Source organism: Triturus cristatus, chromosome 1_1, assembly GCF_964204655.1.
Source record: "Triturus cristatus chromosome 1_1, aTriCri1.1, whole genome shotgun sequence".
In the NCBI taxonomy this organism is placed as follows: Eukaryota; Metazoa; Chordata; class Amphibia; order Caudata; family Salamandridae; genus Triturus; species Triturus cristatus.
The window spans coordinates 732,059,520-732,125,974 of record NC_140579.1 but is presented as its reverse complement, the minus strand read 5'-3'; the positions used below and the strand labels follow the sequence as shown (position 1 = coordinate 732,125,974).

General features: G+C 48.5%; 1 pseudogene; it reads right to left on the bottom strand.

The window, feature by feature from the left end:
- Positions 1-5,992: 5,992 nt before the first annotated feature.
- Positions 5,993-65,012, bottom strand: LOC146870977 (E3 SUMO-protein ligase KIAA1586-like; annotated as a pseudogene).
- Between the last annotated feature and the right edge of the window lie 1,443 nt (positions 65,013-66,455).

The following is a 66,455-nucleotide window of genomic DNA, read 5'->3' as shown; positions in this document are numbered from 1 at the left end:
CAGTGTTTTAGGGTGTAGGGTAGTGCAGTGGTGTTTGTGTAGTGTAGGGGTCATGTTGGGGGTAGATGTAGGGTTTAGGGTAGTGCAGTGGTGTTTGGGTAGTATAGGGGTTTGTACTAGGGGTAATGTTTTAGGGTTTAGGGTAGTGCAGGGGTGTTTGTGTAGTGAAGGGGCATGCAGGGGTAGTGTTTTAGGATTTAGGTTAGTGCAGTGGTGTTTGTGTAGTGTAGGGGGTCTTGTTGGGGGTAGTGTTTTAGGGTTTAGGGTAGTGCAGTGGAGTTTGGGTAGTATAGGGGTTCGTGCTGGGATAGTGTTTAGGGTTTAGGAATTTAGGGTAGTGCAGTGGTGTTCGGAAAGTGTAGGGGGTCATGCTGGGGGTAGTGTATAGGGTTTAAGGTAGTGCAGTGGTGTTTGTGTAGTGTAATGGGTCATGCTGGGGGAAGTGTCTTAGTGTTTAGGGCAGTGCAGTGGTGTTCGGGAAGTGTAAGGGGTCGTGCTGGGGGTAGTGTTTTAGGGTTGTGCAATGATTAATGTCTACTGTAGTGGGTAGTGTTTTAGGGTTTAGTGTAGTGCAGTGGTGTTTGGGTAGTGTAGGGGGTCATGCTGGGGGAGTGTTGTTGGGTTTAGGGTAGTGCAGTTTTGTTTGGGTAGTGAAGGGGGTCATGCTGAGGGTAGTGTTTTAGGGTTTAGGGTAGTACAGTGGTGTTTGTGTAGTGTAGGGGGTCTTGCTTGGAGTAGTGTTTTACGGTTTAGAATAGTGCAGTGGTGTTTGTGTAGTGTAGTGGTTCATACAGGGGGTAGTGTTTTAGGGTTTAGGGTAGTGCAGTGGTGTTTGTGTAGTGTAATGGGTCATGCTGGGGGAAGTGTCTTAGTGTTTAGGGCAGTGCAGTGGTGTTCGGGAAGTGTAAGGGGTCGTGCTGGGGGTAGTGTTTTAGGGTTGTGCAATGATTAATGTCTACTGTAGTGGGTGGTGTTTTAGGGTTTAGTGTAGTGCAGTGGTGTTTGGGTAGTGTAGGGGGTCATGCTGGGGGAGTGTTTTTGGGTTTAGGGTAGTGCAGTTTTGTTTGGGTAGTGAAGGGGGTCATGCTGAGGGTAGTGTTTTAGGGTTTAGGGTAGTACAGTGGTGTTTGTGTAGTGTAGGGGGTCGTGCTTGGAGTAGTGTTTTACGGTTTAGAGTAGTGCAGTGGTGTTTGTGTAGTGTAGTGGTTCATACAGGGGGTAGTGTTTTAGGGTTTAGGGTAGTGCAGTGGTGTTTGTGTAGTATAGGGGTTCGTGCTGGGGTAGCATTTTAGGGTTTAGGGTAGTGCAGTGGTGTTTGTGTAGTGTAAGGGTTCATGCTGGTTGATAGATTTAGGGTTTAGGGTAATGCAGTGGTGTTTGGGTAGTGTAGGGGGTCGTGATGCAGGTAGTGTTTTAGGGTTTAAGGTAGTGCAGGGGTGTTTGTGTACTGTGGGGTATCATGCTGCGGGTAGAGTTTTTTGGTTTAGGGCAGTGCAGTGGTGTTTGTGTAGTGTAAGGGTTCGTGCTGGGGTAGTGTTTTAGGGTTTAGGGTAGTGCACTGGTGTTTTGGTTGTGTAGGGGGTCATGCTGGGGATAGTGTGTTTGGGTTTAGGGTAATGCAGTGGTGTTTCGGTACTGTAGGGGGTCATGCTGGGGGTAGTGTTTTTGGGTTTAGGGTAGTGCAGTGGTGTTTGTGTAGTGTAGGGGGTCGTGCTGGGGTAGTGTTTTAGGGTTTAGGATAGTGCAGTGGTGTTTGTGTAGTGTAGGGGGTCATGCTGGGGTAGATTTAGGGATTAGGGTAATGCAGTGGTGTTTGGGTAGTGTAGGGGATCGTGCTGCAGGTAGTGTGTTAGGGTTTAGGGCAGTGCAGAGGTGTTTGTGTGGTGTAGGGGAACGTGCTGGGGTAGTGTTTTAGGGTTTAGGGCAGTGCAGTGGTGTTTGGGTAGTGTATGGGGTCGTGTTGGGGGTAGTGTTTAAAGGTTTAGGGCAGTGCAGTGGTGTTTGTGAAGTGTAGGGGTTCAAGCTGGGGGTAGTGTTTTAGGGTTTAGGGTAGTGCAGTGGTGTTTGTGTAGTATAGGGTTTCGTGCTGGGGTAGTATTTTAAGGTTTAGGGTAGTGCAGTGGTGTTTTGGTAGTGTAGGGGTTCATGCTGGGGATAGTGTGTTTGGGTTTAGGGTAATGCAGTGGTGTTTCGGTACTGTAGGGGGTCATGCTGGGGGTAGTGTTTTTGGGTTTAGGGTAGTGCAGTGGTGTTTGTGTAGTGTAGGGGGTCGTGCTGGGGTAGTGTTTTAGGGTTTAGGATAGTGCAGTGGTGTTTTTGTAGTGTAGGGGGTCATGCTGGGGGTAGATTTAGGGATTAGGGTAATGCAGTGGTGTTTGGGTAGTGTAGGGGATCGTGCTGCAGGTAGTGTGTTAGGGTTTAGGGCAGTGCAGAGGTGTTTGTGTGGTGTAGGGGAACGTGCTGGGGTAGTGTTTTAGGGTTTAGGGCAGTGCAGTGGTGTTTGGGTAGTGTATGGGGTCATGTTGGGGGTAGTGTTTAAAGGTTTAGGGCAGTGCAATGGTGTTTGTGAAGTGTAGGGGTTCAAGCTGAGGGTAGTGTTTTAGGGTTTAGGGTAGTGCAGTGGTGTTTGTGTAGTATAGGGTTTCGTGCTGGGGTAGTATTTTAAGGTTTAGGGTAGTGCAGTGGTGGGGTGGTAGTGTAGGGGTTCATGCTGGGGGTAGTGTTTTAGGGTTTAGGGTTGTGCAGTGTTGTTTGTGTAGTCTAGGGGGTCTTGTTGGGTGTAGTGTTTTAGGGTTCAGGATAGTGCAGTGGTGTTTGTGTAGTGTAGGGGGTTGTACTGGGGGTAGATTTAGGGTTTAGGATAGTGCAGTAGTGTTTCTGTAGTGTATGAGTATGTGCTAGAGGTAATGTTTTAGCGTTTAGGGTAGTGCAGGGGTGTTTGTGTACTATAGGGGGTCGTGATGGTGTAGTGTTTTAGGGTTTAGGGAAGTGCAGTGGTGTTTGGGTAGTATAAGGAATAGTGCTGGGGGTAGTGTTTTAGGGTTTAGGGTAGTGCAGTGGTGTTTGTGTAGTGTAGGGGGTGTGCTGGGGGTTGTGTTTTAAGGTTTATGGTAGTGCAGTGGTGTTTGGGCAGTGTAGGGGCTTATTCTGGGGGTAGTGTTTTAGTGTTTAGGGTAGTGCAGTGTAGTTTGTGTAGTGTAGGGGCTCATGTTTTAGGGTTTAGGGTAGTGCAGTGGCATTTGGGTAGTGTAAGGGGTCGTGCTGGGGATAGTGTTTTAGGGTTTAGGGTAGTGAAGTGGGGTTTGTGTAGTGTAGGGGGTCGTGCTGGTGGTAGATTTAGGGTTTATGGTAGTGCAGTAGTGTTTGTGTAGTGTAGGGGGTTGTGTTTTAGGGTTTTGGGTAGTGCAGTGGTGTTTGGGCAGTGTTGGGGCTTATGCTGGGGGTAGTGTTTTAGAGTATAGGGTAGTGCAGTGGTGCTTGTGTAGTGTAGGGCGTCGAGCTGAGGGTAGTGTTTTAGGGTTTAGGGAAGTGCAATTGTGTTTGGGTAGTGTAGGGGGTCATGCTGTGGGTAGTGTTTTAGGGTTTATGGTAGTGCAGTGGTGTTTGTGGAGTGTAGGGGGTTGTGCTGGGGTAAGTGTTTTTGGGTTTTGGGTAGTGCAGTGGTGTTTGGGTAGTGTAGGGGGTCATGAAAGGGGTAGTGTTTTAGGGTTTAGGGTAGTGCAGTGGTATTTGTGTAGTGTAGGGAGTCATACTGGGGTTAGATTTAGGGTTTACGATAGTGAAGTGGTGTTTGTGTAGTGTATGGGTTTGTGCTAGGGGTAATGTTTTATGGTTTGGGGTAGTGCAGGGATGTTTGTGTAGTGTAGGGGATCATGCTTGGGTAGTGTTTTAGGGTTTAGGGTAGTGCAGTGTTGTTTGGGTAGTGTAGGGGTAGTGCTAGGGGTAGTGTTTTAGGGTTTAGGGTAGTGCAGTGGTATTTGTGCAGTGTAGGGGGTTGTGCTGGGGTAAGTGTTTTAGGGTTTAGGGTAGATCAGTGGTGTTTGAGTAGTGTAGGAGGTCATGCTAGGGGTAGTGTTTTAGGGTGGCGCAGTGGTGTGTGTGTACTGTAGGGTGTCTTGCTGGCGGTAAGGGGTGGACAGTGGCAGTGTCTCCCGACCCCGCTTGGAACTAGGTAATGCTTGGCTAGAGCGGAGCACTCTGCACAATTTACAGTCTCATTTTAATATTGTGGATGTGACTCGACATTTTAAACTCACTTACGGCGCTATTTAAATTCTCACCTGTTTACTTTTAACGCATGGTGTTCTGTTTGAATTGACTGCCTAAACGTGGAAATAAGCACAGGAATTGCATTTTCTACTTCCCAGTACTGTTAGGGGCTTTAGGGGTCAGTGTCAGTGTTTTCGCTCAGTGTTACAGCCTACCTGCCCTGGTCCGACTCGGTATCCAATACCGTTGAGCGGAGGGTGGGGTAGACAAGAGCGAGACACGCCCAGCAGCCCCGGGACAGTCGAGCGGTTAGCGCCCTAGCAGCACTCTTCACGGGGCTATTTAGGCGGCAAGGAGGCCTGGTTTTCCGCGGTAAGGGGTGGACAGTGGCAGTGTCTCCCGACCCCGCTTGGAACTAGGTAATGCTTGGCTAGAGCGGAGCACTCTGCACAATTTACAGTCTCATTTTAATATTGTGGATGTGACTCGACATTTTAAACTCACTTACGGCGCTATTTAAATTCTCACCTGTTTACTTTTAACGCATGGTGTTCTGTTTGAATTGACTGCCTAAACGTGGAAATAAGCACAGGAATTGCATTTTCTACTTCCCAGTACTGTTAGGGGCTTTAGGGGTCAGTGTCAATGTTTTCGCTCAGTGTTACAGCCTACCCGCCCTGGTCCGACTCGGTATCCAATACCGTTGAGCGGAGGGCGGGGTAGACAAGAGCGAGACACGCCCAGCATCCCCGGGACAGTCGAGCGGTTAGCGCTCTAGCAGCACTCTTCACGGGGCTATTTAGCCACCCGTCGGCCCTAGCGCGCAGCGGTTGCGCGCAGGGGGGCACCATTGACGGCGCCGAAGACAAGCCGAAGACCTGCCCGTCTGCGCCCGTCCGTGACAGGACGGGGCCAGCGGCCATGGGGACTGCTGTACCCGATTCGCCAATACCGCCTCAGAGGGGGTTTACCTATAATTCACAGGTATTGCGGGGATTGAACCCAGGAGTATCAAAGGGTTGCAGGGGTGGTGATTACTCCGAGAGAGAGGGGCCGTTCTCATGTCTCCAATGCCAGTTTCAATGCACCACACGAACGTGGGACACGAACAGGTGTCAGTTTTTGAAATCATCTGATCCTGCTACAACAAAAACCGCTGTCGGAAGCACTCATACTCATGTCGAGTTAAAAAGCTTCCTGTGTAATATTAGATCACTACCCAAACACACCGCTGAAGTGTGGGACTTGATCTCCTCTCAACAACCTGATATATGCTATCTTACGGAAACGTGGCTAAAACCATATTCTACTCCTGCCATAACTTTAGGAGTTCCAAACAATTACAAAATTGTAAGACTTGACCGCCCCACGAAAATAGGCGGTGGGATTGCTATTGTGTATAAACAGGAAATTAGCATTCGGGTCCTAGAAGAATTAAATACTCCTGAACTTGAATTATTAATTTTCCAAATAAAATTGTCTCCCAAAGAAAATATAAAGGGTGCCCTGCTATATGGTCCTCCGGGACCTTGTAACAATTTTTCAAGCTCACTGATGGAGCTACTTGCCCCATATGTCGATAACGATAATGACTTCATTTTGGTTGGGGATTTTAATGTACATAGTGATAAGTCGGACTGTAACGAGGCACAGTCCTTATTGCTTGACTTGGCCTCCCTAGGACTGTTGAAACGTGATTGTGGGCCTACACATCAGGCAGGTCATACCCTGGACTTGATTCTATCTAATTTTTCATTGATCTCCTGTCCACCTGCTAAACAGGTTAATTGGACTGATCACTTCCTTGTTGAATTTTGCACTCAGCATCCGAAGTATACTCCCTCGCGTCCAACTCCATTACCTAGGATACGTAGACAATGGCATAAAGTTAACGACAGCACTTTTAAGAAAAATTTTACTTTTCCTTCCTTCCCTCCTAAAATATGTATTGAAACTGCCCTCTCAAAATTTGATGGAGCCCCTCTGAAACAATTTAAACCCAGACCGGCCAAGAAACAGGAAATTTGGTTCTCGGACAACTTAAGGACATTAAAACTCAATGCAAGGAAACTAGAAAAGAGGTGGAGAATCTCTCATTTGGTAGAAGACAAAACTAAATATTGGGACTCACTATCCACCTACCATAAAGCCATTCGCACTGTCCGTAAAACCTACATCACTTCACAAATCACAGCTGCAGGAAATTCTTCTAGGGTTTTATATCAAATCCTACAAACCTTTACTAAACCTGTAGCATGTGAATCTTCGGAATTAGGCTCTAAACAGCTATGTGATGAAATCTCATGTTTCTTTACGAATAAAATAGAGTTAATCTATGACAAAATAATATGTGCCAACAGAGGAATTTCCATTGATAGGGAGCTACCTGAAATGGATGATGAACCCAAGCAGGAAAAACACACATTAAACTCCTTTCCACCTATCTCTTTACAAGAAACATTGTTATTTACATCGCAGATTAAAAGTGGCAGTCCTGATGATAACATCCCAGCTAGGATTATACCTGTCCTGAGTGAACAGCTTTGTCCTATATTTGAAAGACTGGTGAATCTCTCACTTAGTTCGGGCACTGTTCCAAGAGATTGGAAACGAGCCCCGGTTAGACCCATTAGGAAAAACACCTCCATTCCATGGACTGATCTAACCAACCTTAGGCCTATATCCCTATTACCATTTCTAGGGAAACTGGCTGAGAAACATGTCAATCACCACCTGTCTAATTACATCGAACTTGCTGGTGCTCTGGACTACTCTCAGTCAGGGTTTAGGCCTAAACACAGTACGGAGTCCACTCTTCTGTCTGTTACAGATGATTTACTGATGTACCAGGACAGAGGCTTTTCAGTAATCTTGGTGCTTTTAGATTTATCAGCAGCGTTCGATACCGTGTCACATGCCATTCTCATTGAACGGTTATCGAGCGCTGGCATCAAGGATAAAGCAATAGAATGGCTGAAAAGCTTTCTCTTGGATCGCTCTCAGAGAATCATCATGGAATCCCACCGCTCAGAGGAGATTGAGATCTCTAAGGGGGTGTAGTGTAGGGGATCATGCTGCAGGTAGTGTGTTAGGGTTTATCGTAGTGCAGGGGTGTTTGTGTAGTGAAGGGGGTCATGCTGGGGGTAGTGTTTCAGGGTTTAGGGCATTGCAGTGGTGTTTGTGTATTGTAGTGGTCGTGCCGGGAGTAGTGTTTTAGGGTTTATGGTAGTGCTGTGGTCTTTGGGTATTGTAGGGGGTTGTGCTGGAGGTAGTTTTTTAGCGTTTAAGGTATTGCAGCGGTGTTTGGGTAGTGTAGGGGGTTGTGCTGGGGGTAGATTAAGGGTTGTATGGTAGTGCAGTGGTGTTTGTGTAATGTAGGGGGTCACCCTGGGGGTAGTAATTAGGGTTTCGGGTAGTGCAGGGGTGTTTGTGTAGTGTAGGGGGTCGTGTTTTTGGGTTTAGGGTAGTGCAGTGGTGTTTGGGTAATGTAGGGGGTCGTGCTGGGGGTAGTGTTTTAGGGTTTAGGGTAGTACAGTGGTGTTTGTGTAGTGTAGGGGGTCATGCTTGGGGTATTGTTTTAAGGTTTAGGGTAGTCCAGTGGTGTTTGTGTAGTAAAGGGGTTCATGCGGGGGGTAGTGTTTTAGGGTTTAGGGTAGTGCAGTGGTGTTTGTGTAGTATAGGGGGTCATTCTGGGGGTAGATTTAGGGTTTATGGTAATGCAGTGGTGTTTGGGTAGTGTAGGGGATCATGCTGCAGGTAGTGTGTTAGGGTTTATCGTAGTGCAGGGGTGTTTGTGTAGTGAAGGGGGTCATGCTGGGGGTAGTGTTTCAGGGTTTAGGGCATTGCAGTGGTGTTTGTGTATTGTAGTGGTCGTGCCGGGGGTACTGTTTGAGGGTTTAGGGCAGTGCAGTGGTTTTTGGGTATTGTAGGGGGTTGTGCTGGGGGTAGTGTTTTAGGGTTTAGGGTAGTGCAGTTGTGTTTGGGTAGTGTAGGGGGTCGTGCTGGGTGTAGTGTTTTAGGGTTTAGGGTAGTGCAGTTGTGTTTGGGTAGTGAAGGGGGTCATGCTGGGGGTGGTGTTTTAGGGTTTAGGGTAGTACAGTGGTGTTTGTGTGGTGTAGGGGGTCCTGCTTGGGGTATTGTTTTAAGGTTTAGGGTAGTGCAGTGGTGTTTGTGTAGTAAAGGGGTTCATGCGGGGGGTAGTTTTTTAGCTTTTAGGGTTTGCAGTGGTGTTTGGGTAGTGTAGGGGGTTGTGCTGGGGGTAGATTTAGGGTTTAGGGTAGTGCAGTGGTGTTTGTGTAGTGTAGGGAGTCGTGTTTTTGGGTTTAGGGTAGTGCAGTGGTGTTTGGGTAGTGTAGGGCGTCATGCTGGGGGTAGTGTTTTAGGGTTTAAGGTAGTGCAGTTGTGTTTGGGTAGTGAAGCGGTTCGTGCTGGGGGTAGTGTTTTAGGGTAGTACCATGGTGTTTGTGTAGTGTAGGGGGTCGTGATTGGGGTATTGTTTTAGGGTTTAGGGTAGTGCAGTGGTGTTTGTATAGTAAAGGGGTTCATGCTGGGGGTAGTGTTTTAGGGTTTAGGGTAGTGCAATGGTGTTTGTGTAGGATAGGGTTTCATGCTGGGGTAGTGTTTTAGGGTTCAGAATAGTGCAGTGGTGTTTTGGTAATGTAGAGGGTCGTGCTGGGGGTAGTGTTTTGGGGTTTAGGGTAGTGCGTTGGTGTGTGTGTAGTGTAGGCGGTCGTGCTGGGGGTAGTGTTTTAGGGTTTAGGGTAGTGCGGTGGTGTTTGTGTAGTATAGGGTTTCGTGCTGGGGTAGTGTTTTATGGTTTAGGGTAGTGCAGTGGTGTTTTTATGTAGTTTAGGGGGTCAAGCTTGGGGTAGTGTTTTAGGGTTTAGGGTAGTGCAGTGGTGTTTGAGTTGTGTAGGGGGTCGTGCTGGGGTTAGTGTTTTAGGGTTTAGGGTAGTGGAGTGGTATTTGGGGGAGCATAGGGGGTTTTACTGGGGGTAGTGTTTTAGGGTATAGGGTTGTGCAGTGGTGTTTGTGTGGTATAGGGGGTCGTGCTGGAGTAAGTGTTTTAGGGTTTAGGGTAGTGCAGTGGTGTTTGTGCAGTGTAGGGGTTTATGCTGGGGGTACTGTTTTAGGGTTTATAGTAGTGCAGTGGTGTTTTGGTAGTGTAGGGGGTCGTGCTGGGGGTTGTGTTTTAGGGTTTATGGTAGTGCTGTGGTTTTTGGGTATTGTAGGGGGTTGTGCTGGAGGTAGTTTTTTAGCGTTTAAGGTATTGCAGTGGTGTTTGGGTAGTGTAGGGGGTTGTGCTGGGGGTAGATTAAGGGTTTTATGGTAGTGCAGTGGTGTTTGTGTAATGTAGGGGGTCACCCTGGGGGTAGTGTTTAGGGTTTCGGGTAGTGCAGGGGTGTTTGTGTAGTGTAGGGGGTCGTGTTTTTGGGTTTAGGGTAGTGCAGGGGTGTTTGTATAGTGTAGGGGGTCGTGCTGGGGGTGGTGTTTTAGGGTTTAGGGTAGTGCGGTGGTGTTTGTGTAGTATAGGGGGTCATGCTGGGGGTAGATTTAGGGTTTATGGTAATGCAGTGGTGTTTGGGTAGTGTAGGGGATCATGCTGCAGGTAGTGTGTTAGGGTTTATCGTAGTGCAGGGGTGTTTGTGTAGTGAAGGGGGTCATGCTGGGGGTAGTGTTTCAGGGTTTAGGGCATTGCAGTGGTGTTTGTGTATTGTAGTGGTCGTGCCGGGGGTACTGTTTGAGGGTTTAGGGCAGTGCAGTGGTTTTTGGGTATTGTAGGGGGTTGTGCTGGGGGTAGTGTTTTAGGGTTTAGGGTAGTGCAGTTGTGTTTGGGTAGTGTAGGGGGTCGTGCTGGGTGTAGTGTTTTAGGGTTTAGGGTAGTGCAGTTGTGTTTGGGTAGTGAAGGGGGTCGTGCTGGGGGTAGTGTTTTAGGGTTTAGGGTAGTACAGTGGTGTTTGTGTAGTGTAGGGGGTCCTGCTTGGGGTATTGTTTTAAGGTTTAGGGTAGTGCAGTGGTGTTTGTGTAGTAAAGGGGTTCATGCGGGGGTAGTTTTTTAGCTTTTAGGGTTTGCAGTGGTGTTTGGGTAGTGTAGGGGGTTGTGCTGGGGGTAGATTTAGGGTTTTATGGTAGTGCAGTGGTGTTTGTGTAATGTAGGGGGTCACCCTGGGGGTAGTGTTTAGGGTTTCGGGTAGTGCAGTGGTGTTTGTGTAGTGTAGGGGGTCGTGTTTTTGGGTTTAGGGTAGTGCAGTGGTGTTTGGGTAGTGTAGGGCGTCATGCTGGGGGTAGTGTTTTAGGGTTTAAGGTAGTGCAGTTGTGTTTGGGTAGTGAAGCGGTTCGTGCTGGGGGTAGTGTTTTAGGGTAGTACCATGGTGTTTGTGTAGTGTAGGGGGTCGTGATTGGGGTATTGTTTTAGGGTTTAGGGTAGTGCAGTGGTGTTTGTATAGTAAAGGGGTTCATGCTGGGGGTAGTGTTTTAGGGTTTAGGGTAGTGCAATGGTGTTTGTGTAGGATAGGGTTTCATGCTGGGGTAGTGTTTTAGGGTTCAGAATAGTGCAGTGGTGTTTTGGTAATGTAGAGGGTCGTGCTGGGGGTATTGTTTTGTGGTTTAGGGTAGTGCGTTGGTGTTTGTGTAGTGTAGGCGGTCGTGCTGGGGGTAGTGTTTTAGGGTTTAGGGTAGTGCGGTGGTGTTTGTGTAGTATAGGGTTTCGTGCTGGGGTAGTGTTTTATGGTTTAGGGTAGTGCAGTGGTGTTTTTATGTAGTGTAGGGGGTCAAGCTTGGGGTAGTGTTTTAGGGTTTAGGGTAGTGCAGTGGTGTTTGAGTGGTGTAGGGGGTCGTGTTGGGGTTAGTGTTTTAGGGTTTAGGGTAGTGGAGTGGTATTTGGAGGAGTATAGTGGGTTTTACTGGGAGTAGTGTTTTAGGGTATAGGGTTGTGCAGTGGTGTTTGTGTGGTATAGGGGGTCGTGCTGGAGTAAGTGTTTTAGGGTTTATAGTAGTGCAGTGGTGTTTTGGTAGTGTAGGGGGTCGTGCTGCTGGGGGTTGTGTTTTAGGGTTTAGGGTAGTGCAGTGGTGTTATGGTACTGTAGGGGGTCTTGCTGGTGGTAGTGTTTTAGGGTGTAGTGTAGTGCAGTGGTGTTTGTGTAGTATAGGGGATTGTGCTGGGGTAGGTGTAGGGTTTAAGGTAGTGGAGTGGTGTTTGGGTAGTGAAGGTGTGTTGTGCTAGGGGTAATATTTTAGGGTTTAGGGTAGTGCAGTGGTGTTTGGGTAGTGTAGGGGGCTGTGCTGGTGGCAGTGTTTTAGGGTTAAGGGTAGTGCAGTGGTGTTTGGGTAGTGTAGGGGGTAGTGATGGAGGCAGTGTTTTAGGGTTTAGGGAATTGCAGTGATGTTTGGGTAGTGTAAGAGGTTGTGCTGGGGGTAGTGTTTAAGTGTTTAGGGTAGTGCAGTGGTGTTTGTGAAGTATAGGGGGTCGTGCTGGGGTAGGGTTTTAGGGTTTAGGGTAGTGCTGTGGTTTATGTGTAGTGTAGGGTTTCATGCTGGGGGTAGTATTTTAGGGTTTAGGGTAGTGCAGTGGTGTTTGTGTAGTAAAGGGGTTCGTGTTGGGGTAGTGTTTTTGGGTTTAGGGTAGTGTGGTGGTGTTTTAGTAGTATAGAGGGTCGTGCTGGGGTAGTGTTTTAGGGTTTAGGGTAGTGCAGTGGTGTTTGTGTAGTGTAGGGGTTCATGCTGGGGGTAGTGTTGTAGGATTTAGGGTAGTGCTGTGGTGTTTTGGTAGTGTAGGGTGTCGTGCTGGGGGTAGTGTTTTAGGGTTTAGGGTAGTGTGGTGGTGTTTGTGTAGTATAGGGTTTCATGCTGGGGTAGTGTTTTATGGTTTAGGGTAGTGCGTTGGTGTTTTTATGTAGTGTAGGGGGTCAAGCTTGGTGTTGTGTTTTAGGGTTTAGGGCAGTGCAGTGATGTTTGTGTAGTGTAGGGGTTTATACTGGGGTAGTGTTTTAGGGTTTAAGGTAGTGCAGTGGTGTTTTGGTAGTGTAGGGGGTCGTGCTGGGGTAGTGTTTTAGGGTTTAGTGTAGTGCAGTGATGTTTGTGTAGTGTAGTGGTTCATGCTGGGGATTGTGTATTAGGGTTTAGGGTAGTGCAGTGGTGTTTTGGTAGTGTAGGGGATCGTGCTGGGGGTAGTGTTTTAGGGTTTAGGGTAGTGCAGTGGTATTTGGGTAGTGTAGGGGGTTGTGCTGGGGGTAGTGTTTTAGGATTTAGGGTAGTGCAGTGGTGTTTGGGTAGTGTAGGGGTCGGGCTGGGGTTAGTGTTTAGCATTTAGGGTAGTGCAGTGGTGTTTGGGTAGTGTAGGGGTCGTGCTGGGGTTAGTGTTTTAGGATTTAGGGTAGTGGAGTGGTATTTGGGGGAGTGTAGGGGGTTGTGCTGGGGATAGTGTTTTAGGGTATAGGGTTGTGCAGTGGTGTTTGTGTGGTATAGGGGGTCGTGCTGGGGTAAGTGTTTTAGGGTTTAGGGTAGTGCAGTGGTGTTTGTGTAGTGAAGGGGGTCATTCTGGGGCTAGTGTTTTAGGGTTTAGGATAGTGCCGTGGTGTTTGTGTAGTGTAGGGGGTCATGTTTTAGGGTTTAGTGTAGTGCAGTGGTGTTTGCGTAGTGTAGGGGGTCATGATGGGTGTAGTGTTTTAGGTTTTAGGGCAGTGCACTGGTGTTTGTGTAGTGTAGGTGGTCTTGCTGGGGGTAGTGTTTCAGGGTTTGGGCATTGCGGTGGTGTTTGTGTATTGTAGTGGTCGTGCCGGGGGTAGTGTTTTAGGGTTTATGGTAGTGCTGTGGTTTTTGGGTATTGTAGGAGGTTGTGCTGGGGGTAGTTTTTTTAGTGTTTAGGGTATTGCAGTGGTGTTTGGGTAGTGCAGGGGGTTATGCTGGGGTAGATTTAGGGTTTAGGGTAGTGCAGTGGTGTTTGGGTAGTGTAGGGGGTCACGCTGGGGGTAGTGTTTAGGGTTTAGGGTAGTGCGGGGGTGTTTGTGTAGTGTAGGGGGTCGTGTTTTTGGGTTTAAGGTAGTGCAGTGGTGTTTGGGTAGTGTAGGGGGCATGCTGGGTGTCGTGTTTTAGGGTTTAGGGTAGTGCAGTTGTATTTTGGTAGTGAAGGGGGTCGTGCTGGGGGTAGTGTTTTAGGGTTTAGGGTAGTACAGTGGTGTTTGTGTAGTGTAGGGGTCGTACTTGGGGTATTGTTTTAGGGTTTAGGGTAGTGCAGTGGTGTTTGTGTAGTAAAGGGGTTCATGCGGGGGTTAATGTTTTAGGGTTTAGGGTAGTGCAATGTTGTTTGTGCAGTGTAGGGGTCGCGCCGTGGGTAGTGTTTGAGGGTTTAGTGCAGTGCAGTGGTTTTTGGGTATTGTAGGGGGTTGTGCTGGGGGTAGTGTTTTAGCGTTTAGGGTATTGCAGTGGTGTTTGGGTAGTGTAGGGGGTTGTGCTGGGGGTAGATTTAGGGTTTAGGATAGTGCAGTGGTGTTTGTGTAGTGTAGGGGGTCGTGTTTTTGGGTTTAGGGTAGTGCAGTGGTGTTTGGGTAGTGTAGGGCGTCATGCTGGGGGTAGTGTTTTAGGGTTTAGGGTAGTGCAGTTATGTTTGGGTAGTGAAGGGGGTCGTGCTGGGGGTAGTGTTTTAGGGTAGTACCGTGGTGTTTGTGTAGTGTAGGGGTCGTGATTGGGGTATTGTTTTAGGGTTTAGGGTAGTGCAGTGGTGTTTGTATAGTAAAGGGGTTCATGCTGGGGGTAGTGTTTCAGGGTTTAGGGTAGTGCAATGGTGTTTGTGTAGTATAGGGTTTCGTGCTGGGGTAGTGTTTTAGGGTTCAGAATAGTGCAGTGGTGTTTTGGTAGTGTAGAGGGTCGTGCTGGGGGTAGGTTTTTGGGGTTTAGGGTAGTGCATTGGTGTTTGTGTAGTGTAGGCGGTCTTGCTGGGTGTAGTGTTTTAGGATTTAGGGTAGTGCAGTGGTGTTTGTGTAGTGTAGGGGGTCAAGCTGGGGGTAGATTTTTTGGGTTTAGGGTAGTGCGTTGGTGTTTGTGTAGTATAGGGTTTCGTGCTGGGGTAGTGTTGTAGGGTTTAGGGTAGTGCCGTGGTGTTTTGGTAGTGTAGTGTGTCGTGCTGGGGGTAGTGTTTTAGGGTTTAGGGTAGTGCGGTGGTGTTTGTGTAGTATAAGGTTTCGTGCTGGGGTAGTGTTTTATGGTTTAGGGTAGTGCAGTGGTGTTTTTATGTAGTGTAGGGGGTCAAGCTTGGTGTTGTGTTTTAGGGTTTAGGGTAGTGCAGTGATGTTTGTGTAGTGTAGGGGTTTATACTGGGGTAGTGTTTTAGGGTTTAAGGTAGTGCAGTGGTGTTTTGGTAGTGTAGGGGGTCGTGCTGGGGTTGTGTTTTAGGGTTTAGGGTAATGCAGCGGTGTTTTGGTAGTGTAGGGGGTCTTGCTGGGGGTAGTAATTTAGGGTAGTGCTGGGGGTAGTGTTTTAGGGTTTAGGGTAGAGCAGTGGTGTTTTGGTAGTGTAGGGTGTCTTGCTGGGGGTAGTGATTTAGGGTAGTGCTGGTGGCAGTGTTTTAGGGTTAAGGGTAGTGCAGTGGTGTTTGTGTAGTGTAGGGGGTAGTGATGGAGGCAGTGTTTTAGGGTTTAGGGAATTGCAGTGATGTTTGGGTAGTGCAAGAGGTTGTGCTGGGGGTAGTGTTTAAGGGTTTAGGGTAGTGCAGTGGTGTTTGTGAAGTATAGGGGGTCGTGCTGGGGTAGTGTTTTAGGGTTTGGGTAGTGCAGTGCTGTTTGTGTAGTGTAGGGGCAGTGGTTGAGGGTTTAGGGTAGTGCTGTGGTGTTTGTGTAGTGTAGGGTTTCATGCTGGGGGTAGTATTTTAGGGTTTAGGGTAGTGCAGTGGTGTTTGTGTAGTAAAGGGGTTCGTGTTGGGGTAGTGTTTTTGGGTTTAGGGTAGTGTGCTGTTGTTTTAGTAGTATAGAGTGTTGTGCTGGGGTAGTGTTTTAGGGTTTAGGGTAGTGCAGTGGTGTTTGTGTAGTGTAGGGGTTCATGCTGGGGGTAGTGTTGTAGGGTTTAGGGTAGTGCTGTGGTGTTTTGGTAGTGTAGGGTGTCGTGCTGGGGGTAGTGTTTTAGGGTTTAGGGTAGTGAGGTGGTGTTTGTGTAGTATATGTAGGGTTTCGTGCTGGGGTAGTGTTTTATGGTTTAGGGTAGTGCGTTGGTGTTTTTATGTAGTGTAGGGGGTCAAGCTTGGTGTTGTGTTTTAGGGTTTAGGGTAGTGCAGTGATGTTTGTGTAGTGTAGGGGTTTATACTGGGGTAGTGTTTTAGGGTTTAAGGTAGTGCAGTGATGTTTTGGTAGTGTAGGGGGTCTTGCTGGGGGTAGTGTTTTAGGGTTTAGGGTAGTGCAGTGGTATTTGGGTAGTGTAGGGGGTTGTGCTGGGGGTAGTGTTTTAGGATTTAGGGTAGAGCAGTGGTGTTTGGGTAGTGTAGGGGTCATGCTGGGGTTAGTGTTTAGCATTTAGGGTAGTGCAGTGGTGTTTGGGTAGTGTAGGGGTCGTGCTGGGAATAGTGTTTTAGGGTTTAGGGTAGTGGAGTGGTATTTGGGGGAGTATAGGGGGTTGTGCTGGGGGTAGTGTTTTAGGGTATAGGGTTGTGCAGTGGTGTTTGTGTGGTATAGGGGGTCGTGCTGGGGTAAGTGTTTTAGGGTTTAGGGTAGTGCAGTGGTGTTTGTGTAGTGTAGGGGGTCATTCTGGGGCTATTGTTATAGGGTTTAGGATAGTGCAGTGGTGTTTGTGTAGTGTAGGAGGTCATTTTTTAGGGTTTAGTGTAGTGTAGTGGTGTTTGGGTAGTGTAGGGGGTCATGATGGGGGTAGTGTTTTAGGTTTTAGGGCAGTGCACTGGTGTTTGTGTAGTGTAGGTGGTCTTGCTGGGGGTAGTGTTTCAGGGTTTGGGCATTGCGGTGGTGTTTGTGTATTGTAGTGGTCGTGCCGGGGGTAGTGTTTTAGAGTTTATGGTAGTGCTGTGGTTTTTGGGTATTGTAGGAGGTTGTGCTGGGGGTAGTTGTTTAGTGTTTAGGGTATTGCAGTGGTGTTTGGGTAGTGTAGGGGGTTATGGTGGGGTAGATTTAGGGTTTAGGGTAGTGCAGTGGTGTTTGTGTAGTGTAGGGGGTCACGCTGGGGGTAGTGTTTGGGATTTAGGGTAGTGCAGGGGTGTTTATGTAGTGTAGGGGGTCGTGTTTTTGGGATTAGGGTAGTGCAGTGGTGTTTGGGTAGTGTAGAGGGTCATGCTGGGTGTCGTGTTTAGGGTTTAGGGTAGTGCAGTTGTGTTTTGGTAGTGAAGGGGGTCGTGCTGGGGGTAGTGTTTTAGGGTTTAGGGTAGTACAGTGGTGTTTGTGTAGTGTAGGGGTCGTGCTTGGGGTATTGTTTTAGGGTTTAGGGTAGTGCAGTGGTGTTTGTGTAGTAAAGGGGTTCATGCGGGGGGTAATGTTTTAGGGTTTAGGGTAGTGCAATGTTGTTTGTGTAATGTAGGGGTCGCGCCGGGGGTAGTGTTTGAGGTTTTAGTGCAGTGCAGTGGTTTTTGGGTATTGTAGGGGGTTGTGCTGGGGGTAGTGTTTTAGCGTTTAGGGTATTGCAGTGGTGTTTGGGTAGTGTAGGGGTTGTGCTGGGGTAGATTTAGGGTTTAGGATAGTGCAGTGGTGTTTGTGTAGTGTAGGGGGTCGTGTTTTGGGGTTTAAGGTAGTACAGTGGTGTTTGGGTAGTGTAGGGCGTCATGCTGGGGGTAGTGTTTTAGGGTTTAGGGTAGTGCAGTTGTGTTTGGGTAGTGAAGGGGGTCGTGCTGGGGGTAGTGTTTTAGGGTTTAGGGTAGTACCATGGTGTTTGTGTAGTGTAGGGGGTCGTGATTGGGGTATTGTTTTAGGTTTTAGGGTAGTGCAGTGGTGTTTGTATAGTAAAGGGGTTCATGCTGGGGGTAGTGTTTCAGGGTTTAGGGTAGTGCAATGGTGTTTGTGTAGTATAGGGTTTCGTGCTGGGGTAGTGTTTTAGGGTTCAGAATAGTGCAGTGGTGTTTTGGTAGTGTAGAGGGTCGTGCTGGGGGTAGGTTTTTGGGGTTTAGAGTAGTGCATTGGTGTTTGTGTAGTGTAGGCGGTCTTGCTGGGTGTAGTGTTTTAGGATTTAGGGTAGTGCAGTGGTGTTTGTGTAGTGTAGGGGGTCAAGCTGGGGGCAGATTTTTTGGGTTTAGGGTAGTGCGTTGGTGTTTGTGTAGTATAGGGTTTCGTGCTGGGGTAGTGTTGTAGGGTTTAGGGTAGTGCCGTGGATTTTTTATGTAGTGTAGGGGGTCAAGCTTGGTGTTGTGTTTTAGGGTTTAGGGTAATGCAGTGATGTTTGTGTAATGTAGGGGTTTATACTGGGGTAGTGTTTTAGGGTTTAAGGCAGTGCAGTGGTGTTTTGGTAGTGTAGGGGGTCGTGCTGGGGTTGTGTTTTAGGGTTTAGGGTAATGCAGCGGTGTTTTGGTAGTGTAGGGGGTCTTGCTGGGGGTAGTGTTGTAGGATTCAGGGTTGTGCAGTGGTGTTTGGGTAGTGTAGGGGTCGTGCTAGGGTTAGCGTTTTATGGTTTAGGGTAGTGCAGGGGTGTTTGTATAGTGTAGGGGGTCATGCTGGGGTTAGTGTTTTAGGGTTTAGGGTAGTGCAGTGGTGTTTGGGTAGTGTAGGGGGTAGTGCTGGGGTAGTGTTTCAGGGTTTAGGGAAGTGCAGTGATGTTTGTGTAGTGTAGGGGTTGTGCTGGGGGTAGTGTTTAAGGGATTAGGGTAGTGCAGTGGTGTTTGTGTAGTGTAGGGGGACGTGTTTGGGTAGTGGTTTAGGGTAGTGCAGTGGTGTTTGTGTAGTGTAGGGGGTAGTGGTTTAGGGTTTAGGGTAGTGCTGTGGGTTTTGTGTAGTGTGGAGGCTCGTGCTGGGGGTAGTGTTTTAGGGTAGTGCAGTGGTGTTTGTGTAGTGTATGGGGTCGTGTTTTGGGTTTAGGGTAGTTCAGTGGTGTTTGGGTAGTGTAGGGGGTAAGCTGTGGAAGTGTTATAGAGTTTACAGCAAGGCAGTGGTGTCTGTGTAGTGTACGGGGTCACGCTGGGGGTGGTGTTTTAGGGTTTAGGGAAGTGCAGTGGTGTTTGGGTAGTGTAGAGGGTCACACGGGGGGTTGTGTTTTAGTGTCTAGGGTAGTGTAGTGGTGTTTGTGTGGTGTAGGGGGTCGTGCTGGGATAAGTGTTTAAGGGTTTAGGGTAGTGCAGTGGTGTTTGGGATGTGTAGGGGGTCATGCTAGGGGTAGTGTTTATGGTAGTTCAGTGGTGTTTGTGCAGTGTAGGGGGTCTTGCTGGTGGTAGTGTTTTAGGGTGTTGGGTAGTGCAGTGGTGTTTGGGTAGTGTAGGGGTTTGTGCAATGGTAATGTTTTATGGTTTAGGGTAGTACAGGGGTGTTTGTGTAGTGTAGGGGTCATACTGGGTGTAGTGTTATAGGGTTTAGGGTAGTGCAGTGGTGTTTAGGTAGTGTAGGGGTAGTACTGGGGGTAGTGTTTTAGGGTTTAGGGTAGTGCAAAGGTACTTGGGTAGTGTAGGGGGTTGTGCTGGTGGTAGTGTTTTAGGGTTTAGCGTAGTGCAGTGGTTTTTGGGTAGTGTAGGGGGTAGTGATGGGTGTAGTGTTTTAGGGTTTAGGGAAGTGCAGTGATGTTTGGGTAGTGTAATGGGTTGTGCTGGGGGTAGTGTTTAAGGGTTTAGGGTAGTGCAGTGGTGTTTGTGAAGTATAGGGGGATGTTCTGGGGTAGTGTTTTAGGGTTTAGGGTAGTGCAGTGCTGTTTGTGTAGTGCAGGGGGCAGTGGTTTAGGGTTTAGGGTAGTGCTGTGGTGTTTGTGTAGTGTAGGGGTCGTGCTGGGGCTAGTGTTTTAGGGTTTAGTGCAGTGGTGTTTGTGTAGTGTAGGGGTTGTGCTGGGGTTAGTGTTTTAGGGTTTAGGGTAGTGCAGTGTTGTTTGTGTGGTGTAGGGGGTCGTGCTGGGGTAAGTGTTTTAGGGTTTAGGGTAGTGGAGTCGTGTTTGGGTAGTATAGGGGGTTGTGTTGTTGGTAGTGTTTTAGGTTTAGAGTATTGCAGTGTTGCTTGTATAGTGAAGGGGTCGTGCTGGGGTATTGTTTTAGGTTTTAGGGTAGAGCAGTGGTGTTTGTGTAGTATATGGGGTAGTGGTTTAGGGTTTAGAGTAGTGCTGTGTTGTTTGTGTAGTGTAGGGGGTCGGGCTGGGGGTAGTGTTTTAGGGTTGTGCAGTGATGTTTGTGTAGTGTAGGGGGTAGTGTTTTAGGATTTAGGGTAGTGCAGTGGGGTTTGTGTAGTGTAGGGGGTCAAGCTGGGGGTAGAGTTTTAGGGTTTAGGGTAGGGCTGTGGTGTTTGTGTAGTATAGGGTTTTGTGCTGGGGTAGTGTTTCAGGGTTTATGGTAGTGCCGTGGTGTTTTGGTAGTGTAGGGGGTCGTGCTGGGGGTAGTGTTTTACAGTTTAAGGTTGTGCGGTGGTGTTTGTGTAGTATAGGGTTTCGTGCTGGGGTAGTGTTTTAGGCTTTAGGGTAGTGCAGTGGTGTTTTTATGTATTGTAGGGGTCAAGCTTGGGGCAGTGTTTTAGGGTTTAGGGTAGTGCAGTGATGTTTGTGTAGTGTAGGGGTTTATGCTGGGGGTAGTATTTTCGGGTTTATGGTAGTGCAGTTGTGTTTTGGTGGTGTAGGGGGTCATGCTGGGGGTTGTGTTTTAGGGTTTAGGGTAGTGCAGTTGAGTTTTGGTACTGTAGGGTGTCTTGCTGGGCGTAGTGTTTTATGGTTTAGGGTAGTGCAGTGGTGTTTGGGTAGTGTAGGGGTAGTGCTGGGGGTAGTGTTTTAGGGTTTGGGGTAGTGCAGTGGTGTTTAGGTAGTGTAGGGTGTCTTGCTGGGGGGTAGTGTTTTAGGATTTAGGGTAGTGCAGTGGTGTTTGGGTAGTGTAGGGGGTCTTGCTGGGGGTAGTGTTATAGGATTTAGTGTTGTACAGTGGTGTTTGGGTAGTGTAGGGGTCGTGCTAGGGTTAGTGTTTTATGGTTTATGGTCGTGCAGGGGTGTTTGTGTAGTGTAGGGGGGCATGCTGGGGGTAGTGTTTTAGTGTTTAGGGTATTTGCAGTGGTGTTTGGGTAGTGTAGGGGGTAGTGCTGGGGGTAGTGTTTTAGGGTTTAGGGAAGTGCAGTGATATTTGTGCAGTGTAGGGGGTTGTGCTGGGGGTAGATGTAGGGTTTAGGGTAGCGCAGTGGTGTTTGGGTAGTGTAGGGGTGTGTGCTATGGGTAATGTTTTAGGGTTTAGGGTAGTACAGGGGTGTTTGTGTAGTGTAGGGGGTAGTGGTTTAGGGTGGTGCTGTGGGGATTGTGTAGTGTAGGGGGTCGTACTGGGGGTAGTGTTTTATGGTTTAGGGTACTGCAGTGGTGTTTGGGTAGTGTAGGGGTAGTGCTGGGTGTACTATTTTAGGGTTTAGGGAAGTGCAGTCATGTTTGGGTAGTGTAGCGGGTCCTGATGGGGGTAGTGTTTTAGGGTTTAGGGTAGTACAGTTGTGTTTGGGTAGTGTAGGGGGTCTTGTTGGGGCTAGTGTTTTAGGGTTTAGTGTAGTGAAGTGGTGTTTGTGTAGTGTAGGGGGTCGTACTAGGGGTAGATTTAGGGTTTAGGATAGTGCAGTGGTGTTTGTGTAGTGTAGGGGGTCGGGCTGGGGGTAGTGTTTTAGGGTTGTGCAGTGATGTTTGTGTAGTGTAGGGGGTTGTGTTTTAGGATTTAGGGTAGTGCAGTGGGGTTTGTGTAGTATAGGGGGTCAAGCTGGGGGTAGAGTTTTAGGGTTTAGGGTAGGGCTGTGGTGTTTGTGTAGTATAGGGTTTTGTGCTGGGGTAGTGTTTCAGGGTTTATGGTAGTGCCGTGGTGTTTTGGTAGTGTAGGGGGTCGTGCTGGGGGTAGTGTTTTACAGTTTAAGGTTGTGCGGTGGTGTTTGTGTAGTATAGGGTTTCGTGCTGGGGTTGTGTTTTAGGCTTTAGGGTAGTGCAGTGGTGTTTTTATGTATTGTAGGGGTCAAGCTTGGGGCAGTGTTTTAGGGTTTAGGTTAGTGCAGTGATGTTTGTGTAGTGTAGGGGTTTATGCTGGGGGTAGTATTTTCGGGTTTATGGTAGTGCAGTTGTGTTTTGGTGGTGTAGGGGGTCATGCTGGGGGTTGTGTTTTAGGGTTTAGGGTAGTGCAGTTGAGTTTTGGTACTGTAGGGTGTCTTGCTGGGCGTAGTGTTTTATGGTTTAGGGTAGTGCAGTGGTGTTTGGGTAGTGTAGGGGTAGTGCTGGGGGTAGTGTTTTAGGGTTTAGGGTAGTGCAGTGGTGTTTAGGTAGTGTAGGGTGTCTTGCTGGGGGGTAGTGTTTTAGGATTTAGGGTAGTGCAGTGGTGTTTGGGTAGTGTAGGGGGTCTTGCTGGGGGTAGTGTTATAGGATTTAGTGTTGTACAGTGGTGTTTGGGTAGTGTAGGGGTCGTGCTAGGGTTAGTGTTTTATGGTTTATGGTCGTGCAGGGGTGTTTGTGTAGTGTAGGGGGGCATGCTGGGGGTAGTGTTTTAGTGTTTAGGGTATTTGCAGTGGTGTTTGGGTAGTGTAGGGGGTAGTGCTGGGGGTAGTGTTTTAGGGTTTAGGGAAGTGCAGTGATATTTGTGTAGTGTAGGGGGTTGTGCTGGGGGTAGATGTAGGGTTTAGGGTAGCGCAGTGGTGTTTGGGTAGTGTACGGGTGTGTGCTATGGGTAATGTTTTAGGGTTTAGGGTAGTACAGGGGTGTTTGTGTAGTGTAGGGGGTAGTGGTTTAGGGTTTAGGGTGGTGCTGTGGGGTTTGTGTAGTGTAGGGGGTCGTACTGGGGGTAGTGTTTTACGGTTTAGGGTACTGCAGTGGTGTTTGGGTAGTGTAGGGGTAGTGCTGGGTGTACTATTTTAGGGTTTAGGGAAGTGCAGTCATGTTTGGGTAGTATAGCGGGTCCTGATGGGGGTAGTGTTTTAGGGTTTAGGGTAGTGCAGTTGTGTTTGGGTAGTGTAGGGGGTCTTGTTGGGGCTAGTGTTTTAGGGTTTAGTGTAGTGAAGTGGTGTTTGTGTAGTGTAGGGGGTCGTACCAGGGGTAGATTTAGGGTTTAGGATAGTGCAGTGGTGTTTGTGTAGTGTAGGGGGTCGTACTGGGGGTAGATTTAGGGTTTTGGGTAGTGTAGGATGTGAAGCTGGGGGTAGTGTTTTAGGGTTTAGGGTAGTGCAGTGGTGTTTGGGTAGTATAGGGGGTTGTGCTGGGGGTAGTGTTTTAGGGTTTAGAGTAGTGCAGTGGTGCTTGTGTAGTGAAGGGGGTCGTGCTGGGGTATTGTTTTAGTGTTTAGGGTAGTGCAGTGGTGTTTGTGTAGTGTATGGGGTAGTGGTTTAGGGTTTAGGGTAGTGCTGTGTTGTTTGTGTAGTGTAGGCGGTAGTGCTAGGAGTAGTGTTTTAGGGTTGTGCAGTGATGTTTGTGTAGTGTAGGGGGTCGTGTTTTAGGGTTTAGTTTAGTGCAGTCGTGTTTGGGTAGTGCAGGGGGTCATGCTGGGGGTAGTGTTTTTGGGTTTAGGGTAATGCAGTGATGTTTGTGTAATGTAGGGGTTTATACTGGGGTAGTGTTTTAGGGTTTAAGGCAGTGCAGTGGTGTTTTGGTAGTGTAGGGGGTCGTGCTGGGGTTGTGTTTTAGGGTTTAGGGTAATGCAGCGGTGTTTTGGTAGTGTAGGGGGTCTTGCTGGGGGTAGTGTTGTAGGATTCAGGGTTGTGCAGTGGTGTTTGGGTAGTGTAGGGGTCGTGCTAGGGTTAGTGTTTTATGGTTTAGGGTAGTGCAGGGGTGTTTGTATAGTGTAGGGGGTCATGCTGGGGTTAGTGTTTTAGGGTTTAGGGTAGTGCAGTGGTGTTTGGGTAGTGTAGGGGATAGTGCTGGGGTAGTGTTTCAGGGTTTAGGGAAGTGCAGTGATGTTTGTGTAGTGTAGGGGTTGTGCTGGGGGTAGTGTTTAAGGGATTAGGGTAGTGCAGTCGTGTTTGTGTAGTGTAGGGGGACGTGTATGGGTAGTGTTTTAGGGTTTAGGGTACTGCAGTGGTGTTTGTGTAGTGTAGGGGGTAGTGGTTTAGGGTTTAGGGTAGTGCTGTGGGTTTTGTGTAGTGTGGAGGCTCGTGCTGGGGGTAGTGTTTTAGGGTAGTGCAGTGGTGTTTGTGTAGTGTATGGGGTCGTGTTTTGGGTTTAGGGTAGTTCAGTGGTGTTTGGGTAGTGTAGGGGGTAAGCTGTGGAAGTGTTATAGAGTTTACAGCAAGGCAGTGGTGTCTGTGTAGTGTACGGGGTCACGCTGGGGGTGGTGTTTTAGGGTTTAGGGAAGTGCAGTGGTGTTTGGGTAGTGTAGAGGGTCACACGGGGGGTTGTGTTTTAGTGTCTAGGGTAGTGTAGTGGTGTTTGTGTGGTGTAGTGGGTTGTGCTGGGATAAGTGTTTAAGGGTTTAGGGTAGTGCAGTGGTGTTTGGGATGTGTAGGGGGTCATGCTAGGGGTAGTGTTTATGGTAGTTCAGTGGTGTTTGTGCAGTGTAGGGGGTCTTGCTGGTGGTAGTGTTTTAGGGTGTTGGGTAGTGCAGTGGTGTTTGGGTAGTGTAGGGGTTTGTGCAATGGTAATGTTTTATGGTTTAGGGTAGTACAGGGGTGTTTGTGTAGTGTAGGGGTCATACTGGGTGTAGTGTTATAGGGTTTAGGGTAGTGCAGTGGTGTTTAGGTAGTGTAGGGGTAGTACTGGGGGTAGTGTTTTAGGGTTTAGGGTAGTGCAAAGGTACTTGGGTAGTGTAGGGGGTTGTGCTGGTGGTAGTGTTTTAGGGTTTAGCGTAGTGCAGTGGTTTTTGGGTAGTGTAGGGGGTAGTGATGGGTGTAGTGTTTTAGGGTTTAGGGAAGTGCAGTGATGTTTGGGTAGTGTAATGGGTTGTGCTGGGGGTAGTGTTTAAGGGTTTAGGGTAGTGCAGTGGTGTTTGTGAAGTATAGGGGGATGTTCTGGGGTAGTGTTTTAGGGTTTAGGGTAGTGCAGTGCTGTTTGTGTAGTGCAGGGGGCAGTGGTTTAGGGTTTAGGGTAGTGCTGTGGTGTTTGTGTAGTGTAGGGGTCGTGCTGGGGGTAGTGTTTTAGGGTTTAGTGCAGTGGTGTTTGTGTAGTGTAGGGGTTGTGCTGGGGTTAGTGTTTTAGGGTTTAGGGTAGTGCAGTGGTGTTTGTGTGGTGTAGGGGGTCGTGCTGGGGTAAGTGTTTTAGGGTTTAGGGTAGTGGAGTGGTGTTTGGGTAGTATAGGGGGTTGTGTTGTTGGTAGTGTTTTAGGTTTAGAGTATTGCAGTGTTGCTTGTATAGTGAAGGGGTCGTGCTGGGGTATTGTTTTAGGTTTTAGGGTAGTGCAGTGGTGTTTGTGTAGTATATGGGGTAGTGGTTTAGGGTTTAGAGTAGTGCTGTGTTGTTTGTGTAGTGTAGGGGGTCGGGCTGGGGGTAGTGTTTTAGGGTTGTGCAGTGATGTTTGTGTAGTGTAGGGGGTTGTGTTTTAGGATTTAGGGTAGTGCAGTGGGGTTTGTGTAGTGTAGGGGGTCAAGCTGGGGGTAGAGTTTTAGGGTTTAGGGTAGGGCTGTGGTGTTTGTGTAGTATAGGATTTTGTGCTGGGGTAGTGTTTCAGGGTTTATGGTAGTGCCGTGGTGTTTTGGTAGTGTAGGGGGTCGTGCTGGGGGTAGTGTTTTACAGTTTAAGGTTGTGCGGTGGTGTTTGTGTAGTATAGGGTTTCGTGCTGGGGTAGTGTTTTAGGCTTTAGGGTAGTGCAGTGGTGTTTTTATGTATTGTAGGGGTCAAGCTTGGGGCAGTGTTTTAGGGTTTAGGGTAGTGCAGTGATGTTTGTGTAGTGTAGGGGTTTATGCTGGGGGTAGTATTTTCGGGTTTATGGTAGTGCAGTTGTGTTTTGGTGGTGTAGGGGGTCATGCTGGGGGTTGTGTTTTAGGGTTTAGGGTAGTGCAGTTGAGTTTTGGTACTGTAGGGTGTCTTGCTGGGCGTAGTGTTTTATGGTTTAGGGTAGTGCAGTGGTGTTTGGGTAGTGTAGGGGTAGTGCTGGGGGTAGTGTTTTAGGGTTTAGGGTAGTGCAGTGGTGTTTAGGTAGTGTAGGGTGTCTTGCTGGGGGGTAGTGTTTTAGGATTTAGGGTAGTGCAGTGGTGTTTGGGTAGTGTAGGGGGTCTTGCTGGGGGTAGTGTTATAGGATTTAGTGTTGTACAGTGGTGTTTGGGTAGTGTAGGGGTCGTGCTAGGGTTAGTGTTTTATGGTTTATGGTCGTGCAGGGGTGTTTGTGTAGTGTAGGGGGGCATGCTGGGGGTAGTGTTTTAGTGTTTAGGGTATTTGCAGTGGTGTTTGGGTAGTGTAGGGGGTAGTGCTGGGGGTAGTGTTTTAGGGTTTAGGGAAGTGCAGTGATATTTGTGTAGTGTAGGGGGTTGTGCTGGGGGTAGATGTAGGGTTTAGGGTAGCGCAGTGGTGTTTGCGTAGTGTAGGGGTGTGTGCTATGGGTAATGTTTTAGGGTTTAGGGTAGTACAGGGGTGTTTGTGTAGTGTAGGGGGTAGTGGTTTAGGGTTTAGGGTGGTGCTGTGGGGTTTGTGTAGTGTAGGGGGTCGTACTGGGGGTAGTGTTTTACGGTTTAGGGTACTGCAGTGGTGTTTGGGTAGTGTAGGGGTAGTGCTGGGTGTACTATTTTAGGGTTTAGGGAAGTGCAGTCATGTTTGGGTAGTATAGCGGGTCCTCATGGGGGTAGTGTTTTAGGGTTTAGGGTAGTGCAGTTGTGTTTGGGTAGTGTAGGGGGTCTTGTTGGGGCTAGTGTTTTAGGGTTTAGTGTAGTGAAGTGGTGTTTGTGTAGTGTAGGGGGTCGTACTAGGGGTAGATTTAGGGTTTAGGATAGTGCAGTGGTGTTTGTGTAGTGTAGGGGGTCGTACTGGGGGTAGATTTAGGGTTTTGGGTAGTGTAGGGTGTGAAGCTGGGGGTAGTGTTTTAGGGTTTAGGGTAGTGCAGTGGTGTTTGGGTAGTATAGGGGGTTGTGCTGGGGGTAGTGTTTTAGGGTTTAGAGTAGTGCAGTGGTGCTTGTATAGTGAAGGGGGTCGTGCTGGGGTATTGTTTTAGTGTTTAGGGTAGTGCAGTGGTGTTTGTGTAGTGTATGGGGTAGTGGTTTAGGGTTTAGGGTAGTGCTGTGCTGTTTGTGTAGTGTAGGCGGTAGTGCTGGGAGTAGTGTTTTAGGGTTGTGCAGTGATGTTTGTGTAGTGTAGGGGGTCGTGTTTTAGGGTTTAGTTTAGTGCAGTCGTGTTTGGGTAGTGCAGGGGGTCATGCTGGGGGTAGTGTTTTTGGGTTTAGGGTAATGCAGTGATGTTTGTGTAATGTAGGGGTTTATACTGGGGTAGTGTTTTAGGGTTTAAGGCAGTGCAGTGGTGTTTTGGTAGTGTAGGGGGTCGTGCTGGGGTTGTGTTTTAGGGTTTAGGGTAATGCAGCGGTGTTTTGGTAGTGTAGGGGGTCTTGCTGGGGGTAGTGTTGTAGGATTCAGGGTTGTGCAGTGGTGTTTGGGTAGTGTAGGGGTCGTGCTAGGGTTAGTGTTTTATGGTTTAGGGTAGTGCAGGGGTGTTTGTATAGTGTAGGGGGTCATGCTGGGGTTAGTGTTTTAGGGTTTAGGGTAGTGCAGTTGTGTTTGGGTAGTGTAGGGGGTAGTGCTGGGGTAGTGTTTCAGGGTTTAGGGAAGTGCAGTGATGTTTGTGTAGTGTAGGGGTTGTGCTGGGGGTAGTGTTTAAGGGATTAGGGTAGTGCAGTCGTGTTTGTGTAGTGTAGAGGGGCCTTGTTTGGGTAGTGTTTTAGGGTTTAGGGTAGTGCAGTGGTGTTTGTGTAGTGTAGGGGGTAGTGGTTTAGGGTTTAGGGTAGTGCTGTGGGTTTTGTGTAGTGTGGAGGCTCGTGCTGGGGGTAGTGTTTTAGGGTAGTGCAGTGGTGTTTGTGTAGTGTATGGGGTCGTGTTTTGGGTTTAGGGTAGTTCAGTGGTGTTTGGGTAGTGTAGGGGGTAAGCTGTGGAAGTGTTATAGAGTTTACAGCAAGGCAGTGGTGTCTGTGTAGTCTACGGGGTCACGCTGGGGGTGGTGTTTTAGGGTTTAGGGAAGTGCAGTGGTGTTTGGGTAGTGTAGAGGGTCACACGGGGGGTTGTGTTTTAGTGTCTAGGGTAGTGTAGTGGTGTTTGTGTGGTGTAGGGGGTCGTGCTGGGATAAGTGTTTAAGGGTTTAGGGTAGTGCAGTGGTGTTTGGGATGTGTAGGGGGTCATGCTAGGGGTAGTGTTTATGGTAGTTCAGTGGTGTTTGTGCAGTGTAGGGGGTCTTGCTGGTGGTAGTGTTTTAGGGTGTTGGGTAGTGCAGTGGTGTTTGGGTAGTGTAGGGGTTTGTGCAATGGTAATGTTTTATGGTTTAGGGTAGTACAGGGGTGTTTGTGTAGTGTAGGGGTCATACTGGGTGTAGTGTTATAGGGTTTAGGGTAGTGCAGTGGTGTTTAGGTAGTGTAGGGGTAGTACTGGGGGTAGTGTTTTAGGGTTTAGGGTAGTGCAAAGGTACTTGGGTAGTGTAGGGGGTTGTGCTGGTGGTAGTGTTTTAGGGTTTAGCGTAGTGCAGTGGTTTTTGGGTAGTGTAGGGGGTAGTGATGGGTGTAGTGTTTTAGGGTTTAGGGAAGTGCAGTGATGTTTGGGTAGTGTAATGGGTTGTGCTGGGGTAGTGTTTTAGGGTTTAGGGTAGTGCAGTGCTGTTTGTGTAGTGCAGGGGGCAGTGGTTTAGGGTTTAGGGTAGTGCTGTGGTGTTTGTGTAGTGTAGGGGTCGTGCTGGGGGTAGTGTTTTAGGGTTTAGTGCAGTGGTGTTTGTGTAGTGTAGGGGTTGTGCTGGGGTTAGTGTTTTAGGGTTTAGGGTAGTGCAGTGGTGTTTGTGTGGTGTAGGGGGTCGTGCTGGGGTAAGTGTTTTAGGGTTTAGGGTAGTGGAGTGGTGTTTGGGTAGTATAGGGGGTTGTGTTGTTGGTAGTGTTTTAGGTTTAGAGTATTGCAGTGTTGCTTGTATAGTGAAGGGGTCGTGCTGGGGTATTGTTTTAGGTTTTAGGGTAGTGCAGTGGTGTTTGTGTAGTATATGGGGTAGTGGTTTAGGGTTTAGAGTAGTGCTGTGTTGTTTGTGTAGTGTAGGGGGTCGGGCTGGGGGTAGTGTTTTAGGGTTGTGCAGTGATGTTTGTGTAGTGTAGGGGGTTGTGTTTTAGGATTTAGGGTAGTGCAGTGGGGTTTGTGTAGTGTAGGGGGTCAAGCTGGGGGTAGAGTTTTAGGGTTTAGGGTAGGGCTGTGGTGTTTGTGTAGTATAGGATTTTGTGCTGGGGTAGTGTTTCAGGGTTTATGGTAGTGCCGTGGTGTTTTGGTAGTGTAGGGGGTCGTGCTGGGGGTAGTGTTTTACAGTTTAAGGTTGTGCGGTGGTGTTTGTGTAGTATAGGGTTTCGTGCTGGGGTAGTGTTTTAGGCTTTAGGGTAGTGCAGTGGTGTTTTTATGTATTGTAGGGGTCAAGCTTGGGGCAGTGTTTTAGGGTTTAGGGTAGTGCAGTGATGTTTGTGTAGTGTAGGGGTTTATGCTGGGGGTAGTATTTTCGGGTTTATGGTAGTGCAGTTGTGTTTTGGTGGTGTAGGGGGTCATGCTGGGGGTTGTGTTTTAGGGTTTAGGGTAGTGCAGTTGAGTTTTGGTACTGTAGGGTGTCTTGCTGGGCGTAGTGTTTTATGGTTTAGGGTAGTGCAGTGGTGTTTGGGTAGTGTAGGGGTAGTGCTGGGGGTAGTGTTTTAGGGTTTAGGGTAGTGCAGTGGTGTTTAGGTAGTGTAGGGTGTCTTGCTGGGGGGTAGTGTTTTAGGATTTAGGGTAGTGCAGTGGTGTTTGGGTAGTGTAGGGGGTCTTGCTGGGGGTAGTGTTATAGGATTTAGTGTTGTACAGTGGTGTTTGGGTAGTGTAGGGGTCGTGCTAGGGTTAGTGTTTTATGGTTTATGGTCGTGCAGGGGTGTTTGTGTAGTGTAGGGGGGCATGCTGGGGGTAGTGTTTTAGTGTTTAGGGTATTTGCAGTGGTGTTTGGGTAGTGTAGGGGTAGTGCTGGGGGTAGTGTTTTAGGGTTTAGGGAAGTGCAGTGATATTTGTGTAGTGTAGGGGGTTGTGCTGGGGGTAGATGTAGGGTTTAGGGTAGCGCAGTGGTGTTTGCGTAGTGTAGGGGTGTGTGCTATGGGTAATGTTTTAGGGTTTAGGGTAGTACAGGGGTGTTTGTGTAGTGTAGGGGGTAGTGGTTTAGGGTTTAGGGTGGTGCTGTGGGGTTTGTGTAGTGTAGGGGGTCGTACTGGGGGTAGTGTTTTACGGTTTAGGGTACTGCAGTGGTGTTTGGGTAGTGTAGGGGTAGTGCTGGGTGTACTATTTTAGGGTTTAGGGAAGTGCAGTCATGTTTGGGTAGTATAGCGGGTCCTCATGGGGGTAGTGTTTTAGGGTTTAGGGTAGTGCAGTTGTGTTTGGGTAGTGTAGGGGGTCTTGTTGGGGCTAGTGTTTTAGGGTTTAGTGTAGTGAAGTGGTGTTTGTGTAGTGTAGGGGGTCGTACTAGGGGTAGATTTAGGGTTTAGGATAGTGCAGTGGTGTTTGTGTAGTGTAGGGGGTCGTACTGGGGGTAGATTTAGGGTTTTGGGTAGTGTAGGGTGTGAAGCTGGGGGTAGTGTTTTAGGGTTTAGGGTAGTGCAGTGGTGTTTGGGTAGTATAGGGGGTTGTGCTGGGGGTAGTGTTTTAGGGTTTAGAGTAGTGCAGTGGTGCTTGTGTAGTGAAGGGGGTCGTGCTGGGGTATTGTTTTAGTGTTTAGGGTAGTGCAGTGGTGTTTGTGTAGTGTATGGGGTAGTGGTTTAGGGTTTAGGGTAGTGCTGTGTTGTTTGTGTAGTGTAGGCGGTAGTGCTGGGAGTAGTGTTTTAGGGTTGTGCAGTGATGTTTGTGTAGTGTAGGGGGTCGTGTTTTAGGGTTTAGTTTAGTGCAGTCGTGTTTGGGTAGTGCAGGGGGTCATGCTGGGGGTAGTGTTTTTGGGTTTAGGGTAATGCAGTGATGTTTGTGTAATGTAGGGGTTTATACTGGGGTAGTGTTTTAGGGTTTAAGGCAGTGCAGTGGTGTTTTGGTAGTGTAGGGGGTCGTGCTGGGGTTGTGTTTTAGGGTTTAGGGTAATGCAGCGGTGTTTTGGTAGTGTAGGGGGTCTTGCTGGGGGTAGTGTTGTAGGATTCAGGGTTGTGCAGTGGTGTTTGGGTAGTGTAGGGGTCGTGCTAGGGTTAGTGTTTTATGGTTTAGGGTAGTGCAGGGGTGTTTGTATAGTGTAGGGGGTCATGCTGGGGTTAGTGTTTTAGGGTTTAGGGTAGTGCAGTTGTGTTTGGGTAGTGTAGGGGGTAGTGCTGGGGTAGTGTTTCAGGGTTTAGGGAAGTGCAGTGATGTTTGTGTAGTGTAGGGGTTGTGCTGGGGGTAGTGTTTAAGGGATTAGGGTAGTGCAGTCGTGTTTGTGTAGTGTAGAGGGGCCTTGTTTGGGTAGTGTTTTAGGGTTTAGGGTAGTGCAGTGGTGTTTGTGTAGTGTAGGGGGTAGTGGTTTAGGGTTTAGGGTAGTGCTGTGGGTTTTGTGTAGTGTGGAGGCTCGTGCTGGGGGTAGTGTTTTAGGGTAGTGCAGTGGTGTTTGTGTAGTGTATGGGGTCGTGTTTTGGGTTTAGGGTAGTTCAGTGGTGTTTGGGTAGTGTAGGGGGTAAGCTGTGGAAGTGTTATAGAGTTTACAGCAAGGCAGTGGTGTCTGTGTAGTCTACGGGGTCACGCTGGGGGTGGTGTTTTAGGGTTTAGGGAAGTGCAGTGGTGTTTGGGTAGTGTAGAGGGTCACACGGGGGGTTGTGTTTTAGTGTCTAGGGTAGTGTAGTGGTGTTTGTGTGGTGTAGGGGGTCGTGCTGGGATAAGTGTTTAAGGGTTTAGGGTAGTGCAGTGGTGTTTGGGATGTGTAGGGGGTCATGCTAGGGGTAGTGTTTATGGTAGTTCAGTGGTGTTTGTGCAGTGTAGGGGGTCTTGCTGGTGGTAGTGTTTTAGGGTGTTGGGTAGTGCAGTGGTGTTTGGGTAGTGTAGGGGTTTGTGCAATGGTAATGTTTTATGGTTTAGGGTAGTACAGGGGTGTTTGTGTAGTGTAGGGGTCATACTGGGTGTAGTGTTATAGGGTTTAGGGTAGTGCAGTGGTGTTTAGGTAGTGTAGGGGTAGTACTGGGGGTAGTGTTTTAGGGTTTAGGGTAGTGCAAAGGTACTTGGGTAGTGTAGGGGGTTGTGCTGGTGGTAGTGTTTTAGGGTTTAGCGTAGTGCAGTGGTTTTTGGGTAGTGTAGGGGGTAGTGATGGGTGTAGTGTTTTAGGGTTTAGGGAAGTGCAGTGATGTTTGGGTAGTGTAATGGGTTGTGCTGGGGGTAGTGTTTAAGGGTTTAGGGTAGTGCAGTGGTGTTTGTGAAGTATAGGGGGATGTTCTGGGGTAGTGTTTTAGGGTTTAGGGTAGTGCAGTGCTGTTTGTGTAGTGCAGGGGGCAGTGGTTTAGGGTTTAGGGTAGTGCTGTGGTGTTTGTGTAGTGTAGGGGTCGTGCTGGGGCTAGTGTTTTAGGGTTTAGTGCAGTGGTGTTTGTGTAGTGTAGGGGTTGTGCTGGGGTTAGTGTTTTAGGGTTTAGGGTAGTGCAGTGGTGTTTGTGTGGTGTAGGGGGTCGTGCTGGGGTAAGTGTTTTAGGGTTTAGGGTAGTGGAGTCGTGTTTGGGTGGTATAGGGGGTTGTGTTGTTGGTAGTGTTTTAGGTTTAGAGTATTGCAGTGTTGCTTGTATAGTGAAGGGGTCGTGCTGGGGTATTGTTTTAGGTTTTAGGGTGGTGCTGTGGGGTTTGTGTAGTGTAGGGGGTCGTACTGGGGGTAGTGTTTTACGGTTTAGGGTACTGCAGTGGTGTTTGGGTAGTGTAGGGGTAGTGCTGGGTGTACTATTTTAGGGTTTAGGGAAGTGCAGTCATGTTTGGGTAGTATAGCGGGTCCTCATGGGGGTAGTGTTTTAGGGTTTAGGGTAGTGCAGTTGTGTTTGGGTAGTGTAGGGGGTCTTGTTGGGGCTAGTGTTTTAGGGTTTAGTGTAGTGAAGTGGTGTTTGTGTAGTGTAGGGGGTCGTACTAGGGGTAGATTTAGGGTTTAGGATAGTGCAGTGGTGTTTGTGTAGTGTAGGGGGTCGTACTGGGGGTAGATTTAGGGTTTTGGGTAGTGTAGGGTGTGAAGCTGGGGGTAGTGTTTTAGGGTTTAGGGTAGTGCAGTGGTGTTTGGGTAGTATAGGGGGTTGTGCTGGGGGTAGTGTTTTAGGGTTTAGAGTAGTGCAGTGGTGCTTGTGTAGTGAAGGGGGTCGTGCTGGGGTATTGTTTTAGTGTTTAGGGTAGTGCAGTGGTGTTTGTGTAGTGTATGGGGTAGTGGTTTAGGGTTTAGGGTAGTGCTGTGTTGTTTGTGTAGTGTAGGCGGTAGTGCTGGGAGTAGTGTTTTAGGGTTGTGCAGTGATGTTTGTGTAGTGTAGGGGGTCGTGTTTTAGGGTTTAGTTTAGTGCAGTCGTGTTTGGGTAGTGCAGGGGGTCATGCTGGGGGTAGTGTTTTTGGGTTTAGGGTAATGCAGTGATGTTTGTGTAATGTAGGGGTTTATACTGGGGTAGTGTTTTAGGGTTTAAGGCAGTGCAGTGGTGTTTTGGTAGTGTAGGGGGTCGTGCTGGGGTTGTGTTTTAGGGTTTAGGGTAATGCAGCGGTGTTTTGGTAGTGTAGGGGGTCTTGCTGGGGGTAGTGTTGTAGGATTCAGGGTTGTGCAGTGGTGTTTGGGTAGTGTAGGGGTCGTGCTAGGGTTAGTGTTTTATGGTTTAGGGTAGTGCAGGGGTGTTTGTATAGTGTAGGGGGTCATGCTGGGGTTAGTGTTTTAGGGTTTAGGGTAGTGCAGTTGTGTTTGGGTAGTGTAGGGGGTAGTGCTGGGGTAGTGTTTCAGGGTTTAGGGAAGTGCAGTGATGTTTGTGTAGTGTAGGGGTTGTGCTGGGGGTAGTGTTTAAGGGATTAGGGTAGTGCAGTCGTGTTTGTGTAGTGTAGAGGGGCCTTGTTTGGGTAGTGTTTTAGGGTTTAGGGTAGTGCAGTGGTGTTTGTGTAGTGTAGGGGGTAGTGGTTTAGGGTTTAGGGTAGTGCTGTGGGTTTTGTGTAGTGTGGAGGCTCGTGCTGGGGGTAGTGTTTTAGGGTAGTGCAGTGGTGTTTGTGTAGTGTATGGGGTCGTGTTTTGGGTTTAGGGTAGTTCAGTGGTGTTTGGGTAGTGTAGGGGGTAAGCTGTGGAAGTGTTATAGAGTTTACAGCAAGGCAGTGGTGTCTGTGTAGTCTACGGGGTCACGCTGGGGGTGGTGTTTTAGGGTTTAGGGAAGTGCAGTGGTGTTTGGGTAGTGTAGAGGGTCACACGGGGGGTTGTGTTTTAGTGTCTAGGGTAGTGTAGTGGTGTTTGTGTGGTGTAGGGGGTCGTGCTGGGATAAGTGTTTAAGGGTTTAGGGTAGTGCAGTGGTGTTTGGGATGTGTAGGGGGTCATGCTAGGGGTAGTGTTTATGGTAGTTCAGTGGTGTTTGTGCAGTGTAGGGGGTCTTGCTGGTGGTAGTGTTTTAGGGTGTTGGGTAGTGCAGTGGTGTTTGGGTAGTGTAGGGGTTTGTGCAATGGTAATGTTTTATGGTTTAGGGTAGTACAGGGGTGTTTGTGTAGTGTAGGGGTCATACTGGGTGTAGTGTTATAGGGTTTAGGGTAGTGCAGTGGTGTTTAGGTAGTGTAGGGGTAGTACTGGGGGTAGTGTTTTAGGGTTTAGGGTAGTGCAAAGGTACTTGGGTAGTGTAGGGGGTTGTGCTGGTGGTAGTGTTTTAGGGTTTAGCGTAGTGCAGTGGTTTTTGGGTAGTGTAGGGGGTAGTGATGGGTGTAGTGTTTTAGGGTTTAGGGAAGTGCAGTGATGTTTGGGTAGTGTAATGGGTTGTGCTGGGGGTAGTGTTTAAGGGTTTAGGGTAGTGCAGTGGTGTTTGTGAAGTATAGGGGGATGTTCTGGGGTAGTGTTTTAGGGTTTAGGGTAGTGCAGTGCTGTTTGTGTAGTGCAGGGGGCAGTGGTTTAGGGTTTAGGGTAGTGCTGTGGTGTTTGTGTAGTGTAGGGGTCGTGCTGGGGCTAGTGTTTTAGGGTTTAGTGCAGTGGTGTTTGTGTAGTGTAGGGGTTGTGCTGGGGTTAGTGTTTTAGGGTTTAGGGTAGTGCAGTGGTGTTTGTGTGGTGTAGGGGGTCGTGCTGGGGTAAGTGTTTTAGGGTTTAGGGTAGTGGAGTCGTGTTTGGGTGGTATAGGGGGTTGTGTTGTTGGTAGTGTTTTAGGTTTAGAGTATTGCAGTGTTGCTTGTATAGTGAAGGGGTCGTGCTGGGGTATTGTTTTAGGTTTTAGGGTAGTGCAGTGGTGTTTGTGTAGTGTAGGGGGTTGTGTTTTAGGATTTAGGGTAGTGCAGTGGGGTTTGTGTAGTGTAGGGGGTCAAGCTGGGGGTAGAGTTTTAGGGTTTAGGGTAGGGCTGTGGTGTTTGTGTAGTATAGGGTTTTGTGCTGGGGTAGTGTTTCAGGGTTTATGGTAGTGCCGTGGTGTTTTGGTAGTGTAGGGGGTCGTGCTGGGGGTAGTGTTTTACAGTTTAAGGTTGTGCGGTGGTGTTTGTGTAGTATAGGGTTTCGTGCTGGGGTAGTGTTTTAGGCTTTAGGGTAGTGCAGTGGTGTTTTTATGTATTGTAGGGGTCAAGCTTGGGGCAGTGTTTTAGGGTTTAGGGTAGTGCAGTGATGTTTGTGTAGTGTAGGGGTTTATGCTGGGGGTAGTATTTTCGGGTTTATGGTAGTGCAGTTGTGTTTTGGTGGTGTAGGGGGTCATGCTGGGGGTTGTGTTTTAGGGTTTAGGGTAGTGCAGTTGAGTTTTGGTACTGTAGGGTGTCTTGCTGGGCGTAGTGTTTTATGGTTTAGGGTAGTGCAGTGGTGTTTGGGTAGTGTAGGGGTAGTGCTGGGGGTAGTGTTTTAGGGTTTAGGGTAGTGCAGTGGTGTTTAGGTAGTGTAGGGTGTCTTGCTGGGGGTAGTGTTTTAGGATTTAGGGTAGTGCAGTGGTGTTTGGGTAGTGTAGGGGGTCTTGCTGGGGGTAGTGTTATAGGATTTAGTGTTGTACAGTGGTGTTTGGGTAGTGTAGGGGTCGTGCTAGGGTTAGTGTTTTATGGTTTATGGTCGTGCAGGGGTGTTTGTGTAGTGTAGGGGGGCATGCTGGGGGTAGTGTTTTAGTGTTTAGGGTATTTGCAGTGGTGTTTGGGTAGTGTAGGGGGTAGTGCTGGGGGTAGTGTTTTAGGGTTTAGGGAAGTGCAGTGATATTTGTGTAGTGTAGGGGGTTGTGCTGGGGGTAGATGTAGGGTTTAGGGTAGCGCAGTGGTGTTTGGGTAGTGTAGGGGTGTGTGCTATGGGTAATGTTTTAGGGTTTAGGGTAGTACAGGGGTGTTTGTGTAGTGTAGGGGGTAGTGGTTTAGGGTTTAGGGTGGTGCTGTGGGGTTTGTGTAGTGTGGATGGTCGTGCAGGGGGTAGTGTTTTAGGGTAGTGCAGTGGTGTTTGTGTAGTGTATGGGGTCGTGTTTTGGGTTTAGGGTAGTTCAGTGGTGTTTGGGGGAGTATAGGGGGTTGTGCTGAGGGTAGTGTTTTAAGTTTTAGGGTTGTGCCGTGGTGTTTGTGTGGTATAGGGGGTCGTGCTGGGGTAAGTGTTTTAGGGTTTAGGTTAGTGCAGTGGTGTTCGGGTAGTGTATGGGGTCATGCTAGGGGTAGTGTTTTAGGTTTAGGGTAGTGCAGTGGTGTTTGTGTAGTGCAGGGGGTCGTGTTTTAGGGTTTAAGGAAGTGCAGTGGTGCTTGGGTAGTGTAGGGGGTCATGTTGGTGTACTTTTGTATGTTTTAGGGTAGTGCAGTGGTGTTTGTGTAGTGTAGGTGGTAGTGTTTTAGGGTTTAGGGTAGTGCAGTGGTGTTTGGGTAGCGTAGGGAGTAGTGATGGGGTAGTGTTTTAGGGTTTAGGGAAGTGCAGTGATGTTTGGGTAGTGTAAGGGGTCGTGCTGGGGTAGTGTTTTAGGGTTTAGAGTAGTGCAGTGGTGTTTTTATGTAGTGTAGGGAGTCAAGCTTTTGGTAGTGTTTTAGGGTATTGCAGTGATGTTTGTGTAGTGTAGGGGTGTATGCTGGGGGTAGTGTTTTAGGGTTTATAGTAGTGCAGTGGTGTTTTGGTAGTGTAGGGGGTCGTGCTGGGGGTTGTGTTTTAGTGTTTAGGGTAGTGCAGTGGTGTTTTGGTACTGTAGGGGGTCTTGCTGGTGGTAGTGTTTTAGGGTGTATGGTAGTGCAGTGGTGTTTGTGTAGTGTAGGTGATTGTGCTGGGGGTAGGTGAAGGGTTTAGGGTAGTGCAGTTGTGTTTGGGTAGTGTAGGGGTTTGTGCAATAGTAATGTTTTATGGTTTAGTGTAGTACAGGGGTGTTAGTGAAGTGTAGGGGTCATGCTGGGTGTAGTGTTATAGGGTTTAGGGTAGTGCAGTGGTGTTTAGGTAGTGTAGGGGTAGTGCTGAGGGTAGTGTTTTAGGGTTTAGGGTAGTGCAGGTGTGTTTGGGTAGTGTAGGGGGATGTGCTGGTGGCAGTGTTTTAGGGTTAAGGGTAGTGCAGTGGTGTTTGGGTAGTGTAGGGGGTTAGTGATGGGGGTAGTGTTTTAGGGTTTAGGGAATTGCTGTGATGTTTGGGTATTGTAAGAGGTTGTGCTGGGGCAGTGGTTTAGGGTTTAGGGTAGTGCTGTGGTGTTTGTGTAGTGTAGGGGGTCGTGCAGGGGTAGTGTTTTAGGGTTTAGGGTAGTGCAGTGGTGTTTGTGTAGTGTAGGGGTTCATGCTGGGGGTAGTGTTTTAGGGTTTAGGGTAGTGCAGTGGTGTTTGTGTAGTAGGGGATCAAGATTGGGGTAGTGTTTTAAGGTTTAGTGTAGTGCAGTGGTGTTTGTGTAGTGTAGGGGGTCATGCTGGGGGTAGTGTTTTAGGGTTTAGGGTAGGGCAGTGGTGATTTGGTAGTGTAGGGGGTTGTGTTGGGGATAGTGTTGTAGGGTGTATGGTTGTACAGTGGTGTTTGGGAAGTGTAGGGGGTAGTGATGGGGGTAGTGTTTTAGGGTTTAGGGAATTGCTGTGATGATTGGGTAGTGTAAGAGGTTGTGCTGGGGCAGTGGTTTAGGGTTTAGGTTAGTGCTCTTAGTGTTTGTGTAGTGTAGGGGGTCGTGCTGGGGGTAGTGTTTTAGGGTTTAGGGTAGTGCAGTGGTGTTTGAGTGGTGTAGGTGGTCGTGCTGGGGTTAGTGTTTTAGGGTTTAGGGTAGGGAAGTGGTGTTTGGGGGAGTATAGGGGGTTGTGCTGGGAGTAGTGTTTTAGGGTATAGGGTTGTGCAGTGGTTTTTGTGTGGTATAGGGGGTTGTGCAGGGGTAAGTGTTTTAGGGCTTAGGGTAGTGCAGTGGTGTTTGGGTAGTGTAGGGGGTCATGCTAGGGGTAGTGTTTTAGGTTTAGGGTCTTGCAGTAGTGCTTGTGTAGTGCAGGGGGTCGTGTTTTCGAGTTTAGGGAAGTGCAGTGGTGTTTGGGTAGTGTAGGGGGTCATGTTGGTGTACTTTTTTAGGGTTTAGGGAAGTGCAGTGGTATATGGGTAGTGTAGGGAGTTGTGCTGGGGTAGTGGTTTATGGTTTAGGGTAGTGCAGTGGTGTTTGTGTGCTGTAGGGTGTCTTGCAGGGGATAGTGTTTTAGGGTTTAGGGTAGTGCAGTGGTGTTTGACTAGTATAGGGGTTTGTGGAGGTGGTAGTGTTTTCTGGTTTAGGGCAGTGCAGTGCAGTGGTGTTCGGGAAGTGTAATGGGTCGTGCTGGGGTAGTATTTTAGGGTTTTGGGTATTGCAGCGGTGTTTGTGTAGTGTACGGGGTCATGCTAGGTGTAGATTTAGGGTTTAGGGTAGTGCAGTGGTGTGTGTGTAGTATAGGGGGTCAAGCTTGGGTAGTGTTTTAGGGTTTAGGGTAGCGCAGTGGTGTTTGTGTAGTGTAGGGGGTCGTACTGGGGGTAGTGTTTTACGGTTTAGGGTACTGCAGTGGTGTTTGGGTAGTGTAGGGGTAGTGCTGGGTGTACTATTTTAGGGTTTAGGGAAGTGCAGTCATGTTTGGGTAGTATAGCGGGTCCTGATGGGGGTAGTGTTTTAGGGTTTAGGGTAGTGCAGTTGTGTTTGGGTAGTGTAGGGGGTCTTGTTGGGGCTAGTGTTTTAGGGTTTAGTGTAGTGAAGTGGTGTTTGTGTAGTGTAGGGGGTCGTACTAGGGGTAGATTTAGGGTTTAGGATAGTGCAGTGGTGTTTGTGTAGTGTAGGGGGTCGTACTGGGGGTAGATTTAGGGTTTAGGGTAGTGCAGTGGTGTTTGGGTAGTATAGGGGGTTGTGCTGGGGGTAGTGTTTTAGGGTTTAGAGTAGTGCAGTGGTGCTTGTGTAGTGAAGGGGGTCGTGCTGGGGTATTGTTTTAGTGTTTAGGGTAGTGCAGTGGTGTTTGTGTAGTGTATGGGGTAGTGGTTTAGGGTTTAGGGTAGTGCTGTGTTGTTTGTGTAGTGTAGGCGGTAGTGCTGGGAGTAGTGTTTTAGGGTTGTGCAGTGATGTTTGTGTAGTGTAGGGGGTCGTGTTTTAGGGTTTAGTTTAGTGCAGTCGTGTTTGGGTAGTGCAGGGGGTCATGCTGGGGGTAGTGTTTTTGGGTTTAGGGTAGTACAGTGGTGTTTGTGTAGTGTAGGGGGTCATGCTTTGGGTAGTGTTTTAGGGTTTAGAGTAGTGCAGTGGTGCTTGTGTAGTGTAGAGGTTCATGCAGGGGGTAGAGTTTTAGGGTTTAGGGTAGTGCTGTGGTGTTTGTGTAGTTTAGGGGTTTGTGCTGGGTAGTGTTTTATGGTTTAGGGTAGTGCAGTGTTATTTGGTAGTGTAGGGGGTCATGCTGGGGGTAGAGTTTTAGGGTTTAGGGTAGTACAGTGGTGTTTGTGTAGTGTAGGGGGTCGTGATGCAGGCAGTGTTTTAGGGTTTAAGGCTGTGCAGGGGTGTTTGTGTACTCTGGGGTATCATGCTGCGGGTAGAGTTTTAGGGTTTAGGGCAGTGCAGTAGTGTTTGTGCAGTGTAGTGGTTCATGCAGGGGGTAGTTTTTTAGGGTTTAGGGTAGTGCTTCTGTAGTATAGCGGTTCGTGCTGGGGTAGTGTTTTAGGGTTTAGGGTAGTGCAGTGGTGTTTTGGTAGTGTAGGGGGTCATGCTGGGGGTAGTGTTTTAGGGTTTAGGGTAGTGCAGTGGTGTTTGTGTAGTGTAGGGGGTCTTGTTGGGGGTAGTGTTTTAGGGTTTGGGGTAGTGCAGTGGTGTTTGTGTGGTGTAGGGGGTCGTATTGGGGTAGATTTATGGTTTAGGGTAGTGCAGGAGTGTTTGGGTAGTGTAGAGGGTTGTGCTGGGGGTAGTGTTTAAGGGATTTGGGTAGCGCAGTGGTGTTTGTGTAGTGTAGAGGGTCTTGATGGGGTAAGTGTTTTAGGGTTTAGGAAAGCGGAGTGGTGTTTCGGTGGTATAGCGGGTTGTGCTGGTGGTATTGTTTTAGGGTTTAGAGTGGTGCAGTGGTGCTTGTGTAGTGAAGGGGGTCGTGCTGGGGTATTGTTTTAGGGTTTAGGGTAGTGTAGTGGTGTTTGTGTAGTGTATGGGGTAGTGGTTTAGGGTTTAGGGTAGTGCTGTGTTGTTTGTGTAGTGTAGACGGTCGTGCTGGGAGTAGTGTTTCAGGGTTGTGCAGTGATGTTTGTGTAGTGTAGGGGGTCTTGTTTTAGGGTTTAGGGTAGTGCAGTGGTGTTTGGGTAGTGTAGGGGTCATTCTGGGGGTAGTCTTTTTGGGTTTAGGGTAGTGCAGTTTTGTTTGGGTAGTGAAGGGGGTCATGTTGGGGGTAGTGTTTTAATGTTTAGGGTAGTACAGTGGTGTCTGTGTAGTGTAGGGGTTGTGCTTGGGGTAGTGTTTTAGGGTTTAGGGTAGTGCAGTGGTTTTTTGGTAGTGTAGGGGGTCGTGCTGGGGCTAGAGTTTTAGGGTTTAGGGTAGTGCAATAGTGTTTGTGTAGTGTAGGGGGTCGTGATGCAGGTAGTGTTTTAGGGTTTAGGGCAGTGCAGGGGTGTTTGTGTACTCTGGGGTATCATGCTGCGGGTAGAGTTTTAGGGGTTAGGGCAGTGCAGTGGTGTTTGTGTAGTGTAGGGGGTTGTGCTGGAGGTAGTGTTTTTGGGTTTAGGGTAGTACAGTGGTGTCTGTGTAGTGTAGGGGTCGTGTTTGGGGTAGTGTTTTAGGGTTTAGGGTAGTGCAGTGGTTTTTTGGTAGTGTAGGGGGTCGTGCTGGTGCTAGAGTTTTAGGGTTTAGGGTAGTGCAATGGTGTTTGTGTAGTGTAGGGGGTCGTGATGCAGGTAGTGTTTTAGGGTTTAGGGCAGTGCAGGGGTGTTTGTGTACTCTGGGGTATCATGCTGCGGGTAGAGTTTTAGGGGTTAGGGCAGTGCAGTGGTGTTTGTGTAGTGTAGGGGGTCGTGCTGGAGGTAATGTTTTTGGGTTTAGGGCAGTGCAGTGGTGTTTTTGTAGTGTAGGGGTTCAATTTGGGGGTAGTCTTTTAGGGTTTAGCGTAGTGCAGATGTGTTTGTGTAGTATAGGGGTTCGTGCTGGGGTAGTGGTTTAGGGTTTAGGGCAGTGCAGTGGTGTTTTGGTAGTGTAGGAGGTCATGCTGGGTGTAGTGTTTTAGGGTTTAGGGTAGTACAGTGGTGTTTGTGTAGTGTAGTTGGTCTTGTTGGGGGTAGTGTTTTAGGGTTTAGTGTAGTGCAGTGGTGTTTGTGTAGTGTAGGGGGTCGTACTGCGGGTAGATTTAGGGTTTAGGATAGCGCAGTGGTGTTTGTGTAGTATAGGGGGTCATATTGGGGGTAGATTTTGGGTTTAGGGTAGTGCAGGGGTGTTTGGGTAGTGTAGGGGGTTGTGCTGGAGGTAGTGTTTAAGGGTTTTGGGTAGCGCAGTGGTGTTTGTGTAGTAGAGAGGGTCATGATGTGGTAATGTTTTAGGGTTTAGTGTAGTGCAGTTGTGTTTGGGTAGTGTAGGGGGTCCTGCTAGGGGTAGTGTTTTAGGGTTTAGGGTAGTGCAATGGTGTTTGTTTAGTGTAGTGGGTCTTGCTTGTGGTAGTGCTTTAGGGTGTAGCGTAGTGCAGTGGTTTTTGTGTAGTGTAGGGGATTGTGCTGGGGTAGATGTGGGGTTTGGGGTAGTGCAGTTTTGTTTGGGTAGTGTAGGGCTTTGTACTAGGGGTAACCTTTTCGGCTTTAGTGTAGTGCAGGGGTGTTTGTGTAGTGTAGGGGGTCATGCTGGGGGTAGTGTTTTAGGGTTTAGGGTAGTGCAGTGGTGTTTGGGTAGTGTAGGGGGTAGTGCTGGGGGTAGTGTTTAAGGGTTTAGGGTGGTGCAGTGGTGTTTGTGTAGTGTAGGGGGTAGCGGTTTAGGGTAGTGGTGTGGTGTTTGTGTAGTGTGGGGGGTCATGCTGGAGGTAGTATTTTAGGGTTTAGGGTAATGCAGTGGTGTTTGTGTAGTATAGGGGTCGTGTTTTAGGGTTTAGGGTAATGCAGTGGTGTTTGGGTAGAGTAGGGGGTCGTGCTGGGGGTAGTGTTTTTGGGTTTAGGGTAGTGCTGTTGTGTTTGTGTGGTATAGGGGTCATGCTGGGGGCAGTGTTTTTGGGTGTAGGGTAGTGCAGTTGTGTTTGCATAGTGAAGGGGGTCATGCTGGGGTAGTGTTTTATGTTTTAGGGTAGTGCAGTGGTGTTTTTGTAGTGTAAGTGTTCATGATGGGGTAGTGTTTTAGGGTTTAGGGTAGTGCAGGGGTGTTTGTGTAGTGTAGGGGTTCGTGCTGGGGTGGTGTTTTAGGGTTTAGGGTAGTGCAGTGGTGTTTTGGTAGTATAGGGGGTCGTGCTGGGGGTAGTGTTTTTGGGTTTAGGGTAGTGCTGTTGTGTTTGTGTAGTATAGGGGTCATGCTGGGGGCAGTGTTTTTGGGTGTAGGGTAGTGCAGTTGTGTTTGCATAGTGGAGGGGGTCATGCTGGGGTAGTGTTTTATGTTTTAGGGTAGTGCAGTGGTGTTTTTGTAGTGTAAGGGCTGATGATGGGGTAGTGTTTTAGGGTTTAGGGTAGTGCAGGGGTGTTTGTGTAGTGTAGGGGTTCGTGCTGGGGTGGTGTTTTAGGGTTTAGGGTAGTGCAGTGATGTTTGGATAGTGCTGAGGGTAGTGTTTTAGGGTTTAGGGAAGTGCAGTGATGTTTGGGTAGTGTCGGGGTTGTGCTTGGGATAGTGTTTAAGGTTTTAGGGTAGTGCAGTGGTGTTTGTGTAGTTTAGGGAGTCGTGGTGGGGTAAGTGTTTTAGGGTTTAGGATAGTGCAGTGGTGTTTGGGTTGTATAGGGGGTCATGCTAGGGGTAGTGTTTTAGGGTTTATGGTAGTACAGTGGTGTTTGTGTAGTGTAGGGGGTCTTGCTGGTGGTAGTGTTTTAGGGTGTAGGGTAGTGCAGTAGTGTTTGTGTAGTATAGGGGTTCGTGCTGGGGTAGCGTTTTAGGGTTTAGGGTAGTGCAGTGGTGTTTGTGTAGTGTAGGGGGTCATGCTGGTTGATAGATTTAGGGTTTAGGGTAATGCAGTGGTGTTTGGGTAGTGTAGGGGGTCGTGATGCAGGTAGTGTTTTAGGGTTTAAGGTAGTGCAGGGGTGTTTGTGTACTGTGGGGTATCATGCTGCAGGTAGAGTTTTTTGGTTTAGGGCAGTGCAGTGGTGTTTGTGTAGTCTAGGGGTTCGTGCTGGGGTAGTGTTTTAGGGTTTAGGGTAGTGCAGTGGTGTTTTGGTTGTGTAGGGGGACATGCTGGGGATAGTGTGTTTTGGTATAGGGTAATGCAGTGGTGTTTCGGTACTGTAGGGGGTCATGCTGGGGGTAGTGTTTTTGGGTTTAGGGTAGTGCAGTGGTGTTTTGGAAGTGTAGGGTGTCGTGCTGGGGTAGTGTTTTAGGGTTTAGTATAGTGCAGTGGTGTTTGTGTAGTGTAGGGGGTCATGCTGGGGTAGATGTAGGGATTAGGGTAATGCAGTGGTGTTTGGGTAGTGTAGGGGATCGTGCTGCAGGTAGTGTGTTAGGGTTTAGGGCAGTGCAGGGGTGTTTGTGTAGTGTAGGGGATCGTGCTGGGGTAGTGCTTTAGGGTTTAGGGCAATGCAGTGGTGTTCGTGTAGTATAGGGGTTCATGCTGGGATAGCGTTTTAGGGTTTAGGGTAGTGCAGTGGTGTTTGTGTAGTGTAGGGGGTCATGCTGGTTGATAGATGTTGGGTTTAGGGTAATGCAGTGGTGTTTGGGTAGTGTAGGGGGTGGTGATGCAGGTAGTGTTTTAGGGTTTAAGGTAGTGCAGGGGTGTTTGTGTGCTGTGGGGTATCATGCTGCGGGTAGAGTTTTTTGGGTTAGGGCAGTGCAGTGGTGTTTGTGTAGTGTAGGGGTTCGTGCTGGGGTAGTGTTTTAGGGTTTAGGGTAGTGCAGTGGTATTTTGGTTGTGTAGGGGGTCATGCTGGGGATAGTGTGTTTGGGTTTAGGGTACTGCAGTGGTGTTTCGGTACTGTAGGGGGTCATGCTGGGGCTAGTGTTTTGGGTTTAGTGTAGTGCAGTGGTGTTTTGGAAGTGTAGGGGGTCTTGCTGGGGTAGTGTTGTAGGGTAGTGCAGTGGTGTTTGTGTAGTGTAGTGGGTCATGCTGGGGGTAGATTTAGGGATTAGGGTAATGCAGTGGTGTTTGGGTAGTGTAGGGGATCGTGCTGCGGGTAGTGTGTTAGGGTTTAGGGCAGTGAAGGGGTGTTTGTGTAGTGTAGGGGATCGTGCTGGGGTAGTGTTTTAGGGTTTAGGGCAGTGCAGTGGTGTTTGGGTAGTGTATGGGGTCGTGTTGGGGGTAGTGTTTAAAGGTTTAGGGCAGTGCAGTGGTGTTTGTGAAGTGTAGGGGTTCAAGCTGGGGTAGTATTTTAAGGTTTAGGGTAGTACAGTGGTGTTTTAGTAGTGTAGGGGTTCATGCTGGGGGTAGTGTTTTAGGGTTTTAGGGTAGTGCAGTGATGTTTGTGTAGTCTAGGGGGTTTTGTTGGGTGTAGTGTTTTAGGGTTTAGGGTAGTGCAGTGGTGTTTCTGTAGTGTATGGATTTGTGCTAGGGGTAATGTTTTAGCGTTTAGGGTAGTGCAGGGGTGTTTGTGTATTATAGGGGGTCGTGCTGGTGTAGTGCTTTAGGGTTTAGGGTAGTGCAGTGGTGTTTGGGTAGTATAGGGAATAGTGCTGGGGGTAGTGTTTTAGGGTTTAGGGTATTGCAGTGGTGTTTGTGTAGTGTAGGGGGTTGTGCTGGGGTAAGTGTTTTAGGGTTTTGGGTAGTGCAGTGGTGTTTGGGTAGTGTAGGGGGTCATGCACGGGGTAGTGTTTTAGGGTGTAGGGTAGTGCAGTGGTGTTTTGGCAGTGTAGGGGGTCATGCTGGGTGTAGTGTTTTAGGGTTTAGGGTAGTGCAGTGGTGTTTGTGTAGTTTAGGGGGTCTTGTTGGGATGGTATTTTAGGGTAGTGCAGTGATGTTTGGATAGTGCTGAGGGTAGTGTTTTAGGGTTTAGGGAAGTGCAGTGATGTTTGGGTAGTGTTGGGGGTTGTGCTTGGGGTAGATTTAGGGTTTAGGGTAGTTCAGTGGTGTTTGGGTAGTGTAGGAGGTCATGCTAGGGGTAGTGCTTTAGGGTTTAGGGTGGTGCAGTGGTGTTTGTGTAGTGTAGGGTGTCTTGCTGGTGGTAGAGTTTTAGTGTGTAGGGTAGTGCAGTGGTGTTTGTGTAGTGTAGGGGGTCTTGCTGGTGGTAGTGTTTTAGGGTTTTGGGTAGTGCAGTGGTGTTTTTGTAGTGTAAGGGTTCATGATGGGGGTAGTGTTTTAGGGTTTAGGGTAGTGCAGGGGTGTTTGTGTAGTGTAGGGGTTCGTGCTGGGGTTGTGTTTTAGGGTTTAGGGTAGTGCAGTGATGTTTGGATAGTGCTGAGGGTAGTGTTTTAGGGTTTAGGGAAGTGCAGTGAGGTTTGGGTAGTGTCGGGGGTTGTGCTTGGGATAGTGTTTAAGGTTTTAGGGTAGTGCAGTGGTGTTTGTGTAGTTTAGGGGGTCGTGCTGGGGTAAGTGTTTTAGGGTTTAGGATAGTGCAGTGGTGTTTGGGTTGTGTAGGGGGTCATGCTAGGGGTAGTGTTTTAGGGTGTAGGGTAGTGCAGTGGTGTTTGTGTAGTGAATGGGGTTGTGCTGGGGGTAGATTTAGGGTTTAGGGTAGTTCAGTGGTGTTTGGGTAGTGTAGGGGTGTAGGACCAGGGGTCACCAGGCCCTAAGGGGGTAACGTGACTCGAGCGGGTGGGCACCCAAAGGCTTAATTGTAAAGCGACTATACAACACACACATCCCCTGAAGCAGGAAGCGCACGCAATAACTGACACCACACAGCAGGTTCAATGGAACTTAATCAGGTTTATCTAAATCAGGTTAGATTCAAAAGCAGTTAATTAGGTTTCAATTGGTAATACCTGAATACATTTAAAACGTCAGGTTCAAAAGCATCTCATTACACTTCAATTGGCAATACCTGAATACATTGAAACGTCAGGTTCAGAAGCATCTCATTACACTTCAATTGGCAATACCTGAATACATTGACCAAGACGCGACACCTGGTGATCCTGGGGAGCGCCAAGCACAGCGGTTAAACATAGCGCTGCGCATTGCAATCAAATAGCGCGTTAAATCAGGCATAGGATCATCGCGCTGCACATAGCAATCGAATAGCGCGTTAAATCAGGCCTAAGAGCATAGCGCTGCACATGGCATTTGCATAGCGCGTTAAATCAGAGCACGGAACATAGCGCGTTTAATCAGGCCGAAGAACATAGCGCTGCACATGGCATTTGCATAGCGCGTTAAATCAGAGCACGGAACTCAGGGCACCTGGCAGACTCTTAGCGCGTTGAATTTGGTAGACGCCATGAGGCGGAGAACCCTAGCAGTTCGTGGGGCTTGGTAACTCCTTGGCGCTTTACATGAGGCAGTTCCACACAGCGTGGTGTCTGGAAGGCAGTCAGGGGTCCGCCCAGTCTCTGGCACGCTTAGGGGGCAGTTGAGACCTCGCGGGGGATCTCCCCGGGGGAGGGGCGTACTCCGGGCCTCGGGGGCCTCTCGCCCTCCTCCCCGGAGATTACCTGCGTTGCGGATCTTCCTCCTTCTCCGCGGGGGCCTCCCGGCGATCTCCAGGTCGAGCGCCTCCCTCGCGGGCTTCTCGCGCCGAGTTGAGTGGTGCGGGGAGTGGGGGAAAAAGCGCGGGGCTCCCGGTCGGGTCAGACGTGACCGGGGAGCTCCGCCGGCCTCACCGGTGCTTCTGGGGACCTCCTCGCTACCTCAGGGGCCCGCGCCCGCAGCCGCCAATGGCAGTGCGGTCTGCGGGGGCGCGGCCCAATCGACCAATGGGGCTACGGCGGGGGCAGCATTTAGAAGTCCACCCCCGTCAGGTGACTCGAGTTCCTGGCTTCAGGCCTACGCGGCCGGGCAAGGCGCCAGGGCCGAACGAGGCCTTCTCGGCGCTGGGGGTCGCAATTCTTTGGCTGCGGCGGCAGCGGCGGGGCCCCGGGCCTCTCCACGGGCCCTGGTGACGACAGGGGGCAGCCTTCCGGTCCTGGGCCACAGCGGTGAGTGCTCCTCCGATTCCTTCACCGGGGGGGGGGCAGAAATTAAGGGGTGACTTCGGCGCCCAGCGCCCGTGGCAGGACTGACTAGGGGGGATCCCAGGCAAGGTCGGGGAGCGCAGGGGTCACAGCGCTAGTACCTGGTTGATCCCCCGGCAGTCCAGTAGTGAGTCTTTAGAAATAAGTTTCAGTAGTCAGTTTCAGCATTAAGTTTCAGCAATCAACTTCAGCATTTAGTTTCAGCAGTCTTAGTGGCGCAGTTGGCTCTGGCGCCCTTGGGGGTTCTGTTGCTTGTGGTGGGGTTGAGTTGGTGACTAGTTCGCTCCTAGTCGAGCTTGGCAGATGGCTCCTGGGTTCCCCTCCCGCTGGGCTAGATCAGTGGGCTAGTACAGGATCCCTCACTCACTTAAAAGGCAGCACCTAAGCCCTGTCACTTTCAGAGGCATAGGTCCCTCACTAGGCCCTACCGCCTAAAACTCCTGCGTAGGTTCCCCAGGTCTGCGTTACTCCAACTGCCTAGAAAAAGTTCCCTCCCTCTCTTAAGTAGCCCTAGGTCAGGTGACCACTCTCTAAGGCGGCAAAAGTAAAACCCCACCCTTCTTTTAGAAGGTTCCAGCACATTCCAGGAGCTTCCCCATTCTAACTATAGGACAAAAAAGGCAGGCTGGTGTCGCAACATTGTTGTGGGGTTCCAGCCAGCTCCTGGCAGCTAGGGTGCTACTAGAAAGGCCACTCTGCAGTAGCAGGGGCCTGTGGCAGCCATCTTGGGAGAAGGGAACACCTGCACCTTAACACTGGTTGGCAATGAAAAGGAGCCCGGAGACCTAAGTCCAACACAAAATTGAGGGTGGAAAAAATGAGGCACGGTAAAATACAGGGGGAGACCACCCTAGGGCTGACAGGTCTAACAAGGGGTTTGTAGTAGGGGTAATGTTTTAGGGTTTATGGTAGTGCAGGGGTGTTTGTGTAGTGTAGGGGTCGAGCTGGGGGTAGTGTTTTAGGGTTTAGTGTAGTGCAGTGTTGTTTGGGTAGTGTAGGGGGTAGTGCTGGGGGTAGTGTTTTAGGGTTTAGGGAGGTGCAGTGATGTTTGGGTAGTGTAGGGGATTGTGCTGGGGGTAGAGTTTAACGGTTTAGGATAGTGCAGTGGTATTTGTGTAGTGTAAGGGGTCATGCTGGGGTTGTGGTTTAGGGTAATGCAGTTGTGTTTGTGTTGTATAGGGGCAGTGGTTTAGGGTAGTGCTCCGGTGTTTGTGTAGTGTAGGTGGTCGTGCTGGGGGTAGTGTTTTAGGGTTTAGTGTAGTGCAGTGGTGTTTCGGTACTGTAGGGGGTCATGCTGGTGGTAGTGTGTTTGGGTTTAGGGTAGTGCAGTTGTGTTTGTGTAGTGTAGGGGTTCGTGCTGGGGGTAGTGTTTTAGGGTTTAGGGTAATGCAGTGGTGTTTCGGTACTGTAGGGGGTCATGCTGGGGTAGTGTTTTTGGGTTTAGGGTAGTGCAGTGGTGTTTTGGAAGTGTAGGGGGTCGTGCTGGGGTAATGTTTTAGGGTTTAGGATAGTGCAGTGGTGTTTGGGTAGTGTAGGGGATCGTGCTGCAGGTAGTGTGTTAGGGTTTAGGGCAGTGCAGGGGTGTTTGTGTAGTGTAGAGGATCGTGCTGGGGTAGTGTTTTAGGGTTTAGGGCAGTGCAGTGGTGTTTGGGTGGTGTATGGGGTCGTGTTGGGGGTAGTGTTTAAAGGTTTAGGGCAGTGCAGTGGTGTTTGTGAAGTGTAGGGCTTCAAGCTGGGGGTAGTGTTTTAAGGTTTAGGGTAGTGCAGTGCTGTTTGTGTAGTATAGGGTTTCGTGCTGGGATAGTATTTTAAGGTTTAGGGTAGTACAGTGGTGTTTTAGTAGTGTAGGGGTTCATGCTGGGGGTAGTGTTTTAGGGTTTAGGGTAGTGCAGTGGTGTTTGTGTAGTCTAGGGGGTCTTGTTGGGTGTAGTGTTTTAGGGTAGTGCAGTGTGTTTCTGTAGTGTATGGGTTTGTGCTAGGGGTAATGTTTTAGCGTTTAGGGTAGTGCAGGGGCTTTTTGTGTACTATAGGGGGTCGTGCTGGTGTAGTGTTTTAGGGTTTAGGGTAGTGCAGTGGTGTTTGGGTAGTATAGGGAATAGTGCTGGGGGTAGTGTTTTAGGGTTTAGGGTATTGCAGTGGTGTTTGTGTATTGAAGGGGGTTGTGCTGGGGTGAGTGTTTTAGGGTTTTGGGTAGTGCAGTGGTGTTTGGGTAGTGTCGGGGGTCATGCAAGGGGTAGTGTTTTAGGGTTTAGGGTAGTGCAGTGGTGTGTGTGTAGTGTAGGGGGTCTTGCTGGTGGTAGTTGTTTAGGGTGTAGGGTAGTGCAGTGGTGTTTTGGCAGTGTAGGGGGTCATGCTGGGTGTAGTGTTTTAGGGTTTAGGGAGGTGCAGTGGTGTTTGTGTAGTTTAGGGGGTCTTGTTGGGGTGGTGTTTTAGGGTTTAGGGCAGTGCAGTGATGTTTGGATAGTGCTGAGGGTAGTGTTTTAGGGTTTAGGGAAGTGCAGTGATGTTTGGGTAGTGTCGGGGGTTGTGCTTGGGATAGTGTTTAAGGTTTTAGGGTAGTGTAGTGGTGTTGGTGTAGTTTAGGGGGTCATGCTGGGATAAGTGTTTTAGGGTTTAGGATACTGCAGTGGTGTTTGGGTTGTGTAGGGGGTCTTGCTGGTGGTAGTGTTTTAGGGTGTAGGGTAGTACAGTGGTGTTTGTGTAGTGTAGGGGGTCTTGCTGGTGGTAGTGTTTTAGGGTGTAGGGTAGTGTAGTGGTATTTGGGTAGTGTATTGGGTTGTGCTGGGGGTAGATTTAGGGTTTAGGGTAGTTCAGTGGTGTTTGGGTAGTGTAGGGGTTTGTACTAGGGGTAATGTTTTAGGGTTTATGGTAGTGCAGGGGTGTTTGTGTAGTGTAGGGGTCGTTCTGGGGGTAGTGTTTTAGGGTTTAGGGTAGTGCAGTGGTGTTTTGGTAGTGTATTGGGTAGTGCTGGGGGTAGTGTTCTAGGGTTTAGGGTAGTGCAGTTGTGTTTGTGTTGTATAGGGGTAGTGGTTTAGGGTTTAGGGTAGTGCTCTGGTGTTTGTGTAGTGTAGGTGGTCGTGCTGGGGGTAGTGTTTTAGGGTTTAGTGTAGTGCAGTGGTGTTTCGGTACTGTAGGGGCTCATGCTGGGGGTAGTGTTTTTGGGTTTAGGTTAGTGCAGTTGTGTTTCGGTACCGTAGGGGGTCATGATGGTGATAGTGTGTTTGGGTTTAGGGTAGTGCAGTTGTGTTTGTGTAGTGTAGGGGGTCTTGTTGGGGGTAGCGTTTTGGTTTTCAGGATAGTGCAGTGGTGTTTGTGTAGTGTGGGGGGTCATACTGGGGGCAGATTTAGGGTTTAGGGTAGTGCAGGGGTGCTTGTGTAGTATAGGGGTTTGTGCTGGGGTGGTGTTTTAGGGTTTAGGGCAGTGCAGTGATGTTTGGATAGTGCTGAGGGTAGTGTTTTAGGGTTTAGGGTAGTGCAGTGGTGGTTGGGTGGTGTAGGGGGTCGTGCTGCAGGTAGTGTGTTAGGGTTTAACACAGTGCAGGGGTGTTTGTGTAGTGTAGGGGATCGTGCTGGGGATAGTGTTTTAGGGTTTAGGGCAGTGCAGTGGTGTTTGTGTAGTGTAGGGGGTTGTGCTGGGGGTAGTGTTTTAGGGTTTAGGGAAGTGCAGTGGTGTTTGTGTAGTATAGGGGTTCATGCTGGGGTAGTGTTTTAGGTTTTAGGTCAGTGCAGTGGTGTTTGTCTAGTATAGGGGTTCGTACTGGGGTAGTGTTTTAGGGTTTAGGGTAGTGAAGTGGTGTTTGTGTAGTGTATGGGATTGTGCTAGGGGTAATGTTTTATGGTTTGGGGTAGTGCAGGGGTGTTTGTGTAGTGTAGGGGATCATGCTTGGGAAGTGTTTTAGGGTTTAGGGTAGTGCAGTGTTGTTTGGGTAGTGTAGGGGTAGTGCTAGGGGTAGTGATTTAGGGTTTAGGGTAGTGCAGAGGTATTTGTGCAGTGTAGGGGGTTGTGCTGGGGTAAGTGTTTTACGGTTTAGGGTAGTGCAGTGGTGTTTGGGTAGTGTAGGAGGTCATGCTAGGGGTAGTGCTTTAGGGTGGTGCAGTGGTGTTTGTGTAGTGAAGGGTGTCTTGCTGGTGGTAGTGTTTTAGTGTGTAGGGTAGTGCAGTGGTGTTTGTGTAGTGTAGGGGGTCTTGCTGGTGGAAGTGTTTTAGGGTTTAGGGTAGTGCAGTGGTGTTTTTGTAGTGTAAGGGTTCATGATGGGGGTAGTGTTTTAGGGTTTAGGGTAGTGCAGTGGTGTTTGTGTAGGGTAGGGGGTCTTGTTGGGGGTAGCGGTTTTGTTTTTAGGGTAGTGCAGTGGTGTTTGTGTAGTGTAGGGGGTCATACTGGGGGCAGATTTAGGGTTTAGGGTAGTGCAGGGGTGTTTGTGTAGTGTAGGGGTTCGTACTGGGGTGGTGTTTTAGGGTTTAGGGTAGTGTAGTGATGTTTGGATAGTGCTGAGGGTAGTGTTTTAGGGTTTAGGGAAGTGCAGTGATGTTTGGGTAGTGTCGGGGGTTGTGCTTGGGATAGTGTTTAACGTTTTAGGGGAGTGCAGTGGTGTTTGTGTAGTTTAGGGGGTCGTGCTGGGGTAAGTGTTTTAGGGTTTAGGATAGTGCAGTGGTGTTTGGGTTGTGTAGGGGGTCATGCTGGTGGTAGTGTTTTAGGGTGTAGGGTAGTGTAGTGGTGTTTGTGTAGTGAATGGGGTTGTGCTGGGGGTAGATTTAAGGTTTAGGGTAGTTCAGTGGTGTTTGGGTAGTGTAGGGGTTTGTACTAGGGGTAATTTTTTATTTAGGGTTTATGGTAGTGCAGGGGTGTTTGTGTAGTGTAGGGGTCGTGTTGGGGGTAGTGTTTTAGGGTTTAAGGTAGTGCAGTGGTGTTTGGGTAGTGTAGGGGGTAGTGCTGGGGGTAGTGTTTTAGTTTTTAGGGAAGTGCAGTGATGTTTGGGTAGTGTAGGGGATTGTGCTGGGGGTAGAGTTTATGGGTTTAGGATAGTGCAGTGGTGTTTGTGTAGTGTAAGGGGTCATGCTGGGGTAGTGTTTTAGGGTTTAGGGTAGTGCAGTTGTGTTTGTGTTGTATAGGGGTAGTGGTTTAGGGTAGTGCTCCGGTGTTTGTGTAGTGTAGGTGGTCGTGCTGGGGGTAGTGTTTTAGGGTTTAGTGTAGCGCAGTGGTGTTTCGGTACTGTAGGGGGTCATGCTGGTGGTAGTGTTTTTGGGTTTAGGTTAGTGCAGTTGTGTTTCGGTACTGTAGGGGGTCATGATGGGGATAGTGTGTTTGGGTTTAGGGTAGTGCAGTTGTGTTTGTGTAGTGTAGGGGTTCGTGCTGGGGTAGTGTTTTAGGGCTTAGGGTAATGCAGTGGTGTTTCGGTACTGTAGGGGGTCATGCTGGGGGTAGTGTTTTTGGGTTTAGGGTAGTGCAGTGGTGTTTGGGTAGTGTATGGGGTCGTGTTGGGGGTAGTGTTTAAAGGTTTAGGGCAGTGCAGTGGTGTTTGTGAAGTGTAGGGGTTCAAGCTGGGGGTAGTGTTTTAGGGTTTAGGGTAGTGCAGTGGTTTTTGTGTAGTATAGGGTTTCGTGCTGGGGTAGTATTTTAAGGTTTAGGGTAGTACAGTGGTGTTTTAGTAGTGTAGGGGTTCATGCTGGGGGTATTGTTTTAGGGTTTAGGGTAGTGCAGTGGTGTTTGTGTAGTCTAGGGGGTCTTGTTGGGTGTAGTGTTTTAGGGTTTAGGGTAGTGCAGTGGTGTTTGTGTAGTGTAGGGGGTTGTTCTGGGGGTAGATTTAGGGTTTAGGACAGGGCAGTGGTGTTTCTGTAGTGTATGGGTTTGTGCTAGGGGTAATGTTTTAGCGTTTAGGGTAGTGCAGGGGTGTTTGTGTACTATAGGGTGTCGTGCTGGTGTAGTGTTTTAGGGTTTAGGGTAGTGCAGTGGTGTTTGGGTAGTATAGGGAATAGTGCTGGGGGTAGTGTTCTAGGGTTTAGGGTATTGCAGTGGTGTTTGTGTAGTGTAGGGGTTGCGCTGGGGTAAGTGTTTTAGGGTTTTGGGTAGTGCAGTGGTGTTTGGGTAGTGTAGGAGGTTATGCAAGGGGTAGTGTTTTAGGGTTTAGGGTAGTGCAGTGGTGTTTGTGTAGTGTAGGGGGTCTTGCTGGTGGTAGTGTTTTAGGGTGTAGGGTAGTACAGTGGTGTTTGTGTAGTGTAGGGGGTCTTGCTGGTGGTAGTGTTTTAGGGTGTAGGGTAGTGCAGTGGTATTTGGGTAGTGTATTGGGTTGTGCTGGGGGTAGATTTAGGGTTTAGGGTAGTTCAGTGGTGTTTGGGTAGTGTAGTGGTTTGTTCTAGGGGTAATGTTTTAGGGTTTATGGTAGTGCAGGGGTGTTTGTGTAGTGTAGGGGATCGTGCTGGGGATAGTGTTTTAGGGTTTAGGGCAGTGCAGTGGTGTTTGTGTAGTGTAGGGGGTTGTGCTGGGGGTAGTGTTTTAGGGTTTAGGGAAGTGCAGTGGTGTTTGTGTAGTATAGGGGTTCATGCTGGGGTAGTGTTTTAGGTTTTAGGTCAGTGCAGTGGTGTTTGTCTAGTATAGGGGTTCGTACTGGGGTAGTGTTTTATGGCTTGGGGTAGTGCAGGGGTGTTTGTGTAGTGTAGGGGATCATGCTTGGGAAGTGTTTTAGGGTTTAGGGTAGTGCAGTGTTGTTTGGGTAGTGTAGGGGTAGTGCTAGGGGTAGTGATTTAGGGTTTAGGGTAGTGCAGAGGTATTTGTGCAGTGTAGGGGGTTGTGCTGGGGTAAGTGTTTTACGGTTTAGGGTAGTGCAGTGGTGTTTGGGTAGTGTAGGGGGTCATGCTAGGGGTAGTGCTTTAGGGTGGTGCAGTGGTGTTTGTGTAGTGAAGGGTGTCTTGCTGGTGGTAGTGTTTTAGTGTGTAGGGTAGTGCAGTGGTGTTTGTGTAGTGTAGGGGGTCTTGCTGGTGGAAGTGTTTTAGGGTTTAGGGTAGTGCAGTGGTGTTTTTGTAGTGTAAGGGTTCATGATGGGGGTAGTGTTTTAGGGTTTAGGGTAGTGCAGTGGTGTTTGTGTAGGGTAGGGGGTCTTGTTGGGGGTAGCGTTTTTGTTTTTAGGGTAGTGCAGTGGTGTTTGTGTAGTGTAGGGGGTCATACTGGGGGCAGATGTAGGGTTTAGGGTAGTGCAGGGGTGTTTGTGTAGTGTAGGGGTTCGTACTGGGGTGGTGTTTTAGGGTTTAGGGTAGTGTAGTGATGTTTGGATAGTGCTGAGGGTAGTGTTTTAGGGTTTAGGGAAGTGCAGTGATGTTTGGGTAGTGTCGGGGGTTGTGCTTGGGATAGTGTTTAACGTTTTAGGGGAGTGCAGTGGTGTTTGTGTAGTTTAGGGGGTCGTGCTGGGGTAAGTGTTTTAGGGTTTAGGATAGTGCAGTGGTGTTTGGGTTGTGTAGGGGGTCATGCTGGTGGTAGTGTTTTAGGGTGTAGGGTAGTTTAGTGGTGTTTGTGTAGTGAATGGGGTTGTGCTGGGGTAGATTTAGGGTTTAGGGTAGTTCAGTGGTGTTTGGGTAGTGTAGGGGTTTGTTCTAGGGGTAATGTTTTAGGGTTTATGGTAGTGCAGGGGTGTTTGTGTAGTGTAGGGGATCGTGCTGGGGATAGTGTTTTAGGGTTTAGGGCAGTGCAGTGGTGTTTGTGTAGTGTAGGGGGTTGTGCTGGGGGTAGTGTTTTAGGGTTTAGGGAAGTGCAGTGGTGTTTGTGTAGTATAGGGGTTCATGCTGGGGTAGTGTTTTAGGTTTTAGGTCAGTGCAGTGGTGTTTGTCTAGTATAGGGGTTCGTACTGGGGTAGTGTTTTATGGCTTGGGGTAGTGCAGGGGTGTTTGTGTAGTGTAGGGGATCATGCTTGGGAAGTGTTTTAGGGTTTAGGGTAGTGCAGTGTTGTTTGGGTAGTGTAGGGGTAGTGCTAGGGGTAGTGATTTAGGGTTTAGGGTAGTGCAGAGGTATTTGTGCAGTGTAGGGGGTTGTGCTGGGGTAAGTGTTTTACGGTTTAGGGTAGTGCAGTGGTGTTTGCGTAGTGTAGGAGGTCATGCTAGGGGTAGTGCTTTAGGGTGGTGCAGTGGTGTTTGTGTAGTGAAGGGTGTCTTGCTGGTGGTAGTGTTTTAGTGTGTAGGGTAGTGCAGTGGGGTTTGTGTAGTGTAGGGGGTCTTGCTGGTGGAAGTGTTTTAGGGTTTAGGGTAGTGCAGTGGTGTTTTTGTAGTGTAAGGGTTCATGATGGGGGTAGTGTTTTAGGGTTTAGGGTAGTGCAGTGGTGTTTGTGTAGGGTAGGGGGTCTTGTTGGGGGTAGCGTTTTTGTTTTTAGGGTAGTGCAGTGGTGTTTGTGTAGTGTAGGGGGTCATACTGGGGGCAGATTTAGGGTTTAGGGTAGTGCAGGGGTGTTTGTGTAGTGTAGGGGTTCGTACTGGGGTGGTGTTTTAGGGTTTAGGGTAGTGTAGTGATGTTTGGATAGTGCTGAGGGTAGTGTTTTAGGGTTTAGGGAAGTGCAGTGATGTTTGGGTAGTGTCGGGGGTTGTGCTTGGGATAGTGTTTAACGTTTTAGGGGAGTGCAGTGGTGTTTGTGTAGTTTAGGGGGTCGTGCTGGGGTAAGTGTTTTAGGGTTTAGGATAGTGCAGTGGTGTTTGGGTTGTGTAGGGGGTCATGCTGGTGGTAGTGTTTTAGGGTGTAGGGTAGTGTAGTGGTGTTTGTGTAGTGAATGGGGTTGTGCTGGGGTAGATTTAAGGTTTAGGGTAGTTCAGTGGTGTTTGGGTAGTGTAGGGGTTTGTACTAGGGGTAATTTTTTATTTAGGGTTGATGGTAGTGCAGGGGTGTTTGTGTAGTGTAGGGGTCGTGTTGGAGGTAGTGTTTTAGGGTTTAGGGTAGTGCAGTGGTGTTTGGGTAGTATAGGGGGTAGTGCTGGGGGTAGTGTTTTAGTTTTTAGGGAAGTGCAGTGATGTTTGGGTAGTGTAGGGGATTGTGCTGGGGGTAGAGTTTATGGGTTTAGGATAGTGCAGTGGTGTTTGTGTAGTGTAAGGGGTCATGCTGGGGTAGTGTTTTAGGGTTTAGGGTAGTGCAGTTGTGTTTGTGTTGTATAGGGGTAGTGGTTTAGGGTAGTGCTCCGGTGTTTGTGTAGTGTAGGTGGTCGTGCTGGGGGTAGTGTTTTAGGGTTTAGTGTAGCGCAGTGGTGTTTCGGTACTGTAGGGGGTCATGCTGGTGGTAGTGTTTTTGGGTTTAGGTTAGTGCAGTTGTGTTTCGGTACTGTAGGGGGTCATGATGGGGATAGTGTGTTTGGGTTTAGGGTAGTGCAGTTGTGTTTGTGTAGTGTAGGGGTTCGTGCTGGGGTAGTGTTTTAGGGCTTAGGGTAATGCAGTGGTGTTTCGGTACTGTAGGGGGTCATGCTGGGGGTAGTGTTTTTGGGTTTAGGGTAGTGCAGTGGTGTTTGGGTAGTGTATGGGGTCGTGTTGGGGGTAGTGTTTAAAGGTTTAGGGCAGTGCAGTGGTGTTTGTGAAGTGTAGGGGTTCAAGCTGGGGGTAGTGTTTTAGGGTTTAGGGTAGTGCAGTGGTTTTTGTGTAGTATAGGGTTTCGTGCTGGGGTAGTATTTTAAGGTTTAGGGTAGTACAGTGGTGTTTTAGTAGTGTAGGGGTTTAGGGTAGTGCAGTGGTGTTTGTGTAGTCTAGGGGGTCTTGTTGGGTGTAGTGTTTTAGGGTTTAGGGTAGTGCAGTGGTGTTTGTGTGGTGTAGGGGGTTGTTCTGGGGGTAGATTTAGGGTTTAGGACAGGGCAGTGGTGTTTCTGTAGTGTATGGGTTTGTGCTAGGGGTAATGTTTTAGCGTTTAGGGTAGTGCAGGGGTGTTTGTGTACTATAGGGTGTCGTGCTGGTGTAGTGTTTTAGGGTTTAGGGTAGTGCAGTGGTGTTTGGGTAGTATAGGGAATAGTGCTGGGGTAGTGTTTTAGGGTTTAGGGTATTGCAGTGGTGTTTGTGTAGTGTAGGGGTTGCGCTGGGGTAAGTGTTTTAGGGTTTTGGGTAGTGCAGTGGTGTTTGGGTAGTGTAGGAGGTTATGCAAGGGGTAGTGTTTTAGGGTTTAGGGTAGTGCAGTGGTGTTTGTGTAGTGTAGGGGGTCTTGCTGGTGGTAGTGTTTTAGGGTGTAGGGTAGTACAGTGGTGTTTGTGTAGTGTAGGGGGTCTTGCTGGTGGTAGTGTTTTAGGGTGTAGGGTAGTGCAGTGGTATTTGGGTAGTGTATTGGGTTGTGCTGGGGGTAGATTTAAGGTTTAGGGTAGTTCAGTGGTGTTTGGGTAGTGTAGGGGTTTGTTCTAGGGGTAATGTTTTAGGGTTTATGGTAGTGCAGGGGTGTTTGTGTAGTGTAGGGGTCGTTCTGGGGTAGTGTTTTAGGGTTTAGGGTAGTGCAGTGGTGTTTGGGTAGTGTATTGGGTAGTGCTGGGGGTAGTGTTTTAGGGTTTAGGGTAGTGCAGTTGTGTTTGTGTTGTATAGGGGTAGTGGTTTAGGGTAGTGCTCCGGTGTTTGTGTAGTGTAGGTGGTCGTGCTGGGGGTAGTGTTTTAGGGTTTAGTGTAGTGCAGTGGTGTTTCGGTACTGTAGGGGCTCATGCTGGGGGTAGTGTTTTTGGGTTTAGGTTAGTGCAGTTGTGTTTCGGTACCGTAGGGGGTCATGATGGTGATAGTGTGTTTGGGTTTAGGGTAGTGCAGTTGTGTTTGTGTAGTGTAGGGGGTTTTGTTGGGGGTAGCGTTTTTGTTTTTAGGGTAGTGCAGTGGTGTTTGTGTAGTGTAGGGGGTCATACTGGGGGCAGATTTAGGGTTTAGGGTAGTGCAGGGGTGCTTGTGTAGTATAGGGGTTCATGCTGGGGTGGTGTTTTAGGGTTTAGGGCAGTGCAGTGATGTTTGGATAGTGCTGAGGGTAGTGTTTTAGGGTTTAGGGTAGTGCAGTGGTGGTTGGGTGGTGTAGGGGGTCGTGCTGCAGGTAGTGTGTTAGGGTTTAACACAGTGCAGGGGTGTTTGTGTAGTGTAGGGGATCGTGCTGGGGATAGTGTTTTAGGGTTTAGGGCAGTGCAGTGGTGTTTGTGTAGTGTAGGGTGTTGTGCTGGGGGTAGTGTTTTAGGGTTTAGGGAAGTGCAGTGGTGTTTGTGTAGTATAGGGGTTCATGCTGGGGTAGTGTTTTAGGTTTTAGGTCAGTTCAGTGGTGTTTGTCTAGTATAGGGGTTCGTACTGGGGTAGTGTTTTAGGGTTTAGGGTAGTGAAGTGGTGTTTGTGTAGTGCATGGGATTGTGCTAGGGGTAATGTTTTATGGCTTGGGGTAGTGCAGGGGTGTTTGTGTAGTGTAGGGGATCATGCTTGGGAAGTGTTTTAGGGTTTAGGGTAGTGCAGTGTTGTTTGGGTAGTGTATGGGTAGTGCTAGGGGTAGTGATTTAGGGTTTAGGGTAGTGCAGAGGTATTTGTGCAGTGTAGGGGGTTGTGCTGGGGTAAGTGTTTTACGGTTTAGGGTAGTGCAGTGGTGTTTGGGTAGTGTAGGAGGTCATGCTAGGGGTAGTGCTTTAGGGTGGTGCAGTGGTGTTTGTGTAGTGAAGGGTGTCTTGCTGGTGGTAGTGTTTTAGTGTGTAGGGTAGTGCAGTGGTGTTTGTGTAGTGTAGGGGGTCTTGTTGGGGGTAGCGTTTTTGTTTTTAGGGTAGTGCAGTGGTGTTTGTGTAGTGTAGGGGGTCATACTGGGGGCAGATTTAGGGTTTAGGGTAGTGCAGGGGTGTTTGTGTAGTGTAGGGGTTCGTACTGGGGTGGTGTTTTAGGGTTTAGGGTAGTGCAGTGATGTTTGGATAGTGCTGAGGGTAGTGTTTTAGGGTTTAGGGAAGTGCAGTGATGTTTGGGTAGTGTCGGGGGTTGTGCTTGGGATAGTGTTTAACGTTTTAGGGGAGTGCAGTGGTGTTTGTGTAGTTTAGGGGGTCGTGCTGGGGTAAGTGTTTTAGGGTTTAGGATAGTGCAGTGGTGTTTGGGTTGTGTAGGGGGTCATGCTGGTGGTAGTGTTTTAGGGTGTAGGGTAGTGTAGTGGTGTTTGTGTAGTGAATGGGGTTGTGCTGGGGGTAGATTTAAGGTTTAGGGTAGTTCAGTGGTGTTTAGGTAGTGTAGGGGTTTGTACTAGGGGTAATTTTTTATTTAGGGTTTATGGTAGTGCAGGGGTGTTTGTGTAGTGTAGGGGTCGTGCTGGGGGTAGTGTTTTAGGGTTTAGGGTAGTGCAGTGGTGTTTGGGTAGTGTAGGGGGTAGTGCTGGGGGTAGTGTTTTAGTTTTTAGGGAAGTGCAGTGATGTTTGGGTAGTGTAGGGGATTGTGCTGGGGGTAGAGTTTATGGGTTCAGGATAGTGCAGTGGTGTTTGTGTAGTGTAAGGGGTCATGCTGGGGTAGTGTTTTAGGGTTTAGGGTAGTGCAGTTGTGTTTGTGTTGTATAGGGGTAGTGGTTTAGGGTAGTGCTCCGGTGTTTGTGTAGTATAGGTGGTCGTGCTGGGGGTAGTGTTTTAGGGTTTAGTGTAGCGCAGTGGTGTTTCGGTACTGTAGGGGGTCATGCTGGTGGTAGTGTTTTTGGGTTTAGGTTAGTGCAGTTGTGTTTCGGTACTGTAGGGGGTCATGATGGGGATAGTGTGTTTGGGTTTAGGGTAGTGCAGTTGTGTTTGTGTAGTGTAGGGGTTCGTGCTGGGGTAGTGTTTTAGGGCTTAGGGTAATGCAGTGGTGTTTCGGTACTGTAGGGGGTCATGCTGGGGGTAGTGTTTTTGGGTTTAGGGTAGTGCAGTGGTGTTTGGGTAGTGTATGGGGTCGTGTTGGGGGTAGTGTTTAAAGGTTTAGGGCAGTGCAGTGGTGTTTGTGAAGTGTAGGGGTTCAAGCTGGGGTAGTGTTTTAGGGTTTAGGGTAGTGCAGTGGTTTTTGTGTAGTATAGGGTTTCGTGCTGGGGTAGTATTTTAAGGTTTAGGGTAGTACAGTGGTGTTTTAGTAGTGTAGGGGTTCATGCTGGGGGTAGTGTTTTAGGGTTTATGGTAGTGCAGTGGTGTTTGTGTAGTCTAGGGGGTCTTGTTGGGTGTAGTGTTTTAGGGTTTAGGGTAGTGCAGTGGTGTTTGTGTAGTGTAGGGGGTTGTTCTGGGGGTAGATTTAGGGTTTAGGACAGGGCAGTGGTGTTTCTGTAGTGTATGGGTTTGTGCTAGGGGTAATGTTTTAGCGTTTAGGGTAGTGCAGGGGTGTTTGTGTACTGTAGGGTGTCGTGCTGGTGTAGTGTTTTAGGGTTTAGGGTAGTGCAGTGGTGTTTGTGTAGTGTAGGGGTTGCGCTGGGGTAAGTGTTTTAGGGTTTTGGGTAGTGCAGTGGTGTTTGGGTAGTGTAGGGGGTTATGCAAGGGGTAGTGTGTTAGGGTTTAACACAGTGCAGTGGTGTTTGTGTAGTGTAGGGGGTCTTGCTGGTGGTAGTGTTTTAGGGTGTAGGGTAGTGCAGTGGTGTTTGTGTAGTGTAGGGGGTTGTGCTGGGGGTAGTGTTTGAGGGTTTAGGGAAGTGCAGTGGTGTTTGTGTAGTATAGGGGTTCATGCTGGGGTAGTGTTTTAGGTTTTAGGTCAGTGCAGTGGTGTTTGTCTAGTATAGGGGTTCGTACTGGGGTAGTGTTTTAGGGTTTAGGGTAGTGAAGTGGTGTTTGTGTAGTGTATGGGATTGTGCTAGGGGTAATGTTTTATGGTTTGGGGTAGTGCAGGGGTGTTTGTGTAGTGTAGGGGATCATGCTTGGGAAGTGTTTTAGGGTTTAGGGTAGTGCAGTGTTGTTTGGGTAGTGTAGGGGTAGTGCTAGGGGTAGTGATTTAGGGTTTAGGGTAGTGCAGAGGTATTTGTGCAGTGTAGGGGGTTGTGCTGGGGTAAGTGTTTTACAGTTTAGGGTAGTGCAGTGGTGTTTGGGTAGTGTAGGAGGTCATGCTAGGGGTAGTGCTTTAGGGTGGTGCAGTGGTGTTTGTGTAGTGACGGGTGTCTTGCTGGTGGTAGTGTTTTAGTGTGTAGGGTAGTGCAGTGGTGTTTGTGTAGTGTAGGGGGTCTTGCTGGTGGAAGTGTTTTAGGGTTTAGGGTAGTGCAGTGGTGTTTTTGTAGTGTAAGGGTTCATGATGGGGGTAGTGTTTTAGGGTTTAGGGTAGTGCAGTGGTGTTTGTGTAGGGTAGGGGGTCTTGTTGGGGGTAGCGTTTTTGTTTTTAGGGTAGTGCAGTGGTGTTTGTGTAGTGTAGGGGGTCATACTGAGGGCAGATTTAGGGTTTAGGGTAGTGCAGGGGTGTGTGTGTAGTGTAGGGGTTTGTACTGGGGTGGTGTTTTAGGGTTTAGGGTAGTGCAGTGATGTTTGGATAGTGCTGAGGGTAGTGTTTTAGGGTTTAGGGAAGTGCAGTGATGTTTGGGTAGTGTCGGGGGTTGTGCTTGGGATAGTGTTTAACGTTTTAGGGGAGTGCAGTGGTGTTTGTTTAGTTTAGGGGGTCTTGCTGGGGTAAGTGTTTTAGGGTTTAGGATAGTGCAGTGGTGTTTGGGTTTTGTAGGGGGTCATGCTGGTGGTAGTGTTTTAGGGTGTAGGGTAGTGTAGTGGTGTTTGTGTAGTGAATGGGGTTGTGCTGGGGGTAGATTTAAGGTTTAGGGTAGTTCAGTGGTGTTTGGGTAGTGTAGGGGTTTGTACTAGGGGTAATTTTTTATTTAGGGTTTATGGTAGTGCAGGGGTGTTTGTGTAGTGTAGGGGTCGTGCTGGGGGTAGTGTTTTAGGGTTTAGGGTAGTGCAGTGGTGTTTGGGTAGTGTAGGGGTAGTGCTGGGGGTAGTGTTTTAGTTTTTTAGGGAAGTGCAGTGATGTTTGGGTAGTGTAGGGGATTGTGCTGGGGGTAGAGTTTATGGGTTCAGGATAGTGCAGTGGTGTTTGTGTAGTGTAAGGGGTCATGCTGGGGTAGTGTTTTAGGGTTTAGGGTAGTGCAGTTGTGTTTGTGTTGTATAGGGGTAGTGGTTTAGGGTAGTGCTCCGGTGTTTGTGTAGTGTAGGTGGTCGTGCTGGGGGTAGTGTTTTAGGGTTTAGTGTAGCGCAGTGGTGTTTCGGTACTGTAGGGGGTCATGCTGGTGGTAGTGTTTTTGGGTTTAGGTTAGTGCAGTTGTGTTTCGGTACTGTAGGGGGTCATGATGGGGATAGTGTGTTTGGGTTTAGGGTAGTGCAGTTGTGTTTGTGTAGTGTAGGGGTTCGTGCTGGGGTAGTGTTTTAGGGCTTAGGGTAATGCAGTGGTGTTTCGGTACTGTAGGGGGTCATGCTGGGGGTAGTGTTTTTGGGTTTAGGGTAGTGCAGTGGTGTTTGGGTAGTGTATGGGGTCGTGTTGGGGGTAGTGTTTAAAGGTTTAGGGCAGTGCAGTGGTGTTTGTGAAGTGTAGGGGTTCAAGCTGGGGTAGTGTTTTAGGGTTTAGGGAAGTGCAGTGGTTTTTGTGTAGTATAGGGTTTCGTGCTGGTGTAGTATTTTAAGGTTTAGGGTAGTACAGTGGTGTTTTAGTAGTGTAGGGGTTCATGCTGGGGGTAGTGTTTTAGGGTTTAGGGTAGTGCAGTGGTGTTTGTGTAGTCTAGGGGGTCTTGTTGGGTGTAGTGTTTTAGGGTTTAGGGTAGTGCAGTGGTGTTTGTGTAGTGTAGGGGGTTGTTCTGGGGGTAGATTTAGGGTTTAGGACAGGGCAGTGGTGTTTCTGTAGTGTATGGGTTTGTGCTAGGGGTAATGTTTTAGCGTTTAGGGTAGTGCAGGGGTGTTTGTGTACTGTAGGGTGTCGTGCTGGTGTAGTGTTTTAGGGTTTAGGGTAGTGCAGTGGTGTTTGGGTAATATAGGGAATAGTGCTGGGGGTAGTGTTTTAGGGTTTATGGTATTGCAGTGGTGTTTGTGTAGTGTAGGGGTTGCGCTGGGGTAAGTGTTTTAGGATTTTGGGTAGTGCAGTGGTGTTTGGGTAGTGTAGGGGGTTATGCAAGGGGTAGTGTTTTAGGGTTTAGGGTAGTGCAGTGGTGTTTGTGTAGTGTAGGGGGTCTTGCTGGTGGTAGTGTTTTAGGGTGTAGGTAGTGCAGTGGTGTTTTGGCAGTCTAGGGGGTCATGCTGGGTGTAGTGTTTTAGGGTTTAGGGTAGTGCAGTGGTGTTTGTGTAGTGTAGGGGTTCTTGTTGGGGTAGTGTTTTAGGGTTTAGGGTACTGCAGCAATGATCCCTCTAATTTTTTTCCTCTGTGTGCGGCAGTGGAGGGTCTCTGTGCTCTGCAACCATGGTTTTGTGCGCCAGGAGCCAGACCACGCTCGTGAGCTGCGCCAAATGTCACTCCAAATGTTTACTTAAAAAAGTGAAAAGATGGTGCACTTTCACACATACAGCTCCACGTTAAGGGTCTTAGGGCTGTTTTGCAAATTGGATAAAGACGCCATGACATGAATTGGTTACACAGGCAAGTACCCTTAATGTTTAGAAAAGCGCAAGACTCCAAAAGGTGGTACCATCATGAGATTTTACTAAATATCTTAACTTGAGCACTGTTCATTGGGTGGGGAAATGTTGAGAGCCTATACAATATCACATATTCACAAGAAGTTACAAAATTACCTAACATTTACAATTTGATGTGAAAGCTACTGAGTTAAGTTGGGCTATCCCGCCAGAGATAGTTTGCAAAACTCTGACATCCAGGCAAACATGGACTGAGGGAGAGGGACGTTCAGACAAGTCAAGTGGCATCACTAGATGGGTGACAAGGTTGCTTCTCACAGCGATCCTTGCCATTTTTCCAGTGCTGATAAACTTTATCAAGGTCAACTTTCCCATTCAGGAGGTAGGCCTTTGTCCTCATCAGCATATCCAAATGCTTCTGCTCTAGTCTATTCCTCAATTTACTCTTGATAGTATTCATGAGGCTGAATCCTCGTTCACAATCTGCACTAGATGCTTGAAATGTTGCGCAGACATCAACAAGCTGAGACACCACATTATACTGAGCAGCATTGCGTACAGTGAAATTCACCATGTCTTGAAATGTTGTAAATAAACCACCCTTGACATGCTCTGCAACCACATATTTATAGTCTCTGTATTGTCGAACAACATCTTCTGGTGTTTCACAATCACCCAGGACCAAGACATTTTTATACTTTTCAACAAGTCTTTGTATATTCTCAGTCCCAAAATCAAAATGTGATTGTGTTGATATTGCCTGGATTTCAAAACTTGCCCATTCTTTCAGTTCATCCTCAGGGAACCTTTATTGCATGTGCTCACAAAGAAGCGAAACAAAAGATAAAATAGGCCCACTGTCAAACTCTTGCCTTTCCTTGTACAACGCCATCATATCTCTTACATTGTTGCTCCAAAAGACAGTGTCCCCCAAATACTGTTCCTTAATTTGGCCAATCTTTGCTCTTGCATACTGTACAGCTTCAACAGTAGTCAAAGAACATTTTTGGAACAGTTTGCACAAAGATGCAAGTTCACTCAGAATGTCATTAAGTACTGCAAGGGAAATATGGTAGTTTGAGTCAGATAGCTTTTTGTAACAATATTTAGCAACTGGATCATTCTCTTCAAGTTTCTCATGCTCAAAGTACTTAAGAACAGCCTCACAATTCCGAATTAATGCACCAACTGCAAAATGCCTTGAAAGCCACCGGACTTCATTCAATGGTCGAAAAGAGATCACTTCACAATCAGTGACCAATGCCATTTCATCCAGCTTGGACTTCCTTGCAGGAGATCTGGAGAACACAGTGTAGACAGTCCTCAATAATGTCTCCATCTCTTTAATCATTGGAACCCTCTTCCAGGCATCATCAACTCCCAAATCATCTCAATGAGCGACACAATGCTGCTCAACTAGATGGGGAATAGATTGTTTAAGTCGAGTAGCAACACCATTATTTTTACCCAGCAACACAGACGCACCATCACAGTTCATTGGCAGTGTAGAATTCCTTGACAGCAGTAGTGATAGCCTCAGCATTACAACTAGTCAGCTTCACTATGCCTCCAAACAGTGTTTTGTGCTCTGTTGAGGTTACAGGTCGGAACTTGAAGTAGAGAATGAACATTTTTGTATCTGTGCTCTCATCAATTATCAATGTGTGATACAAAGCGTTACAAAGTTCTGCCAAAACCTTCACAGTGTATCAGGCTATTGATGGCCTCAAGGAACTCAAAGGCATAGTTCTTGCACCTCCAGCTGGCTGGTATCTTCACATACAAAGCTAGGTGGTCATGGATGTCTTGTACAGATAACATTGAAGTATTCATCTTGACTGCCAGCAACACATTGTTGATGAGAATCTCTATCTCCTCAGGCAGGGATCTTTGTCGTTCAACTACTTCCGTGCTATTTGCTTTGTCAGTGGCAGTTTCTGTCAGCATTGACGCACTCCAAAACCAAACCTGGCAGCAGCACTTCTGTTTCTCAATCTCACCATGGCAGACTCGTGAACTTTGCTAATTAGATGGTGTTTCAGGTAATCCAGTTTCCAGCCATCACTTCATTTCTTCCCTGTGGAAAAGTCCCCAAAAATCTTGGCTTCTGCACATGCTTTGCAAATCAAGCCCACGTCTGGACTGTATTGAAATAGTTCACCATGTTGCACGCAAACCTTCCTTTGTGATTTCTGTGTCTCAGCCTCCACAATTTCTTTCATCCACTCTTCCTTGAATACAAGGCAAAATGTCTTCCTTTGTGGTGAAGCATCACACTCTGCAGAAGGTACAGCTTTGCGCTTGAACATATTTGCGATAACTGGGTTTAGCCTGCTATGCCACAAAGCCTGCAAAATAAAGGAACATGGTTAAAGTTGATGCCTATGCTCATGATTGCAATCTGTCACATAATACTGAGGCATCGTCGACAAAACGTAGAGTGTAATTACCTGGATTTTTCTGTCCACTGCCCTGCCCTTTCAAACTTAAATGTAGCAATGTCCGTAGAGCCTGAAATAGAAGTAAAGATTTGTCACAGCACATTGTGAATTTGTAATACATAAATATACCATGTGCACCATAAGGGAACTCTACCAAACAATTACCTGGTGTGCTTGTACTCACGTATGCCAGTTCAATTGTGTGGGGTACTGTCTGCGAAACCTACAACAGAAGAAAACATGGGTTAGGTATGTTGTTATACTACAATGCACAAGATGCACCACAGTTTAACTCTACCAAACAATTACCTGCTCTGCTTGTACTCGTGTATGCCCGTTCAATTGTGTGGGATACTGCCTGCGAAACCTACAACAGAAGAAAACATGGGCAAGGTATGTTGTTATACTACAATGTACAAGATGCACCACAGTTTAACTCTACCAAACAATTACCTGCTCTGCTTGCACTCACGTATGCCTGTTCAAATGTGTGGGGTACT